Source organism: Limanda limanda, chromosome 3 (genome assembly GCF_963576545.1).
Source record: "Limanda limanda chromosome 3, fLimLim1.1, whole genome shotgun sequence".
Lineage (NCBI taxonomy): Eukaryota > Metazoa > Chordata > Actinopteri > Pleuronectiformes > Pleuronectidae > Limanda > Limanda limanda.
In genome coordinates this window covers 33,327,414-33,399,502 of record NC_083638.1, presented here as the reverse complement: position 1 = coordinate 33,399,502, position 72,089 = coordinate 33,327,414, and the positions used below count along the sequence as shown (strand labels likewise).

The 72,089-nt window shown below is 39.5% G+C and overlaps 4 protein-coding genes across 4 annotated transcripts; all 4 read left to right on the top strand.

The window, feature by feature from the left end:
* The first annotated feature begins 1,247 nt into the window (after window positions 1–1,247).
* On the top strand, window positions 1,248–3,125 carry fgf3 (fibroblast growth factor 3). Its single transcript, XM_061068876.1, has 3 exons — window positions 1,248–1,491; window positions 2,373–2,476; window positions 2,760–3,125. Exons 1-3 carry the CDS (start codon window positions 1,248–1,250, stop codon window positions 3,123–3,125), a joined length of 714 nt encoding a protein of 237 aa, XP_060924859.1.
* Window positions 3,126–8,143: 5,018 nt separating this feature from the next.
* Window positions 8,144–11,825, top strand: fgf4 (fibroblast growth factor 4). Its single transcript, XM_061068767.1, has 3 exons — window positions 8,144–8,537; window positions 9,900–10,003; window positions 11,649–11,825. The coding sequence occupies exons 1-3, from the start codon at window positions 8,144–8,146 to the stop codon at window positions 11,823–11,825; spliced, it is 675 nt and encodes a 224-aa protein (XP_060924750.1).
* A 12,973-nt stretch (window positions 11,826–24,798) lies between these two features.
* On the top strand, window positions 24,799–30,685 carry fgf19 (fibroblast growth factor 19). The gene is made up of 3 exons (XM_061068311.1): window positions 24,799–25,081; window positions 25,214–25,317; window positions 29,166–30,685. The coding sequence occupies exons 1-3, from the start codon at window positions 24,871–24,873 to the stop codon at window positions 29,484–29,486; spliced, it is 636 nt and encodes a 211-aa protein (XP_060924294.1). The 5' UTR covers window positions 24,799–24,870; the 3' UTR covers window positions 29,487–30,685.
* An 8,910-nt stretch (window positions 30,686–39,595) lies between these two features.
* Window positions 39,596–66,318, top strand: plekho2 (pleckstrin homology domain containing, family O member 2). Its single transcript, XM_061067860.1, has 7 exons — window positions 39,596–40,093; window positions 55,097–55,225; window positions 55,378–55,500; window positions 62,338–62,442; window positions 62,561–62,659; window positions 63,003–63,314; window positions 63,419–66,318. The coding sequence occupies exons 1-7, from the start codon at window positions 40,085–40,087 to the stop codon at window positions 64,730–64,732; spliced, it is 2,091 nt and encodes a 696-aa protein (XP_060923843.1). The 5' UTR covers window positions 39,596–40,084; the 3' UTR covers window positions 64,733–66,318.
* Window positions 66,319–72,089: the final 5,771 nt, after the last annotated feature.

Genomic DNA, 72,089 nt, shown 5'->3' with positions numbered 1-72,089 from the left:
GACCAAGATGGAAGCAATTTAGGCAGTAGTCATTTAGCCTGCTGCTCTTCCGCCCACCGGCTGCTGCTTAGCCAGAGCCCTGGCCTTAGGATGGGAAAAGTCTGGGATAATCCATTGCTCGGGTGAAAAATAAAGAATAATGCACAGAAGAGGGGTTCTATGTCGAAAGGAGCACATGGAGAGAGCACTGAGACTGATCTTTTTTTTTAATCTATTTTATTAATCTAACTTCAACAGAAATGAAGTGTAGAGCTAGCAGGTAGTGCTTACAGTTCAGAGGGAGGAAGGAGTTTGTAAATATTTTAGAAAAAAGATGACTGTGAAATTTAACTGCTGAGAAAGGAAGCAGGGTTGGATTCCCAAGCCAACCTGCAGCGACTGCTCGACAGCAGCTCTTAAGACCTGTGCATCTATGTGAGCGTATGACTGCGCTAAGACAAGAAACCCTGAATCAAGGCAAATTAAAAATGAAACATACATGATTTACTGACCTTAGTATCTGATGTTAGTTTTACTGGGTACCCTTGACAAGCACCTGTTTGATTGGGGTGAAGCTAGGCCTATTTATACATTATCTATTACATCTGAATGTCTAAGCAGCCAGACTAAACCATCAAGTTGGAGAGAGATTGGGGGAAAGGTGTCAGATTATTAAACATAAAATGTGAGAATCAATCAACAGTTAAGGGTGTTTTAAAAAAAAGATTATTTGTTTGTTTTGGTTATGGTAGATTGATTATGTATTACACCATCAAACAGTTTATTCTTCAACTGTTGCACACGCTAACTCAGTCTCAGTCCGGCTGTATAGAATACTTTGGAAAGTCTAATTGCTCTTTCAGCAGAAGCGTTCAAGGGAGAGAGCTGTTCCACACTCAGCCACTGTGTAATTTTATCCACGCCGCAGTCTCTCGCTTCACACAGGGCTGATACCTTTGCCTCCCCCTTTCCTTTGTATCAATTGGTCGGAGTTCAGCCTATTGTCGCCACAAGCTTCTTTTATATCTGCGCTCTGATTGTGCTGCGACTCTCAGTCAGATCCACAGGAGGGACTTCTAGCAGCAGCAGAGCCTTGGAGCGGATCCCACCGCGGGGACGGCTGTGCTGTCAGCGGTATCTCTTAGACTCGTATGTGCTCAGTGCTGGAGATCTCCAGCTTTTAGGCCCTGACACTTTAATGGGACCCCGGGAGCCGGGCAGGAGTTCTCCGTTTTTTGCAACAATCGTCTCTCCCCGGCCATGCCACAATGCTGATGATACATCTGCTGGTGTTGCTGAGCCTGTTGGATCCCGTTAGTCCCCAGAGCCTCTGCGACCCTGGCCAGGCTTGCGATCCTCGAAAACGGAGGGACGCCGGGGGCCGCGGGGGAGTATATGAACACCTCGGAGGAGCGCCGCGAAGAAGGAAACTCTACTGCGCCACTAAATATCATTTACAAATCCATTCTAATGGGAAGATAGATGGCTCACTGGAGGAAACGAATCCATTAAGTGAGTATTGAGTAATTTTTCACTTACAAACTGTCATTGATTAACATGAAGTATCTAATTTTATATGACACAATCTCATGTGTTTTGTAAATAATCAGTGCCTCTGTAAAAATATGGAAATGATAGGAAGTTTTTTAATGTAAATTGGTAGCATGAAAAACAAGTTTCACCTCAGGTACTTCAATTAATTCTTGCAGGATACACTTATTTAGCCTTTATCAAAATGAATAGTATTCAGCAAATTTGTGTGTCTTAAATTCTAATCTGATTGATTAAAAAATCGTATCGACTTTCACCGCACTTATTCAGTGATGTGGACTTTTTTTTGACGGGACCAGTAGTCTTCAGAAGAACCTAAGCTCAGTTCTAATCATGCAAAACGTAATCTGTGAGTTCTGCGAGGGATAGGTGTGAATTGTGTTTGGGTGAAGTTCATCTTATGACATTGAGTGCATGGTCACGGTTAACGTTATTAGTGTTTGGCTGTCTGCAGAATGGAAGTTAATGTAGCTCCGCAAATAACGGGACAAATGCGCTCTCCCGACGGATGTTTATCTAATTACAGAGCATTAGAGCTTTTCTCTAAAAGCCATTGTCTAATCAAACACTGATTAAAAAGCCAATACACCCACAAATTAGGTGCTAAGAGGTGGCCCATAGAAGCGGAAATTAATCCATTTACTTTCGTAAACGTTCATTTATTTTAGTGATTAAGGATTTATGTTTAAGACCATAGGCTTTTTGATATATGCTATTTCACCCTCGAAGAAGGATTTCTGAATCTATAGAGATAAATGGAAGTATATGATCATAATGACTTTAGCACCAAACACACTAAACTGTTGTCTCATCTAACAGTTGTCTGTTTCTTTTTGTTGCAGGCATCATGGAAATCACAGCGGTGGATGTCGGAGTTGTGGCCATAAAAGGGCTTTTCTCTGGCAGATATTTGGCCATGAATGATAAAGGGCGACTGTATGCCTCGGTGGGTACAAATTTCATATATCACCATGTCTTCAACTCAAACAGCTCCTGGCTTAGAGGGAGAGAAAGATATAGGGCAGAAAGATTTACATAGAAGTCCTATGAACTGACTGAATTTCTGCTTGAAATTCTGTTACTGTGTGAATAATTTGCAGTCACACAGAGTCCATACAGAGCTGCGTAAAGTACTCAGTGTCTTTAAGAGTTTGCCCTGTGAATCAATAACATACTGCAAGCTGCATGACAAATGTGGCTCATTGTTTCTTTCCTTCTCATATCCCCAGGAAGTATTCAACAAAGAGTGTGAGTTTGTGGAGCGGATCCATGAGTTGGGGTACAACACCTATGCATCTCGCCACCACTCAACCGAACAGCCACTGCCAACAGGGGGCATTAGCAAAAAGCGAAGAGCCAGCGCCAAACGCCAGTGGTATGTTTCTATTAACGGCAAAGGCCGGCCGCGGCGGGGCTTTAAAACGCGAAGCACAGACAAAGCTTCACTATTTCTGCCTCGGGTTCTGGGCAACAAGGATCATGAGATGGTGAGACGGTTAAGAGACAGTCAGAGCGCACACCACCACACGCATCACCTCAGCAGCCGTGGTGAATGCCGAAGACGCCGGCATCGTGCCAGGAAAGGCCGGGGCTGACTGAGCAGACATTCAGAGGAGAGAGCTGACCCTGTACTCCTGAGACACAGTGTAGCTTGATTTCAATGGAGGATGTGGAAAAACAGTCTTGATGCCGCCTTCTGGATTAGCAGAATATATTTGTCATTGATGCACAAAGAAAGAAATCCATAGAAGAGGAAGAAAAGACCTATAGCCACCTGAAGTGTTGCAACGCATTGGTTGAATTGTCCACACATGCATGCACGCACACACAAACCCACACACTGTACAAACAGGCACACACACACACACAAACACACACACACACTGTGTAATCTTCAAAAATGCTACTGTCGTACTAGCTGCTACTGTAGACAAATACATTAGTATAGATAGATCACTTCTAGTTTTATAAAAAGTTCAAATTTAGAACAAGAGACCAATTTATCTTCATCTTTTCACAGAGCTACAGACCTTTTGACAGGGATTATTGTAAATGCAGTATACAGGGATTCTGTAGGTTTTCATTTCACTGAAATGATTGACAGAATATAATATTTTGCTACACTAAAGTGCTACCAAAAATGCTGGATATTGAACAGCGGACGTAATAAATCAAAGCACTTTTTGTCAGATTCACATGAAGACACAAATGTAAAATCAGTATGGGATGTGATATAGTGGAATATTTGATCATATGTGATAGTCTACTGTCTACAAACTGAAAGAAGTACTTTGTATATTTTACTAATATTATGAATATTTTACTAATGATATGAGTATTTATTTGGTGCCTGTGTTGTAAGTTATTGATAAGACTATTCCTGCATTTTGCCTGTTGCTAATTGCTTCATAGTTATCACTTATCACCTGCTTCCAACATAAATGAATATTGACACAAGAAAAAAAGTGGCCAATTTGTCCTTTGTTTTCTTTTTCTTTTAACTCCTACACAAAGTGTTTTGGTTTCCTCAAGGGGTAAATGCAACTGTATTAACCAGATGTTAGACGGTTTGACAGCTTTTCCTGTATTTGTCTGTAACTTTTTAAGGATCTCCGTGTCATTATGAAGTTCAATGTTTTTAAATTCTGCGTTTGATGGATAGACACACTAATTGGAATAGCTAAATCTAACCAGCAAAAGTATACAAATCACATCATTAAGGATTTACAGAGAGTCGTTTTCTGTGCCATAATCCTGCTCTGTAGAGTTGCAGTGGACACGTATGGGTGTAACAGTAGGTTAACTAAGTTTATTACAACATGCAGCCCCCCCTCCCCACTATCTACGTTACATTATCTCACTCTCTCTCTGCTGCTCATTTGTGAAAGTGCCCACCTGTTGCTGCAGCTGAGCAGAAACTACAAAAACGCAAAATTCATTACAAGAAGCATTCTTTTGGATGTTCAGGTTTTGCTTTGCCTCACTCCCATCTATAGGTAGCTGCTATAAAGCCGTGTCATTCTATACCTGCGGGCTGGGGAGGATTCCTGGCTTGGACAATAGCTCCTCCCAAGGGGTGCCTGGGAAGCAATGCCGCCTGAAACTATTGGGCTTTTTTTTTTTAAACACTGAGCAAAAGCCGCAGTCAATTAACAAGACAGGTCCTCTTGTAAGCAGAAACTGAGTCATACAAAATGTTACACCTTTTTATGAAGGCAAAACTCTAATATTACTCAACAGGAATGCAGGACTTTAGAGGGGCTAGGGCCTTTTTCCCCTCTCTGTCTGTTTTATCTTATAACATATATCATCCCAATCTCTTACTACATGTCCTTTCTATCCATGACATCCCACTAAAGGCTTCGTTCAACTAAGACTTGGCAGCTGTGCAATAAATACAACATTCCTCTGCAATATCAATTGTGCTGATGGAATAAGGAACCCTTAAAGAGCATTTTCTTGTGAATTATTTCTTTAAAAAGGTTTAGAATGTATATATATATATATATAAACACAAACTAAATTTATATTATCAGCTTATAATTTTGATTACACAATATCAATAAGAACATTCTGGTAATTTTGCTACTTGCCAAAGTTCAATGATGGTCAAATAAATCTACGAAATCATGGCTACACAGTGGAAAAAAAAGTGTAAAGAAATTTACTGAACCAGCTTTGTTTGTATTAGTACTGTGGTGGGCTGACAGAGACATTAAGGAGTAACACTGAGCACTATAAAAGTGGAATGGTATTTTAAACTCTGAGCTCAGCTCATACCAGGTGATCACAGCACATGACGTTTCACTTGTAAACATTGACCCCTGGAGGCCAATAGCTGTCTCCCTTTCAGACACCTGGTGACTTGTTGCCAGTGTGAATGTGCCTTTTAATTAATTGAGCTCAGTCAAGATCCCTGCCAACAAACACAGTAATAATCCAATCTAATTTCAGCAGTTGCAAAAAATAATGCGCAGTCATGTTTCATTCCACATTCATAAATTTGTCATCTTTTCACCAATGGAATGAACATATTTTGTTAAAAAATGAAGTTGAAGAATATCAATAAATAAAATGATCGAGCAAAGTGGTGAACAGTGATACAAAGTGACAATAGTACATATATATTTACATGTAAAATGAATAGAATATATTGACTGAAAAGACAAATTCACCAGTACAAGTCACTTAGTGAATCCAGTATGCGGGCAGTTCAGTCACAGCTGTCTAGCTGGCCAGCATCCAACTTTACCATGCCAACAATATCAGAGGAAATATCCCTCCCCTGTTTGGATAAACAGAGCATGACACTTGATTTACAAACTCACAAACAGGTTGGACACCTTTTCACATGTTACAGATGGATTGTTTGACACAAAACAGGTTGATATTTGAACATAATAATGTTTAACTGTGATTATATTATCTGCTAGGTGAGTCTAAATAAAGTCTACATAAATTCTTCATCAACACAACCCTCTGAAAAATTGTCCAACTTGTATGTGTTTCTTTTTTTATATTGAAAAACTACAAAATAAAAAGTAACACCCTGTAAAAGGTTACAGGGTGCTGGTTATAATCAGTGACAGTGCTTTTTGATTACAATTAAACATTTTAAGCCCAATCATTGCCCTCTTTTAACAATTTATAATAAGATGCATGATGTAGTATTGGAAATTATGAATAAATTGATAAAGCAACCAATACTTGTGTTTTATGTTTCAACATTTTAGGCTCAGAATTGCAGCTGTCGCCCAGTGAAATCTAAAACCCCTTTCACTCAGTATACTTCATTGCGAACATGCAACCTAAAACCGGAATCACTTCAGTACAACAAAAACAAAATCTAAAGATGAACACAACATACAAATCACAGCATAACTGAAGACACACAACTTTATATTTTTTTATTTAAAAGTGGTAAGAGGAGATTACAGAACCATGGACAGCGCCAGCCAAGGGCCTGCTGGTCTGTGTGGCTTGCAAATGGTAAATGATCTGTTTTTAAAAAGCGCTTTTCTAATCTTGATGACCATTCAAAGCACTTTATGGTACATCTTTTTGTCATTCACTCATACACACACATTCATACAGTGCATCTATGTTCAGCATTTTCTCTTTGAGAAGAGACAATTTAGGGTTCAGTATTAGTATCTCCTGGTGGTCCAGCAACTCATCAACTGTCATACAGGCCTTCATAAAGATGTAAAGGTATGTCAGCAATTTTACTTTTGGAATGGATTCCTGCCCTGGTGGTCCAGTGGCCAACCATTGTTGTGAAGATCAACTTGTCCATCAAATGTTCTGGAGTGGTGTCCTGAGGGTTCCGCAGTCTTTTAATTGTTCCTGAGTAAACATTTCATGCGTAGTTAGTGAGGAGCAGGACAGATAATAATAATGAAATACTTAGCGGAGAGGGTAAATATTAGTCCTCAGCATAGATTCATTCCATGAAGAATAGCAGTAGTGAAATGGTAAAATAAAAGGAGGGTAAGTTGATTAGTTTAATTCATTGGATATCAAATGCAATGTACCACTGCATAATAAAGACTGTCCAGGATGACACATCAAAGTCCCACTGCCATGACACAAGTAAGCTATCATCATTCAACCAAAGCATATCAACAAAAATTCAGAGAAGAAGAAGAAATTTGTGTTGTTTTAAACACATTTATCACATTGGTTTGATATTGGCCTTACTTTGATAAAGGCTATCTAAAGGAGGTATCTGCAATATTATTTAATATTTTAAATATAAAAATATTATAATATGATTCATAAACAGAAGAGCCACACTTTTAGAACTGAAAGGGTAAACATAATCAAATATAGAAAATGTTCAAATTAAACAAATTTGTATTGTAATGTGAAGACTTCAAATAAAGGTCCTCCAACTTTTTAAGAAATACCTAAGACTTATTTCTTGTAAACAATAACCTATAAACATCTTCACAAGCCATTACTTATCTATTCATAAACACGGATCCTATGAAACATGGCCTATTAACACCTATGACAGTTCACAAACTTCACAAAGTTTTTCAATCCTAGCGTCAGAGCGCTCTAAAGTCTACGCCAAAAATGATAGCATTTCATCATGCTGAAAACTCTCTATTTAGTCTTACAATTGTTTTCTTTAAGGGCCCGGGATATGATTTTCCCTGTGACAACTTTTTTCATTTGGTTGAATTCGACCTGTGTTTTTTCCTGTTATTGTTCATTTATAGAACTGTCTCCTGTCTCGACATCAGATTCTGTTAACTAGGCCGTTTCCTATTTTACATCCTCCCATACATATAGTATGATATTTTGCTGCTGATAATGAAAACCTCACACAATGAAAGTTTTTTTTCACTATAACAACGCCTTCATTCATTTATTTCCTACAAACTTCTGCTTTGCTCTCAGATAAGACTGCTATTATTTGGTTTGAATGAAACCCCCAGCTCTGTTTGCCGCGACTGAATGTGAAAATGTAGTTTGTAAGTTTATTCTAAGTGTGGAACTGTGATGTAATGTGTGTGCAGGTATAAATATAGAGGCATGGCTGAACAGCGCTCATGCAGATCAATGTCGCTCCGACGCTGAAGCCAGTGCGCCTGTCAGTCTGGGCATGAGTGCAACTTACACACTATCCTCTCTGCCGCACCGCTTCTTATTTTTATTCTCGCTTCATTGGAAAGGCAAACGCCTGTCGGCCGTTTTCAGAGCCAGACCCAAGATGGGCTCCTTGGCGGCTCTGCGGACTGTCCTGGTCCTGGGCCTGGTGACTGGACTGGCGGGATACGCCCCCAGCCTGAACCGAACAGCGGACCGCTGGGAGGCCCTCTACTCCCGGTCTTTGGCACGGATCCCGGGAGAGAAGCGGGAGGAGATCAGCCGGGACAGTGACTACCTCTTGGGAATTAAAAGGTTGCGGCGCCTCTATTGCAACGTTGGGATTGGCTTTCACATTCAGGTGTTACCGGACGGTAGAATAACGGGGATACATAATGAGAATGGTTACAGTAAGTTGTGTCAATTATTTATAGATAAGAAACTGATAATTGGTTTAGCCACCTTTGGCAGTTATTGGTTTTAGAGCGAAGAAACTCACTGTTGATTTATGAGTTTTGAAGAAATGAGAAGTCTTCAGGAGCTAAATTACTTCATTGACATTGTTCTTATCTGGTTTCTTGTTAGTAAATGAATGCTTAAACTCTCAGAGATCATAGGCTTCTGAAGAAGATGATGCTCATTCTTGTCAGTGAACAGCTAAGTTATTAGTCCATGCTTTGGTGCGAACATCTGGAATTCATCCACAGTGCCCCATGAGCACATACTCTATGTGCTGGTGCTTTCTGCCTTGTGTGTAACCAGAGCTTGCTGTGATCCAGGCCGGTGGCCAGCCAGCACCTAAAGTTAGGACACAGAGCATGGACCCATCTGTTAGGATAGATTAACCCCATCGGTCCGGCCCAGGCAAAGTCCTAGTCACATGTGCAGACATGAAGATAACAAACATTTATTTGGCTTACATGTCAAATCTAATCCCTGTAATGCCCTGTTTGTGAATTGTGGTCCCATCAAAGTGACACAATGTGAGCTGTGGAACCTAAAACTTGTTTTCTCTATTTTGCAGCCTGTGTAGGCTACTATTTTGAGACAAGGCATACAAATTCAGGGAGATACATTACAGAATGTCTCCGCGAGGAATTCACGCCACTGTAAGCATTTTCACATTAGAGCATGACAAAGAATACCTAGCCAAGGCCAAGTTAGACTAGCCTATAGGGTTCAGTCAACAGTCAAATTTTTCTGCAGTTAATATAATTTAGCTTATATCCACAGAACTACAAAAGTACATAATCGTTATTTGGTCAGTTGATTGAAGAATTAGCTTCTTTGACTTCAAAATTAATAAATGTTAATGTGAAAAAAACACAAAAAATAACTGAACTGAATTTCATACTTTTTTTTAAAGATTTGAATCCCAGTGTGGAGGTTTGCATAAAATGACTTGATGAAGCCTAGTTTGATCCGGATTTCTTTACTTTAATGTAAAAAATGATCTAGTTTGAATCAGCACTTTGATAGTTTTTAACACTAGACATAATTAGTTTCACATATGAATTAGCCAATAACTTAAATGTAAACTGTCATATAAGTCAGCTTCAAATAGTTGACAAACCTTGCAGCACCTGACACATATTTAGACAGGTGATTTGTTATTGCAAGAATCTCAGATAAAGAAGGAATTATTTAGCTTTCTGTTGAGCTCCAGACTGTCCAGCTCGTCATCTGCGACTCAGAGCAATGTCAGAGTCACTGAGAATCAGATCCAGCTATCAGACCAGCATGTTTCAGTGTGTGGTCTGTTTCTCCTGAAGGTCTTCTGCAGATCTCTCCAGTGGAGAGGGGAGTTGTAACTCTGCTGGGTGTGCGCAGTGAATTATTTGTGGCCATGAACCGACGAGGAAAACTCTATGGATCTGTGAGTGAACGAACACTGTCACATCACTGTATCAAACACCCGTAAACAAACACACACACACAACGTTTTTTAGAAAACAAAGACTTTTACTTGCAATTTCACCAATTTTGCTCTGTTTCCCAGATCCAACAAAAAGTGTCAGGTGTTTTAATTCTTTAATAATTTTTTTGCTGGTGTGTCCCTTTGTAACACTTAAAAACCTTGAATAAGAGAGTAAATGTGGAGCAGCATCAGAAGCACTAAGCAGGATCCCTGGACCTGAATATCAGTAAGGAGACTCAACACAGGGAAAACATGACATACATTTACTGCATAGTGAAACACATAAACTGCAATTCATATACAATACAGCATATATTATATACGGTCTGAAGAATTGACTCTTACCTAAAAACCTGACTACTAGTTAGAATCCCTGTATCTTCCAACAGGTCAGCAGAGTTAGCTTACACTACCATGAAATTCAGGTAACAAAATCTGAGCGAAGCAGGTAGTATAATTGAAGGGCGGGCAGCAAGATGGCAGACAGGTAAAAAAACTCACCACAGAAGGTAGGACGTCCCTCCCCCCTCTGGCTGGGTAGTGTCACAGCAGTTCGCTCAGTTGGCCTGATACAGTGTCATTCAAGGATACAATCTCGCTCTATATCACTTACACTTTATACACTATTGTAGCCTCAAGAATTTACCTTCTTTGCTGTTCTAGCATGGCATACATGGTGTCAACATTCAAAAAAAGTTCTAAAACCAATATATAAAACCGTCCCAATTGTTCACACAGTGTTGTCAATACGAACTATAGTCTTGGTCTTGAGTGACTTCCCTTAATATTATTCAAGTCACTCTTCGTTTCTACTTAAGAATATATGTACCATTTTAAATTTCTCTAACAAAACTTTCTCAAACTTTTTGAAAATCACGGTGGGGTTCAAGCCCGGGTTTCAGAAAATACACAAAACAAATCCAGTTACTGATTGGATCAAAATTAAGCAAAGTCAAAGTGTTGTTTAACAATAAGGAAAACTGATCAAATGAACTACACAAATAACCCAACATATTTTAAAAGGCGAAAAAATGCCAGTAAAGTTCCTTGGAAATGCATGATTACCACCAACTCTGAAACACACATTTCTCCATATGTAAATCTAAATGAAAAAAAAGTAATTCCTCTACAAAGTACCAGCAGTTAAGTTTTATAAAAATGTGTTGTTTTACCCTGATAACTGATGTTACCATGGTTGCCATCAAGTGATTTACACATTATCTAAGCTTGTACTCCTTCAGACATTTTAGTCATTCTCTAGTTTGAACTTAGGTAGTTGAATCTCAAAGTTGGTTAATTACTAAATTCAGTTGGAAAAGGCCATTAATTGTTATTCCTCTCAGTGAGAGAAAAGAGCACAGTCAGAGAGGATGATGTCTGACTGCACTCACATAATTTACCCTTTCTCATACAATCTCTGACAGGAACAACTGCTGTACAATAGTCCTGCAGTGAGAAATAAAGTCATTGTTTGATAATTATCACATTGAACAATACAGTCTTAACATTTCCCCCAAAATGTCCCTAGAATCTTTGTCTTCTCTTTGCCTTGAAACAATTAACATTTTAAATAATCCCTCTATCTGCCTCTTCCCTCTTCCAGTTACACTACAACAATGAGTGCAAGTTCAGAGAGAATCTCCTCGCCAACAACTACAACGCCTACGAGTCGGTGGCCTACGCAGGGATGTACATCGGCCTGAGTAAGAACGGCAAAACAAAAAGAGGAAACCGAGTGTGCCCCGCCATGACGGTGACACATTTCTTACCAAGAATATAATCATAAATAGACTTCACCTCAATGTGGAGGCAGCAGGAGGGAGGGAACTCCAAACTATGATGCACTTTCACTCCAAGCGTTATGCAAGTGTATGATATTTGATCTTTTTATATGTATATTCCTTTTTTCTAATTTATGTTTAACGACAGTTTTGTATTTTTAGGAGTTTTCATTTTATTGTGGGGGATCAGACTTATTTGTTTAAATTTTTTTAATTTATCAGATATTTGCTGCAACTGAATGAAATCGTATTTCAGAATTTTGTCCGCACTGATGTCAATATGCAACAGTGAACGGGAAAAATGTACCACTTAACTATGTTTTTTTATTTACAACAAAACAGGGCCTGTTGAGTCTCAGCCTTCGAAGAGAATTAAGTTGCAAATCTGGTGTCAACGATTGCCCAATGCAGCAGGTCTTTTGTATGGCACTGGAGCCTAATTGAAACCCTATCACCTTTCTGCCAGAGAGAGAGAAGGAGCGATAAAAGGGAAAGACAATGTGTGACAGTGTGTGTGTGAGATAGTGTGCGGGTTTGTGTGTGTATGTATGTGTGTGTGTTGGGGGTGTTGGGGGTTGTTGAAGAAACCCCACCACCTCCACTAGTCTATTTATAGCTTTGCCAAGGCTGGTGAACTCTGAACTTTTCTGCCGTCAATCTCAGTCAGATCTATAAGACTGACGATAGAGAGGCATCCTCTTTGACATTATATAAGTGGGAAGTTTGGGGATTTTAAAGGCAGTTTCAAAGCGCTCAAATGCAAGTGAGAAACCATAGCCCTGACTGAGGAATGGGAACTGAGGAACTATGTCAGGTTATTTCTGATTGTTCAGTAGCGATGGGAATGGAAGAAATCAGTCTGCATGCTATTACTCAGGATATGGTTACGTACGTAAATTGCAGAGATATGACCTTTATTGCTGAGTTGTTGTGCCATAGTTTGTCTCCACATGACATTATCATTTATCTAGTCACCTTTGCCTTCACATAAAGAAATATGATGACAATTTTGAAAGAATAAGTGAAAAGTATTAATCTTACAAATGGAAAGTTGAATTCACAACCAATACAACAGCCCAGACTAAACGAATTATAGCCAGTTATAACCTTTCTAATTTGCATCTGTGCTGCTGTTCTGCAAAAGTTACATAGTCTTTGATTTAAAAACACAAAGTCTGGTTGTCAATGTTAGGTGTGACGGAAAACAACAGTCCAGCAAAAATGGCACAATAGTTCCATAAAAAAGTTACAAAACATTTTAACAACAGTAAGTTTAAGTGGGGTGCAATCAGATATATTTTTCTGAAATTATGAACAGAGCCTGGCTATCAGTTGAACCCGGTTTTAAGTCTGTATGCTAAGCTAGGATAACTGCTTGAGAGTCACATTTTTTCCTAAAATATTGACCGGCCCCTTCATTCATATAAGAATTTGAGTCATGGTAATTGACTTAATTGAGTTTTTAAAAGAATTTCTGAGGCTTAGTGCATTTACCCTCCACTCATTTATATGTTCTGTCGTGATAAAAAACAACAAAGGATAAAATAAGCTCACATTTATATTGTTGTGAGGATAGAAACTTTGATGCAGTTCCAGTACAACCAATTTCCACTTCCTCCTTGTGATTCTTCTCTTTTAATAAACAATCATTTAATTTCAGATATTACTTCAACCTCCTACAGCACAACATCCTTCCCCTACACTAGCTCAGTTTACATATTCCTAGATCCCCTTTTTCTTTTATCTGTTGCCTTTCTGTCTTTCTGAGTCCCTGCAGTTGACGGCAGCTCAGCTCTGGTGGCCATGTTGTCCTAGTTTCCCCTTGTCACGTTCCAGCTATCTTTACCCTGTGATTTACTTTTAGAAAGGATAATCATGGGATAAATATTTAAGGACAGCTGTTGGACTGTACTATATGCTAGGGCTAGTAACACTATATTTTTCTTTATATATTTTGTAAATATAACCTCTAAGTAACTGAAGGTGTTGGTATTCCTTTTGGAGCCAAGTGTTGGGTGGTAAGGGGTGACAGTTTTAAACCAACAAATCTCAGTTTCAACATTCCACATACAATTGCATACATTGTAAGTATCCCAACTGCTTCCGACTGATTTATCTTATATCTTCTGAGAAACAGTGCCTTCAGGAGAACTGACGGCCGGCCCCACTGAACACACATGCTGGGTCTTAGGTTACAAATTGGTAAAGCAAATACCATGCAAACCTTTGCTGTGGTTGCTTTAGGCTATCATTTCTGCAAGAGTATAGATTCAGAGAAGGATCTGAACTATGCTGGTTCAGTAATGTGAAAAAAATTAAGACTATCAGATCAGGTGCTTAAGCAACTGTCTTCTGGCCCTGTAAAATCTCTTTTTACAATGCATTTAAATCTTTTCTCCAGGATCCCAGCTGGTAATAAATGCAGGTGTAATGGTATCTGGTGCTGGGCTCAGAGTTCTCAGGTGTCACTGTTTTGCATGGCAGTCATCATGTTTACAGTAGAATACCTGTCTGGCCTGTGTCACTGACCCAGGGCTAGCCCTCTACTCTTGATGCCCATTTGTTTATTTAGCTACCAAGCAAGACCAGGGAATGTCAGAGTCTGTCACTGGTGAAGCACCATTATTACTCACACACATTATGGACGAAGAGGTAAACAGCCGGCTGACTGTCATAGCTGACCATATGGTCTTTGGCAGTCTCACAGAATGTCCATAAAAAGTGTTTGAGGTGTGTTTTTCTGTCACCCATCTGCCATGGGATTTATCATGATTTAATTTGTGCATACAGGCAGCTTAATGGCACGTGTAACCACTTATGCCATATGCCTATAAACAAGACCTGAAGCATTTTACGTTTAGTTTTCCTTGATTTTATGCTAGTAACTACAATTAATTTGTGTTGGCATCTGAGTATGAGGTGTCCAACGATTCAGCCAACTCATGAAACCTTTACCATGTAGGTTCGCTTAAAGTATGCAAAGTTTGTCAGCTGTTGCATTTGTTGTGCGCATGTGCCCTGTAAAGTCATGTTAACTGCACATTTATATGAAACACCCACTGCCAGAACAACACCTTTGCATCCCATAAAGGCTCTCATATACTACTACGTGTCCGTTTCTCGGAGAGGTCTCAGCGGGAGACAAAGAGTCTTTTTGATTTTTACTTCTCCGTCAGTCTACGTCCGGAAAAAATTCACCGCCAAACCCATAGGTGGCGCAACGGAAGACAAGCTCAGAGAAGCCTACCCCATTTGGGAAGAAGAAGTCCACGTGTCTCTGTTTACATGTTAGCTTGCCTCCCACACACTGAACCATGGCAACTAACAGAACTAAATAAAGTGACACCCAGCGGGTCAAGATGCTGATGTAATCGTTTCTTAGCGCAGCGGTTCTCCGGTCTTGTTTCCGAACTGTGTTGCTGATTCCACAGCTTGAATCTGCTTGAGGCTACATGTAGCTAGAAGCTACCCGGAGCTAGCTCCCCCCCAGCTTCCACACACAGTCAGCAGGGACTCCCGACACTAACTACTACTATCCAGTGTTTGCTTCTAACCTGACGGTATTATAGAAACAGTGTCATGATAGAAGTGGAATTAAAGTCGTGACGGCGGGGTTATGCACTGTTACCACCGCAGTTAGCATGGTGGCTAGCCTAGCCCGCTAGCCTAGCCTGCTAGCGCCGTTTTGAAAGCTCGTTATAACCGTATGTGACCGTGCACACATGCCCTCAGTGCTCTAACGAGCCACCGTCAGCCGGACAACTCCGCTGGCTTAACACACACGTCACATTAATCGTAGAATCATAGTTGTGTTCGTGTTTGTTGCTACATGTAAACAGGAAGTTTGAGGTCCGGAAATACGGAAATGACGTCATACGGAAATTATGTAGTTCGCGGACCAATCACAGCCAAGAGCGGTCCGTCGGGTCTCCAACATGAAGACGGATAGTTAGAAAAATCAGACGTGTACGAAAAGCTGTCCGACGCCCACGGAGTGGACGTTTCACGACGGATAGGGCGGTCTTATCTGTCCGTAATAGAAAAAACGGAGAGGCATAAATTGGCCTTAAGTTAAATGCCTGTGTCTCCATTTTGAGGTTGTCAATTGTTGGTATGAGTTCAGAGGTTGGTCAGATCATGGACATCTTAGACTGGATATATACTTAGAACTTTTTCACACGTTTGCACAGATGACCATATATGTTGTATGTTATTGTTCACATACATGCTCTGTACTAAGTGTGTACTACACTGTGTCAGGCAAACCGAAACAGACGGTCTTCCTATTCCGTCACCAGCTTGTCCCGCCGTTACAGCCATTGCCTAGCAACAAAGCTATGGACAAAAACATCATTAAATATGTTTAACTTTTGTTTAGTGTTAGTTGTTAGGTTGAGTACTTGCATTTAAAATAAATTCTCCTGGGGTTTTTGCCTTGCTTTTTGCCACCATTACCTCTTTGAAAAACAGTTTGACACTGAAGGGCAATGAATTATGGGATATGTTGGGCCAGTAAGGATCCACCTGGTGGAGCATCCGATGCTTAGGGCTGGAAGGACACGTTGTCACCCGCATTTGGAGGAGCCTTTGAATTATGACAGTCTAGCCGTGCAGCTGTGATGCGATCGGTCTACAAATGCAGCCGACAAAGAATGTGGCCCCTAAATTGAGACACAGCTTGTAGGTCACATACTGCCTCTATATATTGACCCTACCATGGATGTGTGTACTGCATCTTGCAGATGCTTAGTGTTCAATTCGTGGACATGCACAACTCACAACACACTCAATAGATGCAGGATGTTTCGGTGATAATCATGTGACAGCTCATATTGAGTACCTCAGAAACAAGGATAGCCTACAACTCAGTTGTGTGCCTGAACACCTCCTCAATAGACGCACACTAAGATGCCTTTCACACTACGTCTTCTGTACAGACAGCATGCAACCCTGGTTTTGTTATACAGCCCAACATCACAGCAGATTTCCTCCCATATCACTGTTATTTCAGGACATTTTCTCACCTACCTGTTGGTATTAAGTCCCTCACAGTTTACATGCACTGACATAAGTAATTCAGCACCTATATTTCCTCAGGAACAGTGTCCCTTTATACCCTATTCAACGTGTTATTTTGAGTGGAAATACCTTTTACAAAAAATAGAACAATATGGACATTAATAGCAATGTTGATGGAATACACCGTTATTACATGTTTCTGTTGAATTATTTTAATGTTAATTTTGTAATAGTTTAAACTCAACACACATGAGCAGGAAGGAGAAATGTCACCAAATACCGTAATGTCTGCATGGCTTGATCCTTTTAAACTTAAAACCTTTGCTTCACAATTGGGTTTGTATCAGGCAGTATGTACTTTATCGTTCTGCTTTCAGGACAAAATAACATCAACTTATTATTAAAGAAATGGATTCCAGTCAGTTGTTCAAACTGCCCATTACTCATCTACACACTGTTAAGTCTTTATATATTTATTTCTATTTCTGCTGCCTAAACATCTGTGTTTAAGGAAAGTATTTTCTATTGTGAAGTGATGATATGATAATGTACTTGTATATTGTATAGCGTATGATTCTGAGTCCTGTGGGCTAAAGATAATTTTGTATCAACTACTTTTATCAGTTGTCCTGTAGTTTTATACAGGGCCTAATAAAATGTCACTTTGTATGTGCTATGCACATGGCTAAACTCTAAATACAGGGAAGTTGACAATAAAATAATCTCTCTTAAATGTATGGTGTGTCTTGTGTGTCAGTATTTCTGTGATACAATTTTTTTTTATAATACAGTGCTTTTCCATTTAAAATGTGTCTATGTGACACTGCATTATTTCAATTGTTCATGATAGAAAGCGAACTGTCAGATTTTGGGCATTATAAATAAACATTGAATTAAACAGCAAGGCAAATAAACACATAAACTGTGAGTGCACTGATATTATTTTAACATAAAGCATGTGACCAGTGCTAATCAAGACATGCATATCAACACATACCTGCGTATATAAATGGTCTGTATTTATGTAACGTTTTTCTAGTCCTGATAACCACTGTGCAGCACTTTTTCTAAAAGAGAAAATTTGAGGATCAGTATCTTGTCCAAGGACCCTTCGGCATGTGGACTAGGGAAGACTGGGATCGTAATGCTGAACTGCTGGTTAGAGGAACAGCTGCCTTATTTGTACACAGATTACTTTATTTTGAATTGAAGATAAGATCCCATATTTTCAAAAGACACCTAATCTGTTAGGATGCATTTAGGTATGTAGTTGGGCCTGCACATGAAGTAATACTGTCTCACATTCACTTTGCTAGCACTGCTCAATTGATCAGAACCAGAATTCCTCAGACAGGTAATGTTTATTAAAATGGTAACACTGAAAAGGTTCCTGGTTAAAAATCAATTGTTTCTGACTTAGACTTCTGTTTCCATTAGATTTTTTTGAATTGAAAAGTCTCTCCAACCATTCATGATCTACACATGTGGACATATTGTTGGTACCCTTCCATTAAGGAAAGAAAAACCGACAATGGTCACTGAAATAACTTGAAACTGATAAAAATTGACTGAAAATCATCTAATGAAAATCAGACATTGCTTTTGAATTGTAGTTCAACAGATTCATTTAAAAAAACTAACTAATGAAAATGGCCTGGACAAAAATTATGGAACCCTTAACTTAATATTTTGTTGCACAACCTTCTGAGGTAATCACTGCAATCAAGCGATTTCTGTAACTCTCAAAGAGACTTCTTCATCTGTCGACAGGTATTTTGATTTCAATAGGATTTAGATCAGGGCTCATAGAAGGCCACTTTAGAAAAGTCCAAGTCCAAGTTTTGCTTTTAGTCATTCTTAGGTGTCTTTAGCTATGTGTTTTGGGTCATTATCCTGTCGGAGGACCCATGACCTGCGACCGAAACCAAGCTTTTTGACACTGGGCAGCACATTTAGCTCCAGAATGCCTTGATAGTCTTGAGATTTCATTGTACCCTGCTAAGATTCATGACACCCTGTGCCAGATGCAGCAAAGCAGCCCCAGAACATAACCAATCTTCCTCCATGTTTCACAGTAGGTACAGTGTTCTTTTCTTTGTAAGCTTAATTTTTGCGTCTGTGAACATAGAGCTGATGTGACTTGCCAAAAAGCTCCAGTTTTGTCTCATCTGTCCAAAGGACATTCTCCCAGAAGCTTTGTGGCTTGTCAATATCCATTTTGGCAAATTCCAGTCTAGTTTCTTATTATTTGCTTTCAAAAGTGGTGTCCTCTGTCGTCTTTCATGAATTCCACTTCGGCTCCAACAGTGACGACAGTGATGGACCTTGACCTTGGAGTTCACCTCTAATCTCTTTGGAAGTTGTTCTGGGCTCTTTGGTTACCATTCGTATTACCCGTCTCTTCATTTTGTCGTACATTTTCCTCATGCGGCCACGTCCAGGAAGGTTGGCTACAGTCCAGTGGACCTTAAACCTCTGGATAGTATGTGCAACTATAGTCACATGAACATCAAGGTGCTTGGAGATGGTCTTATAGCCTTTACCTTTAACAGGCTTGTTTATAATTTTCTTTCTAATCTCCTGAGACAACTCTCTCCTTAGCTTTCTGTGGTCCATGTTCAGTGTGGTAAACACCATGATACTAAACAGCACAGTGACTACTTATCACCCTTAAAATAGGCAGACTCACTGATAACAAGTTTGAAGACACCTGCAATGCTAATTAGAGGACACACATTAGTTTAATATGTCCCTATGGTCAAATTAGAGAGAATCTCATTTCATTGTGACGAGGGAATGATACAGAAGCTCATTCCCAGTCACTTAAGCATGACGTTTCTGACATAGAGAAACCATAACAAACTGGGGAGTTGTTTTTTTCCAGAGTTTTTGGGACAGTAGACATGCCAGATACCTAAATTAATGTGTAGAAGCACTACAAAAGTGGAATTTTCATAATATGTGTAGTGATTTTAAATAGTTTACAGGTGACAGTTAAATGTCAATTTGGTTCACCACATCTATTAAGAATAACCAGGACGGGAGGCTGAGATTTCAGAAATATACAATTTATTTAAACAGCTGCAAATTATGTAAAAGACAGTGACATGTGCAAAGGTTGAAGGACTGGCCTGGACTTGATATAAATAACAGATTAAAAGGAGAGAAATTAAAGGCTCCAGACCCAATTATAAAACGCTAAAACATCATGCATTAAAACAAACACAGCAAACTTTAAAACACACTGCAAGCGATATAATCAAACAAAAAGACAAAAGAGGCTCTTTTTGATGTAATTGATGGAGCCAATAACTCACTATTATTCAAGTCCTTACCACCCTGAGTGCACAGTCCCAGTCAACCATAAATATTGCACATTGCCATAAAACAAAAAAAACAATAATCAAACCAAATAACCAGAAAGAAAACTAAAATTAAACAGGGCCAAATAATCTAAATGAAATATAAAGTTGGGAAAAAACAGTGACTGTAACAAAAACATGTTGTAGTTAGGTCACACAATTTAAACAAGTTTATCAAAATGTATAAAAACAGTTACAAACATAAAACACATCATTATATCGTACCTTTAATTCATTAAAATAAAGCAGGGACCGCGTGTATTCCCGTCGTCGCCGACACCGTCACACAGACACGGCTGCACACTGAGCTCGCCACCAACAATTCGCGTCCGCACCTGCTGAGCTCACACTGCAGTTAAGGCCGGCGCATGCTTCTGCGTTTTCAGGGGCCCGCAAGCGTAAGAGCCCTTCCGGGCCCCTTACGGGCTTATGCATCCCTTCTTACGTGCTTACGTGTGTCACCCAATTTTTCTAACTAGACGGCAAAGCTCCACAAGCCTCCCGTAGTCAGCAAGGCTGTGTAACCCGTCACTGACTGGCGGATTTGTCTGCCAGAAAAAGGCTCTAAGGAGCCGCCGTGGCGATGTAAATAAACGGCCCTTCTTTGTGTTTGGCACGAAGAACAGCCGATTTCGACAAAAAACATTACTCCGCCTAGTGTTCTGGCGGGGAATTGCTTTGCAACACGATCAACGCTTGGAAAACCATGAAAACGAGTCCTGCGTCACAACTGCGTGAAAAGCCACAGATGCCGTTGCAGAAGCATGCGCCGGCCTTTACTCAAGGCCGATTAAAGGCCGATATATATTCAGATTTTATGCACGCACGCAAAACACGCAAGACGCCCCTCGCGTGCCCCCTCTTGCGGCTTGCGTGCGTCTGCCAGTTTTTCTAACTATACGACAAAGCAACGCGAGCCTCACACTGCCCGCAAGGCTGTGATTGATCTGCTTACTACATCCTGTCCGGAGTCTAGTTTCCGGTTTCATGCCCCCTAATGCCAATAGAAATCACGGAAGATTTAGAAGAACGAATATGGACGAAATAGAAGAGTACTTGGCAGAAAAGATGCGAAACTATGACCACTTGGACAACCCGTCACTGATGGGCGGATTTGTCCGCCAGAAAAAGGCTATGAGGAGCGGCCGTGGCGATATAAATAAATAATCGACGAAGAAGAAGACGTCTCTTCTTTGTGTTTTGTCTTCGACAAAACACGTTACTCCGCCTAGTCGGCCTATAAATCGGCCTTTATAGTCGGATTTTACGCACGCACGCAAGTGCATGCTGCAGTTAGTTTGTACCGAGACGGACTTTCTTTGTCCTCCTCCACTCTCCTGCTGACCTGCGCTCATTTTAATTAATAGTAATAGTACCAATAATCATCATTAGTTATCAGGCCTGATCAGCACAAGAAGTAACTTAGTGTTTGTTTCTTGTTCCAGAGTTTATGAGGCTGCATTTAAACATCATGAAAATGACTCGTCAACATTTTGTGCTGAGTACAACACGAGACGTGACACTGAGTCAGGACTCAGTGTTAAAATGAGCGGAGCGAGACTGACAGAGGAGGATGATGGAGAAGCTGTCCTCTCTAATGGACAACCAGTCCCAACCATGCAGGACACCATCACAGCACTGTGCAGCTCTTTCAGCAGCAGACTGATCTGACAAGCTACCTCCATACTGGCCCATTGATTTTAGGGTAATTCAGCTATATGATGATGCATTTTGAGTCAACTCACTCATCTCTGGCAAGTAGTTTATTTTGTAAACATCAGATGGATCAGTTACTTAGAAACAGACAGTGAAGGCCAGAGTCTGCCATATTTATAAAATTAATATTATCGGGGGGCACTTTGGAAATATTTCTGTATAAATATTACAGTTTGCAAATATGACAAATATAACCATATACATTAATTTACTGCATGTTATCATAATTTACAAGGTTATGCCATTAAAAAGTGCTCAACATGGTCTTCACTTTAAATTATTATCCAAGAGGTAGATTCTCTGCCACTGGGGACAGGCGTACCGAGGAAATAGCATCACTACCTGAGCTGCTGGCGAGCAGCACAGAGGCAGCAGTAGGTAGTAAAATGTTGTCACTGTTTGGGAAGAAGGACACAGACTCTTTCCATTAACACATTAAATTGAAATACTAATGCTTGCTGCGCCAGGTATTTTATGTCTTAATGAAAATAAAAACATAAAACCTTTATATTTATGTTGCATATGCGTATATTTATTAACACATTTAATGTACATATTTATTTGATTATCTATGTGATGTTACTCTTCTCTTCTCTTGGCTTTTATTTAGAAATATTTACTTTGACTTTTGGGTCATGTGTCTGCCTTTCTTCAGGCATTATTACAATACATTTTTTGTCCTGAGCTCTCTCTCTCTCTCTCTTGAGGTTTTAATGGGGGGCTGGAACCTCTCACTAGGAGATTTGCATTCTCACATACAGCCCCAGTGGAGAACGTGCACAGATCATTGCATGACTGAAAGAAGCATGAATTACAATAAAGTTATCAGACCAATGTCCTGTTCATATCTCCTAAAGAAAGATTTAGAGAACCAATTCATTTGAATTAATACAAGAAAAACTCACTTTGTAAGTAAGAAAGTAAGAGGCAACAACCACACTTTTATACATTTTAATGCATGCTGCCTTAAAAGTAATACTATAAGTTAATTTGGCTGATCTGCTTTATGATTTTACAGGACTTATAATGTGAGTTTTTGTACAAATCTGAAAAGGGTTTTATATTGTAAGATATGCTCTATCTTATAGTTAAACATAAAAATGACAGAAAGTATTGTCTTGCTATAGGGACCTTGTATGTAACTTGGTAGATTTGGGGAATCATAGCATAAATAATCTATACATAAATAATCTCAATTAACCAAAAGAGTACCATATACAATATGTATAGTATGTTCCAATATGCACATGTTGGTATAAGGGGGCAATATGCTAAGTAAAATAATTATTTGGGAATCTGTTTGGAAATATATATAGGTTTTTTAAATCAACTATGGTCTTCGTGTTCTTATATTTCATGACGATAGTTAAACTACCGAGCAAATATAGCTGTAAATGATTTCGATCTGACTTTTGACCTCACTGTTAGTGTCCTCTGTGCTTTAAATCCCCCATCATGCTTTGAAACGAGCAATTCATATTCTACGCTGTCATCTAGTGACAGAAGCTGTGGAGACAGATTTGGTATAGGGAGGTGTTACAGCATTAATTAGCAAAAATAATTAATACATAAATGCTTGTCAAAAGTGCCTTAATGCTGTAACACCATCTCCCCCAAGAAACCCTCAATTTGCACATTTAAACCTTCACCAAAAGACAATTCTTCAAAATGTGGGCTTGAGTTGCATTTTGGTGAATAGTGATGTTTGCACTCCATTACAGTTTAACTTGTATGTAAATCCAAGTCAGAGCAGCGGAAGCAGAGGCCAGAACGTGATAAGAGCGGAAAGAAGACTGTCATTTTAGTGTGCAGTGACCCAGTCTCACAGCTCCACTTGGAATCAGACCAATCTGTAGACTTTACCCTATCCACAAATAAAAATCGTGCAATTTGACCGAGTACATTTGGTAGGACTTTATGTAACATAATTATGCAACATGATCATCAATTTGAGACACTGGTTGTCTGCTGGCACTGTATTCCAAACTAAGCTTAAATTAACGTACAAAAACCAAAACAATAATACTACTATGGGCTCACGTACGACTAAAACAACCCCTACCAGTTTTAATAACAAGTGTGCTACAACTTAAGCTATTACTCTGGCTTCCTCTACTGCTACTGCATTTTGTATTTAATGTTATTCTGACAATAATCTATGAATGTGACATTGTTAGCAGACAGTGTGTGAAATACAATATGTCTTATACAATATGTCCCTTACTAATTCGACAGTGGTAGAGAAAGTTTCCAGAATTTTTTCTTGGGTTAAAGTACCGAAACTAATATATAAAGATAAAGCATTACAAATAATAGTGTTGCATTCAACATGTTATTGTAGTAAAGGCATGTCAATATTATTATTATCATTAGCATAGTTTAAGTATTAAAATAAAACTACTCAATGTGACTGTGAGACTATTGCATAGTAATGTTGAGTTTTTAGCATTGATTATCAAAGTATTAACTTGTATATATTGTACAACACAATAGGCACACCACCTGCACAACACGGTAGTGGTTTGTGTTGGGGGCCACCAGACAGCAAAGTCGGTGCATGAGACAATCTCGGATGTATGAGAAATACAATGAAAAGCAAATACATTGAAATGTAACTATATATGTATATATATAACTAGTAATATGCTACTATTACTAAGTTATATTTCTTTAAAGAGTCTAAGCCAGTATTTCATATTTAATTGTCAGATTTTTGAATGAAGCTTACATGACACATTAGCGACCCCTGTTATGGCTTGTCTGGGCCCAGTGGAGAGCTATGATTCAGTTGGATGTCATGTAGGGGTGTGTTGTGGTCTGCTTCTGGGAGGGTTATCTGCAACTGATAAGGGCCCCGTTTAAAAGGCAGGGTTAGGATTAGACTTCTTTACTTCACTCTGCCAGCTGGAGGGAGCAGAAACAGTGCATACAGAGGATTTGATTCATCATGATTCTGCTCGTGGTCACTGTATCCGTTGCCAATGTGTTTCTTGCTGCTGGAGTTGTTTGCTTACCCCTATTGGACCAGGGACCCCACATCAACCAAGGCTGGGACCAGGTGGTACGACTCAGGCACCTTTTCGCTGCCAGGCCAGGACTTCACCTGCTGATCAGTGGGGATGGACAGATCCATGGCTCTGCAGACCAATCTCTGTACAGTAAGTAAGGCACTTAACCCACATACTTCAATAGCTGGAAATTTTTATTGTTGGTAAATCATATTTATGATTGCAGTAGAACTGAAGTGGGTTTGGTGTGATTCTCAATTCTGATGAGGATTTGAACTGCAGGTCTGCTGGAGATCCGTCCAGTGGATCCAGGCTGTGTTGCCATCAGAGGAGTAGCAACTGCACGATTTCTCTGCATAGAAGGCAATGGACGACTGTTCTCATCAGTAAGGATTTATATATGATACTGTGACAATCTGCTACCAAATTAAGTCTACATCTGTTGTTAATTAAGAGAAGAAGTTCCAAAAATTTTAATTATTCCAAAAGTAATTCACTAATCAAGCTATTTCTTTATGTTTAGGTCTAATTAATTAATTCTGTCTCATTCCCACTGCCGAACAGAATTTTTCTGATTGTAAGATTTGCAACCCTCTTACACACTTAAAGGGGACATATTATGAAAATTCCACTTTTTTAGTGCTACACGTTAATTTGGGTATCTGGCATGTCTACCGACTACAAAAACTCTGTATAAAATCAACCCCCGCGATTAGTTATGGTTCCTCTATGTCAGAAACGTCATGCTTGAGTGACTGCTAATTAGCTTCCTTATCATTCTCTCATCACAATGAAATGGGAGTCTCTCTTACATGGCCTTGGCCCGCCCCAGTCACTCATTATAGATACGATATTTGCCAAAGCACTTCACTTCGTTTTTGCAAACCTCGGATGCACCTGGAATAGCTAGCTAGCAGCATGAAGCAAATGAAGCACTCAAGATGCGCTGTGGTCGGCTGCACAGATCCGCACAGATATGTACATGACTTCCCAGCCTCAGAAGACACAAGAGCGAAATGGATTGAATTCATATTTGAAGGCAATCCCGGAAAGAATTGGCAAAAGTCTGTTGGTGTGCGCCCCGGTAGACCCCGGGTTCCTCCCGGCGCTAAATCTGTCTGAGGGTCGCTTTTCCATCACTCGGAGACCCCCGTGTCTCCGCGGCTGGGGCTGTCGCAGGAAGGCTTTGGCCCGCCTGACTCTGGTTTAAAACGGTATTGTTGGTTGCAAGATTGTATCTTCGTCTCCAGTAGCCATATTTCTACAAAGGTAATTGATAGCCAAAAATCCGGGCGCTCGTATCTCGTGGAGGAGGGGGAGACGGGGGAGGGGGAGAAAGGAAAAGGCCCTTAAAACAGGTCACTCTGAGGAGGGCTGTTTTAGACAGGGTAAAAAGGGTGCTGTTTTAAATTATCCTTGTGGTATTTTGACCAAAATATGTTAAAGACATTTCATTAAGACCCCAAGGAACCATATCAACTTGTGGTAAGATTGGCATAATATGTCACCTTTAATGTACTGTGTGTAAACAATCAGATAAACCAATGCCTTCAAATTCAAATAACCTAGTCGATACATTTATAATACATTTAAGTGAAGTTATAATTTTTATTTAAGATTAAACCCAACAGTCTAAACCAATTTCAGTTTGAAAAAATTCAATGGAATACATATTCATCTGAGTATATACAGATAACTATACAAATTTATGATAAACATGTTTTAATACCATGATTAATGAATGACTTACAGTAAATGTAACTGCACTTTCCTTCTGTGGTTTTTATTGGAGTTTGCTTTTATTCAAAAAAAGTGCTGATATTTAACAGGGCTTAATTTTTAAATCCACATGAAGAGTTCACTAGGAATTACAGTAAGCTACTGATGCTAACTGAAAATCTACTAAATGATCTACCCATGTACAATCTATGGTTCTAGAGAACTGTATCTGTTCACTGGAGCAGCACCCTGGCCATGGCTTAAACAACTAAATTGGTATTGTTGCACTGCAGGTAAGGAGCTATTAGACAAAATTTAGTCTAGAAACCCAATGGGAATCAAAATCACTGACACACACTGAACAAATAACTAACATGGAAATATAGCCATGCTCAACACTGCATCTTGAGCCTCACTCAATGTGTCCAGATAGGGATGACACATTTTTGAAAATATAACTTTTCATTGCTCAATCTTCAGCAAATACATTTCATCTCCTCCGGGCTTCAGCTGAATCGTCAACTCTTTTTAAAACTTTTTCTTCCTCAATGTCCTCATTATCACCCACCGCACACACCTACATTGATATTTCAATTTTATTCAGTGTCTGAAGCTCACAATTCAACTTATTTTATCACTTAACAGAATGGGAACAATCATTTTTATATGTTATGATTTGATAAAAATGCACTTTTTAAATGCTGAATAATGCTTCTCCCAAATAGTTTTCACGCAGTGAAGATGGGTTTTTGTAGACACTGCTGACATGAATCATTGTGCTGTGGGTAGTCAGCTTCAGTGTTCCGAAAACACTGCATGCCAATCAGTCATTCATTCAAACAGTCGACTGGTTCATCAACCTTTGTCCGGTGTGGTGCAGGGTAAGATGTGTTTGCAAAGTGAAAAACCTGAATGAAAAGCTCTAGCAGCAGCAACAACAACCTTGGCCTCTGGCTGGCTCTCTTTCCCAAAAGTAAACAGCCATCGAAGAACGTGCATCACCATTTATGTATGTTTTTTCTGTTGCTGTTGATAAAATCAGGTTTATAAAAACACTATTAATGCAAACTGTGTCCCAAAATAACAGGGGGGGGGACAATAAATATTCTGGCAAGCACTCAAAATAAATAACTTTGATGAGACCAATGTCTAAAATGACTTGCTAGAGGGGCCTGGGGCAAAAATTTGCTCCTGGGCCCCCTGTATAGGGAAAATAGTGAGTAAGACTCCTGTGCCAGAATAGAAAATGGCTTTAGTTGTATTGTATTGTAATTCAATTTTACAGATGCATATAATGATTGACTGATGACTATGTTCGCTATCTAAAACCAAATTATAATGAGTTGAAATTTATTTGGGAGAAAAAGGTAAAATACTAAGCAGCTTTAATCAAAATAGTTACACATTAATTTTTTATTAAGCAACTAATTGCTTCACAAATGGTCAATGGACTGTATTTATTTGAGCCAAGTGCAGTTGGAGTGCAGACAGGGGGAGCAGGGGATCGAACCACAAACCATTAGTTAGTGGATGGCTATCTTCTATGTTTAATGTTTGAATAAATAGAGGGTCACACATCAATTTGGGCCACACAAACAGCATTCTAAGAGTTTGACTGAAGAATGCTCAGTACCTTTCAAACCTTGCTAACAAGTTAATATTAGCCATACCAGAATAAACTGCAGATCTGTAACTCCTGAATGTACTAAGGTGAGCAAGAAAATATGTGAGTTATATCCGGTGACTTAATAAGTTTTAGCTTATTGTTTTAAGGATTTTTTGAAAAAAAGACACATGATTTGATACTCTGCAAAAACAAGGCAAACTAATTTTACTTATGTGTTGATTTTTCAATATCTCCAGATGGAATAGAGTAATAGGACCAGCCATAACAAAATGAATAGAAGAGGAAGGTTTAATTTTATTTTGAAATTCTAGATTGAAGTTAAAATGTTGAGGAAAAGAGTTGAGATGTCAAGAATAAAGTCACATTAAATGTATAGATGTTTAAATCTCGCATATATGGAGAATATATTATATATTCAGAATAAATTTGAAATTTCAAAATTAAAGTTAAATTTATGAAGAATATATCAAAATACTAACATTAGCATGTATGACTGCCTAGACAAAATAACTTGTTTTGATGAATTGGTGACATTGACATAAATTCTTTATCTTTCTCACATAAACATACTGTGGTAATTAGTATAAGGATAAAGTAGAGATTGTGCTGCTGTTCTGAAACTCACATCTCTTTGTCACTTGACATTTCAGCTTTCTTCTTAATGTGCAAAAAATATCTTCCTCTGAATTAGTCCGGCCTATTCAGAAAAAATATAAACTTTATTATTAACAATTTGACTGTATGCATGACTTTGCAAATGTATTCTCTGCATTCGGACTATATTGATGCAATACAAAAAATGGTGTATTTTACAAAACCTTCCATCTCAATAACTCATCTATTTGTAGGAGGATACCGTATGAATGTATGCCTCTCTGTCTTTTCCAGCACACCTACAGCAGAGACGACTGCACCTTTAGAGAGCAGATCTTACCAGACGGGTACAACGTCTACATCTCTGACAAACACGGAGCTCTGCTCAGTCTAGGAAACCGGCGGCAAAGGCTGCAGGGTCGCGACAGAGGGGTCCCAACATTGGCTCAGTTCCTTCCTAGGATAAGCATTCTGGAACAGGCCTCAGCCCCAGGTCAGGACATTCCTGACCAGCAAGGGCTGAGAGTAGCACAAACAGAAGAACATTTGGACTCTATGGACTCATATGGAAAGCTCTCTCAGATCATTCACAGTCCCAGCTTCCACAAGAGATGAGACAGTAGCTCTGAGACATCTAAAAAACACATTTGTCCTGGGGTGTTTTGCTTTGTTTGAGGCTGAGCACGCCTCCTGGCATGTTGCCGAACCTGGGACTGAATGCTTGTCCGGCAGCCTGCACCTGGAAAGGTTGCTGTGAAGTCTTTCCAGCACTGTCCTGTCAAATAAGACCAAGTGCAGTGTCATACAGAGTGGAGAATATCACACATATTCAGTATCACATTTCTGCCTGTTATTTTCAGTTACAACCTTTGTTTTAAAGTTCTCAAACAACACAACCATACAGGAGGTTTTAACCCTATCCGCTAACACAACCAATAGGAGCACTTCTTGAATTAGATATCCAACTGATACAAATCACTATTGGGAAAAAAATAACCTTTTTATAATATGACAATCCTGTAGTAATGGCTGCAACTTGAATGGGTATAAGGAAAGATAATGGTTTGGGTCCACATCATTTGTTTGTTAGGGTTAGAGGACCTTTGTTGTCAAGTATAGAGGATGAAACAAATTGTTAAGCCCTACAAGAAAAATTATAATATGTGAATATGGGCTATACAAATAAAATAAAATCTGATTGATTGATGGTTAATATTATTAACACATGGTTATGAACAATAGTCATGGTTAAAAAAAACTGTTTTGTTTAAAATGGCAAAAGAGCAGGGGTCGTTTATGTTTAAGTTCAGTTTAAGTTTTGAAGATCCAGTTCTTCTTCCATCTCTGTCCCTTTATAATATGACTGCACATCCTCCTTGGCTCCTGTCATAATTACTACACCACTAGAGGTCACTGTCACACAAATTTAAAAATGTTTTGGGGCATCTACCTATCCATCTATCTATCTGAAATGAGTCAAACTGAAGGGTAGTGCTACCGAAAAGGTGCAACTAAATCTTATCATACATCGAATATTCTTTCTGTCATTACACATAGTCTTTCTGGTTAGAACAGTCTAATCTCATTCTCAAAATGTTGTTTTTATGCCACAAGAGTCTCAGCCTCAACTGTTTTGGTGAACTGTGGCAGAGAATAGTCAGGATGATAATCAACACCTGACAAAAGTATTGTTTTCTTGTTATGAGTTATATGTATTGTATGTTATAAATTATTTAAATATACAACAGTATGAATGTTTCATTTTGAATGCACCTGTGGAATTTTTCAAATAAATTACAAAGCATTCAAAGAGGGTCACTGTGGGATATCATTATTCTCCGTCCAATGAGGTCCTGCCGTTGTCCTTGCCGTCAATCTTTTGCTCCACCCCATTTCCCTCTGCCATCGCCAACGTCATCCAAAATGGTTCCGGTTTCATCCCTGCCTTTGCTGAAATCCTCCAGATTTAGCATCCTATTAATTTGTTCATTCTGCATTTTTTATTTCATTTATCACTATTATTATATTTCCTGCTTACTACTCACTCCTACATTCTGCCCAATTCCTGTTAATTCCTTCCTGCCAGTAACCCCTTATACAGTCTCCTAAATTCCATTGTTCTTTGCCAGGTTACCATTGTTATCCGGGTGTAGATTTTCTCTTTCATTCCTTCTATTGTTGCTCTCTTGTTTAAAGGGATAGTTAAGAAAAAAAGGAAAATTCCCTTATTACCTGTTCACAACTATACCGATGGAGGGGGTGGGTGAAGAGTTTGAGTCCACAAAACACTTTAGGAGTCTATGGCAGTTGTTCTCAAAGTTAGGGGGGGCGCGAACACTCTCCAGGGGGGGGGGGGGGGTGTCACCTGTTAATTAATTATTTTTTTTAAATAAAAAAATGACTGCCGACCTGTCACTGGTTAGTGAAAGCTCCTTCAGTGGCGAAATGTAAGGGGGCTGGACTGTCACAAACAAATCAAATACTGTTTCGTTCCTGATCCACCAATCAAAAGAGGAGTGTTATCATTTGAACGTGAGTTGCACGTACGCTTCCGAGTATAAAAGTAACCGCAGGCATGGTCAGCCCTCACCCTCACTGAGACGACACCCTGCAGAGTTTGTGCGATTGCTCTTGTTTCCTCTATCTTTCAGATATTATAAACAGTCTTTTTAAAGACTCACTCCTTCCTTAGTAATACATTCCTGCACTTGCAGTAGGCCTATTCGTATCCTAATCTAAGGAGTAATTTGCTCCAGTCTTTTTAGAAAGCTCGTAGCCCTAAGAGCTAGCCTTCTAGCTAGCTAACTTCTTCCAACTGCAGCTAGCCCTTTTCTCCTTAACACCTACCTTTACATCTTCAATCATCCCCCGTGTTGCAACAAAAAAAACACCAGCACTTGAATACTATTCTGTGCTATCCCTGTCTACATTGTGTACTGTTCGTTTTGTTAGGAACCATTGCCTAGCACAACCTTATTCATTATTAGTGTGAAAGTCGCTCACAGCCACACATACAAACACACTCACAAGACCACAACGTTGCAATAGCTTTATTAACTTCACACACAGTGTAAAATATAATAATAATTGTATGTATGGGCCTAACAATAACAATAGCCTTGACATGTCAGGCTAGGGTTGCCAACTCCCTGAAAAATAAATAAGGGACACCTCATTGGCAGGGCCAGCCGACCCGATATCCTTCAACCGTCCTGGCGTGGTGAATTTGTTTTGCCCCTTTATTTTGTGAGTGAAACGATTTTTGAACTATTTGAACCTGAATTGAATTAGATGCATATTTTTGAGTGACAAATTATTATCCAGCAATTCACAAAAAATTAACTGAATAAAATAAGAATCTTTCTTAAACAGAAACCTGTCTTGCTTAACTTAAAACTGTATACATTAATATAAAACAATAGAAAGAAAGCAGAACATCCATCCTGAAGTAGTGCATATTTTTAGTTTGAGTTTTTAGTGTACCAGCTTTGGGGGGGCCCCGCTTGAAAAAGTTTGAGAACCCCTGGTCTATGGTAAACAGTGTTGCAGACAAGGTGACCTCTTCTTCAGATGTAATATAACAACAGAAAAAAACACAAGTTGCCTCCATACTGCTCGTGTGGTGTCATCCAAGTGTCTGCAAACCCCGACATTCATATTTGACTCGAAGCGGTGTCATTTACACTGTGTTTTAAGCAAAAAATGCACTACCAGAAGTAGCGATGGTAGAGGACATAGCGATGCAGGACTAACAGAAATGCAATAGATGTCACATGTAACAGAGAAAATACAGGTCGAAAATGAATGTCGGGGCTTGCACAATGACACAACACGAGCAGTATGGAGTCATGTTCTGTTTTTTTCAGTTATTTCTTAAGACTGAAGAAGGGGTCCCATTTATTTCAATTTAATTGATTTTGGCTGCAACCCTGTTTAGCCCTGAGACTCCTAAAGTGTTTTGTGGACTCAAACACACATCTGGTTTCCTGGCGGTTCTCTCTATCTGAGTCCTTACTTGCCATCAGTTCCACAACAGAACCTGCACAATATTTAGCTTCTCAGTTCAACAATATGTTTTGCAAAGGAGCTGCTACTGCAGCATAATGTTTGTACTGAAAGGCCTTGACTTGAATTTGGCAATAAATATGACTATTTTCCTTTAAAAAAGTCGTCCTATTTACTCAAATAAATACAAGTACTATTGAGTATGAAACCGAAAGCATTAGATGTTTGTGACACAATTCAACAGATAAGCATTAAAGGGCCCATATTGTGTAAAAAACATGTTCTGGTCTTTTATTATCCGTAATTACTTGAAGGGGGTCAGTAGGCACCATTATAGTTTGAAAACTACTCCATCAACAGGAATACGGTGGAGCGTGTCAGCAGCTTCAGGTTCCTCGGGGTCCAAATCAGTGATGACCTGACCTGGAGCCACCACACAGACTCCATCAGGAAGATGGCCAGACAGCGGCTCTTTCTCCTCCGCAGGCTGCGAAGGCTCCACATGGATAACAGGATTCTCTGCAATTTCTGTGGGTGCACCATAGAGAGTATCATGACTGGCTGCATCACCGCCTGGTATGGCAGCTGCATCGCCCTGAACCGTTATAAGGCCAAGCCGGTACCACCCCAGCTCACCGTCACCACCACCCCTCCACACTGAACGCGACACCAAGCAGACATGTTGCTGAGCTAGCAGGTTGTTAGCTACCAGCGGCTAACCACAACAAAAAACAGTGAAGAAACACTTCAGGGTGGATCCACGCCGCATGTGTCCATGCACATTCCTCCTAAGTTACGCTTTATTTCTTGTGACGTGCTGTGTCGCTGTGCTCAGCAAGGAGTAAAGTAGACGTTACTCTGTAGTGAAACTTGGGACGTTACTTCTACATTGGGCGGCTGTGGCTGAGGGGTAGAGTGGTCGTCCTCCAACTTGAAGGTCGGCGGTTCGATCACCAGTCTGAACCATCTGCATGCCGAAGTGTCCTTGGGCAAGAATGCTGAACCCTGAATGGCCCCCCCATAGAATAACAAAGTGCTGCAAATAGATGCACTGTATGAATGTGTGTGTGAATGGGTGAATGTAAAACTAATGTAAAGCGCTTTGAGTGGTCATCAAGACTAGAAAAGCGCTATATAAATACAAAACCATTTACCAAAACCATTTACATTGGCCGACTGTCCTGCTAAAACTTACTTAGAACAGAAGCTGTTCGGACCAATCAAATTGTCAGGGCGGGCTTTATACGATGATGCGCTTGGGTTGAATTCGTTTTCGACAAACATGCCTGCCGCTGGAGAGCTGAGATGTGTAGATGGTAGATGCTGCCATTGAGTCTGTATTAGAATACATCAACAGCGCATTCATTTTGAAAGAGGAACAGAGAAACGCGATCAAGGCATTTGTAGATCGAAATGCTGTTTTTGCCATCCTTCCTACGGGATTCGGAAAAAGTTTAATTTATCAGCTGGCCCCGATGGTCGCTTACTCCACACCCGACATTTAACGGAGCAAACAGCGGAGAATTACAGTGAGCTGTATGATCCTTAGCACATATGAGACAAAAAAGACACATGTTGGGATGCTGTTGCAGTTAATGTTGGAGCAACAAGTAAGTTTATGCTTGAAAAAAATGATTAACTGCCGTTTTTACTCCTCGCTGGCCTCCTGCAGAGCCATGACAGCGGAGCTCTGGAAGCGCAGGTCGGTCTTGAAATCCTGAGCGATTTCTCTCACCAGGCGCTGGAAGGGCAGCTTGGGGATCAGCAGCTCCGTAGATTTCTGGTAGCGACGGATCTCTCTTAGAGCCTCGGTACCAGGCCGGTAACGTTACCGGGCCGGTAGTGGTGAGGCTTCTTAACGCCGCTGGCGCCGGGGGCTCTCACAAGCAGCCCTGGTCTCCAGCTGCTTCCTGGGAACTTTGCCTCCGGTGGATCTACGAGCGGCATTTCCATAGATTTATTTAGAGAGTGAATAAACTCGTGAAACAGAGAAGTACGGCCATGTAATCCATTGATTTCAACAATGTAACTGTATTCTGAATACCATTTACTTCAATTGTAACTGTAATGGAATACTGTTACTCATAATTTGTATTCTAAATACGTAACGCCGGTACATATATTCCGTTACTCCCCAGCACTGTCGCTTAACATACGTCACATACTACTTTGCTCTGATTGGTTGTAAGTCTATCCAATTGAGCGAAGAGGCATTTTTTTTCCTGGTTCGGTTGAAACACGCCCCATAATCACAGCCCAGTGGAGCGGTATCAGACTCATATTCTGACTAGAATTATGAGTATGACAACGTCAGGCTAGGACGGTGTAGCTTCCCGTTTAGAAACATCCTGTTGTAACCGACTGTAAATGTGTGGCTGGTCTTCAATTGATGTGTCCAAACCATAGACTGTATATATAATGCAAACATAACGTGACTTTTCAGCCGTGTTTACCAGAGTGAGTGCGCCAGAATGAGACCGGTGATAGGCCTGGTTGCGGTAAGCCAATCAGAGGAGGGACTCAAGAGGCAGGCGAAAACAACCTGTTCTATCTGCAGCTCCAGAAAAGTGCATTAGAATCTGTACATGTAATCACACAACAGTATTACACAGTAACAACAGCATATTATGTGGTGGATTTGACAGCAATGCATGTGACAACAAGACATTAACAAAGTGTGTGGAGCTTCTTGAGGATTACAACTGAGACAGATGTAATGCACCTTGACGCTGGTTGCAACCCGACAATAAACAGTACAAGACAGATGCTACTTGTTGTCTATTCAGATAATACAGTCAAGGTTAGATAAGATGCTGTTAGATAATAAATGTGATAACCCCAGTTTTGGTATAAACAGCAAGGTATTGTGATCAAAACATATTTCAAAATACATATTGCATCAGGCTGTAAAAACAGGATTTATGATGTATCCCCTACCAGCCTATGCACAAAAAAAAATACACAAACAGATAATTACTTCCACCAAGGAGGTTATGTTTTCATCCACGTTTCTTTGTCTGTTAGTTAGCAGGATTACGCAAAAACATCTAATGTGCATGACCGTGTCAAACATCTTTATTTGAGGAAGTCCCCTGCAATTTTATTACATTATGACATTTGGACCATTTACATTTTGTAATATTTCGATTACAATTTCTGATTATAATTTTTTTGAACAATACAGAATTCCACTAATTCCTTTTAACACACAATAACTAAATATATTTTTTCTCCACTGTTTTTCTATTATACGGCAAAATGCATTTCCCCCTTGTCTTAACTTTATGTCAGTTACTGTAAACTTATGAAGCGGTGTCTTAACTAATTATACTGCTCAAGAGCTTTGCTGATTTTCTTCCACATACAGAAACTTCCCTTTTTGCCCAGGGGATCAATAACATATATATATATATATATATATATATATATATATATATATATATATATATATATATATATATATATATATATATATATATATATGCACAGTACTACCAGAGATTTGTTGTGTATGCCACTGGATTTGGGGTGACAGGTCTGGCAGGGTTGTGGCAGACAAATAAAGCACACACACTAACAAGATACACTGACACACACAAAGAGAGAGAGAGAGAGCGATGGACATATGTTGACTCTTAAAGCAGCCTTGTTTTATCTTGATGAAGGACTGGATTGATTTTAGAACAAAGAGCAAGGGACAGGTTATCTGTAAAACAGTCAAATTAGCTATGAGAGTATAGTATAGTAGCTTTATTTGTCAATAACTTTACATGTTCAGACATACAAAGAAATCGATATATCATTTCCCACTCTCTCTCATAAAGTGCACAGGCACAACGGATAAGACAACAAGACATTTCCTAATTCTAAGTAAACAGATTCAAGTACAGCACGTATAGCAGCATAGGTTTATGTAAAGTAAAGTGTAGACGTACTAAAGTGATAAAAGTGCAAAAGACATTTTGTTTCAGAGTCCTGAGTGATTTGAGGAGGAGGGGGGGGGGGATTTCAGCAGAGAGAGTTCAGCTTCCTGACAGCTTGGTGAATGAAGCTGTTACTGAGTCTGGTTGTGCGGCACCGGAGGCTCCTGTACCTTCTGCCAGAGGCTAGGAGGCTGAAGAGACTGTGTGCAGGGTGTCACTAGAAATCCAGGTGGCTTTGCGGGTGAGGTAGGTGGTGTAAGTGTCTTGTAGAGAAGGGAGTGGGGAACCAATGATCTTAGCAGCTGTGTTTATTATGCGTTGTAGTGCCTTCCTGCTGTGTTCGGTGCAGCTACTGCCCCACACTGTGATGCAGCTGGAGAGGATGGTTTCAATAGTGCCCCGGTAGAAAGTGATTAGGATGGGTTTGGCAGCTTTCGCTCTCTTGAGCTTACGGAGGAAGTAGAGGCTCTGCTGGGCTTTCTTCGCCAGTGATGCAGAGTTGGAAGCCCAGGAGATGTCCTCACTGATGTGCACCCCCAGGAATTTGGTGCTGGTCACTCTCTCCACAACAGCACCATCGATGGTCACTGGGGGGTGCTCAGTGTGGCTTTTTTCTGAAATCAACCACAATTTACTTTGTTTTGGTGACATTTAGCATGAGGTTGTTGTCTCTGCACCACTTGGTCAAAAGGTTGACCTCCTCCTTGTAGTGGGTCTCGGTCCTTCTTGGTGATGAGACCCTCCCACCTGACATTTGTATCCATGCTTCCTGAGGTCACCTCTCTCACCCCTACAAACAAATAGTCTTTGCCGCACGTGATCTATATATAGTCTCTGCACACCATCGAAGTGATTAAGTGACTGCTGGAGAAGTAGATTTTAAAATGTCGGTCAAAAAAGTGTGAGTTAAGTGCGAGGGGAGTCTGAAAAGAATAAGGAAAGAGAAAGAAAGAAAGCGGAGGGCAGGCAACGCTTAACAGATTTCTTGGTGAGCCCAACTAGTAATGGCTGTGCCGCCTTTGTGTGTCGCAGAATTTTAGCTGTGTGATGCTGTCGCCGAGGACTTAATTCGCCGTTACTGACAGCTCATGGTAAATAAGAATGCGGACTTGAACCGGGACATGTCCGCCTACTTTGCCACATCTGGTCAAATCCCGCTCAAAAACAACTACCATTTCCGTTTTTTTCCCATCACAATAAAAGTCTATACAGATACACTGCTAGTGATTACAGGAAAACACAAATTCACTGACCAACCTTTCACAATAAGGCAACTAAATAAAATAGCTTTCTTGCTTTCACACTGGGTGATGATCCACCGCGGAGCTACAGCTGAGTTTATCTTGAAGATGGACATAAATGTGTTAGCGAGCAAGAGAGAGCAGAGAGAAAGAGACAGGGCGAGCAAGAGAGAGAGGGAGTGAGCAAGAGCGACAGAGAGAGCCTATCGCCCCTGACCTGAAGTCTTTTACATTAACTTGTAATATAACTACAGCCTTTCTGAGGTTTCTGATGTGATAACTGTATTTCCTGAAAAAGTGTGTTTTAAGTTTCTGCAATTTAAAGAATCTAGTGAAGTCTTTGGTCAGTTCTCTTTTATTTTGCAGTAAACATTTTCTCAATGTATGTGTTAGAACACTAAGATGGTATTTAAGGTTTGGTCATAATTCATGGAATACCTGAATGAATGTAAAATAATGTTCTTTTTAGCACGATACTCCACAAAAAAATTATTTTACTGTAGTAAAGTATCAGTTGGCAAAGTTTGAGACAGGAGAATTGAAATGCGATGAGATTTCATATTTACTTATACCAAATTTGGTATGTACTGTTCATTAGGGCCTAACCTAACAAACATTGCAGATTCATTTATACAGCTGACTCTGTTATTTGTAAATACAAATTTTAAATATGCATGAGGGACATCACCGGAGAGGCGGTGGACTAGTGGCAGAAACTTGGACTATGGGCAGAAAAGGTCTCTGGTTCGTCTCTGCTTCGGCTCCACGGAGAAACAACAAAAAGACGAACCTGTCCAAAAATCCAAGAGGATTCTCCCTACCCTGTCTAGTGCCCCTGAGCAAGGCACCTTACTCCCCCAACATCTGCTCCCCGGGTGCCGTACATGGCTGCTCACTGCTCTGTGTGTCCTGCACCAGATGGGCTAAAAGCAGAGGTTTAATTTCCCTCCTTGCATGAGTGTGCTTGTTCATGTCTGTGCATGTGTTTGGGATGATATCTTAATCTTTATCTTAATAAATCGAGAGGAAGGGGCCCCACAAAGACTGCTTGTGTATAGGGCCCATCATGTTGTGCTATCCCCCGGACAATCGCTGTACATTTTTGCTAATGAATGTACTTCCCTAATGAACAGTACATTCCAAATTTGGTATAAGTAAATTTCCGAGAAACGAAATTGTGCGCATAACTTTACGGAAGATATCTTACGAACCCTTGCGTGTGACTATCATGCCATTTATATCAAGTTAGTTATCAGTAGGCTGCCCCATACTTTGCACATTTCCAACTTTACTACTCTGCAGTTTTAATTCACAATTGGTACTGTTTCTTTCAGTTTTTTTCAACATATCTGAGAAACTAATAAATTGTCTATCAGGAAAGCCATCAGCCTCCCGTCCCGTTCATTTTAGATATAGGTGGTGAACTCGATTGGAGTTTAACTGTCATATCAATTTCGACCACTACACCGCATCGGGGCGGTCATACCGACTGTTTCCGCAAGTGTTGAGCAAAAGGAACAAGAGAGAGCTAAGCAGCCAGCACTAAGAGGTTCATCAGTCAGTGAAAGCCTCCAAGAAGGCTAACAGAAGTGAAAAGCATGGTGACGCTGCACCGTGAAGCTCCAGAAACATGACCTGCATCGAGTATTTAATGAAAAGTGAAGCTGAGAGAAGGCTGCAGCTGAGCTGCGATCCACACAGCAGATATTTCTCAGACGATCGTGTGTGTGTGTGTGTGTGCGCGCGCGCGTGTGTGTGTGTGTATGGCACTATGTTGCTCCTCCTCGGCTGACTTTTCGATTGAAGAGTGTAAAGACACATCAACCGGAAACCAAACTTTTTTCTTCGACTTTTTTTTTTCTGAGGCAAAAGAGGAAAAGGAGACGACACTTGTTTTCATGAGGCCCACACAGTTCCTCATTTCGGTCATATACGTCTGCTGTTGGAAATGTGTCAGCTGTCGGGAGAAGCGACCACTTTCTGCCGAGGGTAAAGAGACGTCGACGGATTTCATAACTCACGTAACGGATTTTGGCTCTTTATCATGGAAGATGTAAGTAGTGGCTTCAACCACACTGTGTTACTACGCTGCTTGGCAATGTACGGCGGTTTGCATTATGTCGGTGATGTCAGCTCGTAAGTAAGACATGTTTTACTGAAAGGGTAGCGAGCGTTTCACGGAATGATGTTATAAAGTAAAATACATTCCAACTCGACAGAGTAAGGCTTGTACATAGGAATGTTTGTGCCTCTAGTTTTGGGTTTTATAGCGGTACCAGGCGGTCTGCTGCAATCATCTAAAGTCAACACGATGTGGCAAAAATTGCACCTGCCCACCTGTCAATCCGTTTCATCAACTTGTTGGTCGAATTCCATGACAAAAACTGGCCGCTAGTAATAGCTAAAGCTTATTTTAAAATGTGCCAGTTTATTGTAGGGCAATGCGGGGATATGAACACGATCTTAATCTAATAGTTCATATCTGCTTTTGGAAATTAGTTATTGAATGCATATCTACATATTCTGTTTGCCAATAATCATTTGAATTGTTACGCCATATTGTCGTTGGTGTAGGCTTATAACAGATACCTCCTCACATTATAGGCTATTGCCATGATATTTGTTTGATTTGTACATCTGTTTACAGAAAAACATGGCATTTGATGCCAACATCTTTAGGAAAGACTGTTAACTGACAGAACATGCACTGATGAAACGTATCTACCCGATGGCTGCATATTTCGATTTAAGTTTGACATTTCAAGGAAGTACACTTATGAGAAAAAGGAAGTGAGAGACCTACTTTGCTACCTACAGTATGCAGGGAACATTTCACACCACTCCCTTCCAGCGTAACACTGGTCGAAAGCATTAATTATCTAGCCGCCCTGACTCTCTATCAAGAATCTGTTCATTAATGTAGCATTTATTTTTTCTTGTATAGAGCTTAACTACTTTTTTAATGACGAACTGTACATTCTAGACTAAATAGATTTATAAACCCTGCAACAGCCCACATTTGAACTGTAACATGACTTCCCCCTAATTCTAGATAGATAGATAGATAGATAACCTTTATTTAGACAGGGTATAAACCAATTGAGAGCAGAGCTCTCGTTTACAATGGTGCTCTGCATTTCCATAAACAAGTACAAATTACAGTACAGAGGAGTAAAATGTCTCAAAAAGGAATAAGATGGAAAAAAACAGGAGCAACAGGAGCATTCATCAACTAAAACTTCCTTTAACAAAAAATTTAACTGTTCTAAGGTAAAAAACAATCTAGCCAAATTGAGTCCTGAAGTTTATTCCAACTTCTATTCCATTTCATTTCATTTAGCTGAAGCTTTTTCCAAAGCGACTTAAAATAAGTGCATTCAACCATGAGGGTACAAACCCAGAACAACAAAAATCAAGAAAGTACAATTTTCTTCAAGAAAGCCAAACTACAAAGTGTGGTTATAAGTGGTACTAAAGCACTACTTTTTAAAAATTATATATTTTTTCATTCAAGTTATAGTCGGAAGAGATGTGTTTGTGGCAGAAGATGTGTAGACTTTTTGCTGTCCTGCGGTCATTGGGGAGCTTGTTCCACCATTTAGGAGCCAGGACAGCAACGCATTCTGGATGAGTGAGGAGTGTGGTATCTGAATGCAGTTTTTCGTAGTTCCGTGTGCATGTAGGGTTTGTCAAGGGTAATATGTTGTTGAGAACGAGAGTGGTGATCCATATTCTTAACTTTTAAAAGGGATGATAAATAAAATGGTAGCTTATTAAGCATAGCTTTGTAAATAAAAACAAGACTGTGTTGTTTCCTACGTGTGGCAAATGAAGGCCACGCTACTTTCTGTTACAAGGTGCAATGATTGCTCCGATAACTGTCACCCGTTATAAACCTTAGCAAACTGTGATATTAAGCATCCAGTGGCATGAGTGTATGTGAAGCAGCATTCATTTTAATCACATCTGCGTAGTCTAGCGCTGATAAAAATGTTGCCTGCACAATCTGCAATCTATTTGTGAAAGTAAAACACTGCCTGTTTTTATAAAAGAAACCCAATTTAGCTTTCAGGTTCTTCCATAGCTCAGTAAGTGAGTTTTAAAAGATAGTTTGTCGTCCAGCCAGATACCCAGATATTTCTAATTTTAAACTCTTTTAATTTCAACAAATCATGTGGAAAACCCTGCTCAACAAAGTGTTTGAAATCCCTCTTTACAAGTAGTTTGTATTTCCTGACTCAAAAGATGAGTAGAATTCAGAATTTGAAACTAGTTAGTTTGTATGGATATTGTACTTTCCTCTTCCAAACCTGCTGCACGTTCTTTATCTTTCACCCCAAAGAAATGGTGCTGATCATTTGTCCCTGCTGTATGAGTCATCCTGTTATCCCACTAACGTAGAGTGCATAGTGTGACATGTCTGCCTGTCCCATTTATCAAAAATGAAACAGACAACCACATTATGTGTCAGGCTGAAAACAATTAACCTTCTCTCATAATCATGCTGATATCCAGGCCCCTGCCACACAATGAATGTGTGTGTGAGTGAACCCTCTTACTGGGGCACTGCTCAGAATTTCTGAGAACATTCCTTTATGACGAAAATCCAAGTTCTCAATAGTGAATGCATGAATGTGTTGCAGCGACAAAAAGTCTTAAAAAAGGGAAAGTTGAGGGAAAATTTCTCTAGAAGATGTAACATTTTGTTCGTACTGCACAAGGCCTTTATTTGTGTGCTTCCATCTTTGATACCTCCTTATATTTTCACTCTTTATCATTCTTTATACTATGACATGTCACCATCCATGTCTCTCTCATCCTTGGGGTTCTCTCTTACACCTGATACAATGACACGCCATGCACGACACAAGTGTCCCACATACGAGTGAACATTAGTGTTGGTCCTAAAAGTAGGTGTGGTCAGCTGCAATCTTGGTGCATTGCTGTCTTGAGGCAGCGGAAAGCAAAAGTCTGACATCTGTGAGAACAGTGGTGGAGTTCTTCAATTTTATTTTTGGTCTCATCAAGATAGAAACATGCACCTCAAGATTCTATTTGACGTGACTTATTGTATTTCAATACACATTTATCAGGTGCCTCAGTTTGCAGGCTGGCTTCCTCTCCTGGCCGTTGGGGAGGGGAGAAGAGGGGGGGAGTAGGTCAGGCTGTATGGCTCCCGGCCTGAATTTAACTTAGGGGTATGTGCAGGTAGCTGGGAGAGCACCTTCACCGGAGATTCAATCAGCGCAGGTGAGCACTGTTAGCTGATTGATCCTCAGGAATAAAAGCCAGCAGTGGAGCTGCCTCGGGAGACAAACTCTCAAGACACTCAGGACCGAGCAAACGGGAGAATACAGGAGAGACACCAGTGCACACACATTCATACAGTGCATCTATTAGCAGCACTTTGTTGTTCTATGAGGGGAAATTCGGGTTTCAGCATCTTGCCCAAGGAAACTTCGGTATGCAGATGGGGAAGACTGGGGATCATACTGCTGACCTTCAGGTTGGAGGACGACCGCTCTACCCCTCAGCCACAGCCGCCCAATGTAGAAGTAACGTCCCAAGTTACAGTACAGAGTTTCACTACAGAGTAACGTCTACTTTACTCAGCCACAGCTTCCAGTCTTATTTGAAGTGTGGCACTTCAAATAAGACTGGGAGCTACACTGAATCTCACAGCTACACACCACAGATGTGTAGACACTGGGGCAGATTCGGACAGAGTCCCACCAATAACTTATGACCCAGAGGTATCAAGTAGAGATTTCAAGGATCACCTGATTAGTTTTTCACTTGCTAGGCCAGTTGTGTTTTTACAATATTTGTGCTGTAAAGCTTTGACTTATATACCTTGTAAAAAAAAATGTCTCTCTACAATATGTTCAACATATAACATTAAGCATCACATGAATACATGTATAGTCGTCAGGAACTGCAGTGGTTTTTGTAAAGCCTTACTACTAATATTATTATATTAATTATCATATATTAATTATTATAATTATTAATATTGTCTAGGAGGGGTTTGACCATGAGTGTATTATAATGACCCAGGTTGACCAATAGCAACAGATCTACCAGCCAATCATGAGTGACTTTTCGTTTCAACGGTCTTTGGGTTCATCCAATGGTGAAGTGAGATAAGTTCTAAAAAATGATTTCGCTGCGATTCATATGCTAATTAGATCACATCTTCGCTCCGTGATTCCCCAGCGGCACTCCCTCCTTGTGCTCAAAGCTCAGCTTCGTATAGCTCGATTGGCATTTGCTGGAGAACACGAGACATAACGGGTCTGCCACTGGCCCCCTGTCTTCTTCACATATGAGAGCAAGTTCACACTGAGCACATGTGACAGGCGTGAAAGAGTCTGGGGAAGCTGTGGTGAACATTATATGCCTGTCGATGTGACAGCATGACCAGTTTGGGGGTGGGTCAGTGATGGTCTGGGGAGGCAATGGTACCTTGACTGCTGTTGGTTAATAGGATGAAATGATTGTCAGACCTTACCCTGATGCAGTGGGCCCTGGGTTCCTCAACCAACCGGATGTTCTTCCTTTTACCAAGGAACGATGTTTTTTATCCTGATAATTTATTTACAAAATATGTTGTGCTTAATGTAAACAGCTGGGTACGTGGAAATTCACCTCCAAATGATTTGCTATTTTGTGCCGTTTATTTGCTTTGCCGTTGATTTGCAAAGCCTTTCATTATGAGAGTATTCATGCTGACAGATAGTAATGGTATTAAAATAAAGCACTAAATTCTTGTCAGTTTCTTTACCCTATTGTTAGCAGACACATCAGAGCTTTCAGTTTAGCTTGTTATGTGTGATGTGATATGTAGAACAGAGGCCATTCTTTCTCAGGTTTATACAAGTAAGAAGGATGGTTTCAATGTAAAGCATTGGGCTGGACTGAGAAGGCTCACATGGTGTATAATGATTCACTTCCTCAGGAATCTCAATGCACTGGCGTCTAATGAATAAGCCTGTATAATTTGGATTGCACAGTGTGGAACACCTTTATCAAATCAGCAGCATATTTTTCTGCCACTGGCAGCAACGCAAAAATGGCAGCTTATTCCCTCATCTTTGAATTTGATAATTTTTTGGGTTAGAAATTCATCATTACAACTTAATTTCTTTTGCATCTTGTGTTTAAACACATTTTCAACAAAATTATATAGTGGTCCAGTCCCACTGTTTTCTTTCTGCTTAAGTAGTAAGGAGTGAGTGTGGATGAAGTGTGAGCAACAGTGAGGCTTGTGCTGAGTTCAAGCTGGGCAGGTCAGCGTGAAAATCAATGAATGCCAGATGCTCAATGACCTAAAACTTAATCAGAAACACATGTCTGCAGAGGTTTGTCTCTGTGCTGTTTCTTGTCCTCTTCACACCCGGATTGCATTTTGTAATTATATAACTCCATCAGTTTGTCTTTGCAAAACATTATAGTCTAACAAAGTTTTGTTGAAGGTTGGGTTAGGTTTACGCTTCAGTACAAAGCAAACTTCCTGTGTGAGTTTAAAATTGGATCCTCTTAACTTACTACATGATATCACAGTGCTGAGCTATAGTAGTCAGCTGAACTTTCAGTAATGGAAACCCACTGCCGCTCTGTTCAAGCTTGTGGTCATCACTGCTCTATACATAGTCTTTCATCAAGCATTTTTTCCATGTTCACCCATGTGACAGGCATGCATAGGCCACTCTGTACCTATGGGTGTTTTTCTGGACTGCACAGTGACGCTGCTTTGTCTTTCGGTTGAGAAATTGGTCTCACTATCACTCTATCATAAAGTAGTTTGTTATTTATATCAGTCTCACTCTCTCTGGAATACCATCCCTCCTTGTTCACCATTTCTTTCTTCACAGCTTCACTGCTGTTTTCCAAGTTGAGGAACAATAATTGCAGTTACAGTGAAAGTGGAAAAAGAGTTATATGACCTCCAACCTCAACCCCAAGTAGAAAAAAAATATATCCTGTGGAAGTTTCTCCAGCAGAAACAAAGGATGTGAATTTTACAGAGACACCTAGGCTATTTGTCAGTGATTTAGTCACAAAGGGAGTATCTAGGTTTACACAGCTCTTACTTCACAATCTGCTGAATAGACATGTATGTGGTATGTGTAGACAAGTCTACATCATGGAGGTTGGTAGCTGTAGTGTTGCCTGTGTACATTCACCGGTACAGTAGATCACAATTGTGACCCTGTTCCATTATCTATACAAACCATATATTCTTAAAATGTTTTAAGTATGCCATTGTATACACAGTTTTATTTATTTTCAAATTTTCATTTACTTCTCTTTTAACATGTAGTGCTAAATTAGCTTATAAGTATGAGCTCACATAATTTTAGTGTAAGCTTTTCTTTTGGTCATAGGTTGGCAAAGATAGAAGTTTTATGACCACACTGAGAAGGACTAGCAGAAATGATTTGTCAGAGAGCTGCATGTGTTTCTTCTGTATAACCAGTAGGTGATATTCTTATTTTTCACCAGGTCAGATGGTCCAATATCCTCCCACCCCTTGTAATATTTTGCCATTGTTATGAAATGTCTCTGATCTTCCAATTTGTGCCAAGCAGCATAACTGTGCTTTCTCTAAAACAAAAAAAAAAGCCAAATTTATCAGTTTTATTGTTGTATAACATTTGCTGCACATTGAAACAAAAGGTATGCCAACATGGAGACATGACACTAAAATTGACAATCAACGTGTAAAGATGAATACGATGGAGCAATCTCGAAGTCGGGGGAAGCTGAGTAGCTTCAACTACTAAGAGATAGAGATGCAGTTTTGGCTGAAACGAGTATCCGGTACGGATAAAGCACTTTTGCCGAGCACGAGTACTATACGAGTAATACGAGTCAATATCTGTGCTCGGACTGAATGAAAATCCTCAAACAGCGTCACAGCGCTCCTCCCCTTCACACACCGCTCTGCTCACTCACTCACAGAACAGCTCTCAGTCACTCAGGTTCGCGGGTCTTTTCCGTTAACGTTTAAGGTTTCTACAGCTTGAAGTTTGTTTTTATTTCAGTTTGTACTTACTTATTAACCAGTAGAGTTCTGTTAAACGTGGGTTGGTTCAGACGTGGTGCTGGTAGAAAGCAACTCGTCTCTGCCTGTCGGAGATTTTTTTTTTTTTTCTTCGCTGCATCGCTCTTGTTCACATGAATGTGATTATACCGTGTTTGTTTTAATCATCCGAAGCAGGAGAGACCCGCGTCTCCTGTCAATCTTGTCCCCGGGAAATAGCAAACAGCATCGGACTATTTGATCCGTAGAACACAGTCTCCCCGCCCCCCTCTCTCTCTCTGTCTCTCTCTTACTCACTCATACACACACTCACACACACACACACCTGGTGTGGAAATAAATTTAAAAAAAATAAAAAAATCATAAAAAAATGTCAAAGTCAAAAAAGAAAGTTATGTTGAGTATGAAAACACTTGTTATTACATTTCACTTCATAATTGCAACAGCATGTGTTGTATTCATTGTTGCACAACTTGTTCTGTAAATAGTTTGTTTGCTATTGTGATCAAAATCATTGATCTAAAGCTCAATGCTGATGCTGTCCTGTAATAGTTTTCTAATCAGCAATAAATATAACAATTTCTGATCAACCCATATCAATTGCATGCTTAAAATAACATACTGGTTAAAGCCCCGCCCGTTTCAAGACAAACCGGCATACTTCCGGGTTAAATCCAGCCCACTTCCGGGTTAAAATCACACCCACTTCCGGGTTAGGCCACGCCCACTCCGAGTACAGATACGGATACAGATAATTCATATGGTTAACAGATACAGATACAGATAATGCTGTACTCGCTCATCCCTACTAAGAGATGAAATAACTACATTGGAGAAGCAATTGGAAGAAGCGGATACCCACATTCAAGTGGGGGAGACTAGAACATTCAGGAGGTAATATCAGAAACGCTACAGTTGCAGGAAGCAGTCAGTGCTACAATAGCATCACAGGGATTTGCCCATGATGCTCCGATGGGTTCTTAAACCTACTCCGAAGGGATGGGGGTGATAAATGACAACAACATCCATTGTCGTACTCTGTTCCCTACAAGGCCGCCGATTAGTTTTGAGGATGGAGTGAAATTATACAATGAAAGCAACAGTAGATATCTAAGAGAGAAAATGTGCCTGTGATCAAGCTACCAGGCTCATTAAGGGATAAGCTACAAGGCTCAATTTAATATACGGCGTTGGGAAAAGCTGAATGTGAAAAAATGCACTCTACTTCAAATCATATGGAAAGACTGCAGGCTCTTATTGGCTCATCACCCTCAGACACTATTCGAAATCGAAAGAGGTAGACAAATAACAAGCATATAGAAATAACCCACAAGACAAGACAAATGTAATTTATGAGAGGTTAGCGCTGCAAAGTTGGGAAACCTCTGGGCTAAATGAGTGCTTTTCTAGTCTAAATGACCACCCAAAGCGCTTTACATTACAGTTTTTGCCATTCACACATGTGCAGCCCAATTTATTATACAATATACATAACAATTCTTGGGGTTCAGCATCTTGTGCAAGGACACATTGGCATTCGGAATCGGGAGGACTGGGATCAAACTGCCTTCTGGTTAGAACCCTTTGGATAAAGGATGACCGCTCTACCCCCTGAGCCACAGCCACCCCTAAATGGCTAAAAACACATATAAAATTCAACAGCACCATGCAGAGACTACTAGTGGTGATAGAGATACATATCATGTAGGCAGATAATGTGCAGAGCACAGATAGTAGTTAGGGGGCTGTAGTGTGAGGTGAGAAGACATCTGTAAGAGGCAGAAATGAAAATGTCTGATAAGAAGTGAGAGCTGCTGTCGGTAAAAGGCTTCCGCCCAACTTCTCTAACAACTAACTATTTTTGGCCTGACACCTCATACCTAGTTTTTTTTATGTGTAAAGGTGTAGTGGGTGCAAAAGAAAAGCGGGGGGGGGGGGGGGTTAATTAATTATCTGAAGAGTTTCTCACAATACTGACCAATTATTTTGAAAAATTGTCATACATTAAATTAAATAATTTTCCTTAATTTAAACAATAAAATAGAAATCTTCCAATCTAGTTTCCACAGTAATCATAGCACTAAGACAGCTCCGGTTAAAGTAGTCAATGACATTATGGAACATCTAGCAAGATGTCAATAGACCTTAAGTGTTGGTACTACTTGATCTGAGCGGTGCTTTTGATGTTTGACAATTTTATACCCTTTTCCCAAGGCACACTGTTTCTTTTCCTGATAATTTATTTACAAAATATGTTGGGCCCCTTACGCCAATTTTGGGGGCGGTCCCGACTGGTATCGAGTCTGTGCCAATTATGTGCCCAAATAATCTTGAAGTGCTAGGGATTTACAAAATCAATGCTGCTGATTGAGTCCTTGACCTTGTACCATACATGTAGATATATTGGCTCCAACATAAACCCCACAATAGCCTGAGAGGGTGCTGAATGGGAAGTTTCACCAACCGGATGTTTCGTACTTGGGTAGCTGCGACTAAAACAATACATTTCCAACTCAACACCAGCTCACGCTACAAAATGCCAATGCCACCGTCTCAGCCATTAATGTAAATATATAATTTTTTTGTGCAGCAAAACAGAACACACAACGTCAGTCCTCCTCCATGTTTGATTTTCCACTGAAGTCACGTTTAATCACTGGTTATTCACACTCCAGTTGAGAAGTTGGCAAAAATGCACCTAAAAGTTGTTTGCCAACCACCATAAAAAAAATGAAGAAGAAGAATCACATGTTTCTGTGACATTCCAAGTCGCTGGAATGGCCACTATGAAGTGTGTGGTCTTACATTCTGGACAAATCGTTGAGTGTGTGCATTCTGTTTATAAGATAAAAAATCTGTCAAATATATAATTATGTCTGTTCAAAATCTTCTCGCTTTCACCAGGCTTACGGGATCATATTGGACTGACGGGTACTATTTTTAACTGTTTTTATTCTTATCTTTCTGGCAGAAAGTTCTCCATTTGAAATTAAAGATAACTCCTCCAAACCACCTTAATAAACCTGCAGGGGTCCCCAAGGATCAGTTTTAGGGCCACTCCCTATTAATCTTTAGATGCTACCCCTCAGTGATGTCATCAGGAGACATCACACTCCTTCAGGAACTCTTTCCATAGTTATTAAGACTCACAACCTTATATGGCTATGTCTCCTGATGACACAGGACCTATTGATCCCTTTTAAAATGGATTTTAGATATTAATGCCTTGATGACACACAACTGTTTGGAACTGAACTAGGATAAAACAGAAATTTTAGTCATAGGTTCTAAATCTCAGAGAGGGAAACTGGTCACAAAATGTAAAATGGAACATACCCAAAGCCAAAAAGCACAAAACGTTAGTGTTTTTTATTCAGAGCTGACCTTAAAAGTTTATATGGGATATGTCACCAAATCTGCTTTTATCATCAGAAAAATATTGCTTAAGTGTGACCATTTCTCTCTCTGACAAAATGTCAGAACTAATTTGAAAGAGGAGGACAAGTCCGAAATATCTGGAACAGTTCCGCAGGCGGTTGTCAACAACGAATGCATGTGTTGCTTGTGTAATGAGTGTGGTGTAAGATATTGCACTGTGCTTTCCACATATTGAGGACGTATTCACTAAGCCATTCATAGTCTTATTCGTATTGTCTGACAATTCCAACTCCAAATTCTGCTTACAGGATGCTTTGAGACTATTAAGAGTTTTATAGAATCTATTTGGTTGTAGTTGAGATGAGGCCCTTAGAATTTTCTGTCATGAATGCTTTTTACCTTTTCTAGATATTTGAAGGTAGAGAATTTTTTTGGGGGGTGAATTCCACAATCGGGGGATTAAAACAACAATAACGCTCAAGAGTTCAGAATTTATTCAGTTTCCACTGTAAGTGGAATCATTTTCATGTCTCAAGGCCCTTGCACGATATTTTGCGTAGTATGAATATTTTTCAAACCTGAATGAGGTCAATGCAAGCTTTCAAATCAGCAGAAGAGTTTTATTTTTTGGACCTAGGTAGATGTTCCATCATGTAAACATTGAATCATTTTAGAATGCATGCTGTTGTCACATTTTGAAGCAGTAGTAGTAGTAGAGATTCCTCTTTTATCCAGTTTGTCCGTTGATCTATTAAATAACTTTGTCTTCAGCTATTGCTCACAGATATTACATTTTAATTATTTATTTATTTCTTATAAATTATATGGTGTAGTCAACTTGAAGCTAGGATCAAGCAAAAGGTGACCCAGCTCCTGTCGAAGAATATGCACAGCTGCGACTGTTTACACAAACTGGTCCTTCCTTAAAATTATTAGTAAAGAAAAAACTAAATCAGGTGTTGCAGCAATTCATCAAATATAGATATATAACATATAGAAATAACCCACAAGACAAGACAAATGTAATTTCTGAAGTAATCTCTGCTGAATATGAGAGGTTAGCGCTGCAAAGTTGGGAAACCTCTGGGCTAAATTAGGTCAACTGGTAAATGGTATTTATTATATAGCGCTTTCTAGTCTAAATGACCACCCAAAGCGCTTTACATTACAGTTTTTGCCATTCACACATGTGCAGCACAATGTATTATTTAATTTACATAATAATTCTTGGGGTTCAGCATCTTGTGCAAGGACACATTGGCATTCGGAATCGGGAGGACTGGGATCGAACTGCCTTCTGGTTAGAACCCTTTGGATAAAGGATGACCGCTCTACCCCCTGAGCCACAGCCACCCCTAAATGGCTAAAAACACATATACAATTCAACAGCACCATGCAGAGACTACTAGTGGTGATAGAGATACATATCATGTAGGCAGCTAATGTGCAGAGCACAGATAGTAGTTAGGGGGCTGTAGTGTGAGGCGAGAAGACATTTGTAAGAGGCAGAAATGAAAATGTCTGATAAGAAGTGAGAGCTGCTGTCGGTAAAAGGCTTCAGCCCAACTTCTCTAACAACTAACTATTTTTGCACTGACACCATAGTTTAAACAAGGTCTTGGAATTTTTCTCATATGCTGCATAGCTTCGAGGTGAGTTTGAAGTGTTCACATGTTTATATTTGATTTTAGACCTGGACTAAAATTCTTAGCAACTATTGCTTAAAATTTAAGAAATAATTCATCATATGTTGAGCTGCTAATTACTGTCAAATCTGCCGTGGGGATATGACACACATTTATACAATTTTCTATTTCATTTATTTGCATAGAACTACATCACAAAAAACGTTACCTCAGGGCACTTTACATAGAAAGATCAATTCCTTACAATAGTATAGACAATAATATTATAATGCATGCGATGGCAGTAGGTTTGGGAATTGATTTTGAGTCCATCTTCAATCCAAAAAGGTCCAACTAGCTCATCTTTAGTAATCCAGCCCATACCAGTACCCCACCTCTACCTTCTGGCGTCTGAGTCGAAGTGGAGTTCTGTGCCCATTACTGATCCAGCCACCGGCCCATCCATCTGGTCTGTCAAGAGTCACTCTCATCTCATCAGTCCATAAAACCTTTGCAAAATCTGTCTTCAGATATTTCTTGGCCCAGTCTCGACGTTTCAACTTATGTCTTGTTCAGTGGTGGTCGAGTTTCAGCCTTCCTTACCTTGGCCATGTCTCTGAGCACTGAACACCATGTACTTCTAGTCACTCCAGGTAGGTTGCAGTTCTGGAATATGACAGCACTGGAGGATAATGGGTTCCTGGTTGACCTTTGATTCTTCTCAAATCTTTGGCAGTTAATTTGCGTCTTTTTTTCTCAACACGTTTCTTGCGACTATTTGCAACAAAACACTGCACTCAATACTCATGAACGCAAATGTCCATGTGAGAGCCTTTAGAGTTTCTGTGGACTTTCTCCAGTCTAGGTGTGGTCTTTGACCAAAACCTGAGCTTGGCACCCCATATTAAGAGGGTTGTGCAATCGTGTTTTTATTAATCAAGAAACATAGCCAAGCTTAATTCTTTTTTTTTTTTTTTTTTTTTACAACTTTATTTATCATTTTTCCATATTGAAAACAGTTACATCATTAGCTAGGTATTTCTTACAAAAGTTCCACAAAAACACTCACGTATCACACTGACAGACAGAACACCAAAAGAAGAAAGCAAATATAGACAAATACAAAAAAGAGACTCAAACCAATCTGTGTTGATCATTATGTTCATAACACCAACATCCAGGACCTTTAACATAAGAAAAAAGTCCCAACAGTCAGAATATAAGCATTGAGAAGATTGGACAGCAATCAGAGAAGGAAAGAGGGAAAAATAAGTACATACTAAATAAGAACAAGGATTCAGGCAAAAGGCAAGCTCTTGATATGTGTCATGAACTGTGACCAGGTTCTGTCGTATTTAACCTCCGACCTGTGTACTGTATATCTAATTTTTTCCAGAGCCAATCCCAACATCACCTCTCTAATGCAATGAACATAGGTAGGAGGATTCTTCCCCTTCCAATTCAGCAGAATCAGACGTCGGGCATGCAATGATGCAAAGGCAATTGCATTTTTATGGAGACGGGACAGATTTAGCTCATCCCTTACTACACCAAAGATAGCTATCAAAGGGTCAGGCTGCAGTGTTTTGCCAGATATTGCTGAGAGTGATTGGAAGACTGAGGACCAGAAGCCATACAATGATGGACATGACCAAAACATGTGTCCCAAAGAAACAGGAGAATATTGACATCTAGGACAGTTTGGTGTAACATTAGGGTATAATTTAGACAGTCTGTCGTTAGAATAATGCAACCTGTGGACAACCTTAAATTGAATCAAGCCATGTCTGATACAGAAAGAAGATGTGTGTATACGCTGTATGGTATTTTTCCAGGTGTCTTCTGGTATTACTTCTCCAACCTCTCCCTCCCATGCTGCCTTAATTTTGTCCCACGAATGAGGGCAGCCATCCAGAATTAAAGCATATATTTTTGATATTGCTCCTTTATTGAGTGGATTAACATTAAGAACTGAATACAGTACGTTTTTAGAGGGTGGGGATGGGTACCCTGGGAAAAATTTAGAGGCAAAACTTCGAGCCTGAAGATGTCTGAAGTAATGAGACTTTGGTAAATTATGATCTTCACATAAAAATTTAAATGATGCAAAGCCATCATCGGTAAAGAGATCTTGAAGCTTAAATCTTTTATCCCTCACAAATACCAGGAAAAAATCCCTTCTCCTTCTCTTCCTTTGTAGTGGTCTTACTCAGAAATCAATCCATTGTATACAACTATTCCAGAATGCTGCCGCTTGGCTTTTGACTCATCCGAAAAATTTAACCACATCAACCCTTTTAGCCTCCTAGTTTGTTTTAGGATCGATTTTAAAATTCTTCGAATCACTTTTAAAACCAGACGTGGGCTGGCCCCTCCCTATATTTCCGATCTTTATCTCCCTACGCACAGTCTGTGATCCTCTGGTAAAGCATTGGTAACCATTCCAAAATCTGCTGAAAAGCTGATTATTTGGGCTCCTTTGCCGTGAGGGCCCTTACACTATGGAACAATCTGCCAGAAGAGATTAGACTAGCAGAATTGGTTACCTGTTTTATCTCACTTCTTAAGACACATCTCTATAAAATCTTTTATGGTTTATAGGAATTTTATTATTTGTATCTTTATGATTATTATTTCTATACTTTGAATTTTATATTGTTTGTTGTCGAGCAATTTGTGACTCGTATTGAATGGTGCTATAAAAATAAAGTTATTATTAATATTGAAACCTAACCACTGCTTTTTATTGTGTTACAACGTATGTTTAGTAGTTGAATGATGCTCCTGTACCCTCTCCATCTTTATGAAGTCTAATATTCTTGTTTGTGACTTGTTCAGGCAGTTCATCACCGTGTGAAAAATGTTATCCTGGTATGTTATAAATGATCAAATCAAAATCCTCCATCTAATATACTGTGCAATACCAATCAGTTACAATGACAATACAACAATGTACATTCTGCTGGTCACTACTTCTGTGTGATTTGCTTTCTCTATGTCATTGTAGGGTGTGAAAGAGCCAAAGTTCCTGGATCTGGCAGGTTGGGTGAAGAAGGCACCTGGCAGACTGTTGGCAAGCTATAAGGACCGCTTTATTCATGTGGAAAAGACAGAGATTGTAGTGTATGAAAATGAGGTACACTTTTATGTCTGCCGCTCTCACTTTTCTACTGCCTATTTCATGTAGCTATTTTACTATCATTTTATATTGTGTTTCAATAAAAACAGAAGCTCTCAAAATATGGGTCAAACTGTCACAATGGTATGCACCTACACTTTGTGTTGCAGGACCTCCAGAAGTGCGTAGAGAGAATTGACCTGGAAAACTATGACAGATGTCATGAACTAAAGAGCCCGTTCAAGAAGAGGCACAGACTGATACTGATTCGATCAATCAAGTCTAGAAATAAGGTGAGATGAGAGGTGCTTTAGATGAGAACATGTCATGTTATCAGATAGAAATAGGCCATATTTAAATACAATAGCTCAAACATGTTAAAAAGAGCAAACATTGTTGGGGTGTTGTTAGAATTTTAGGATTCCTATTCTGAATTAGATTCTGCTTGTCGATTCCAAGCTTCGATTCCAATATGGTAAAAAAAAAATGGGTGAAATGTTAAGATAGCAAAAACATTGTACTTTTAAGAAGCAAAGACATAATCCCTGCATGAAAAACTGTAGGAGCTGAAAAAATAACCTTTTAAGTTATTATTTCACCCATGTTGTATTTATTTGAAAGTAAAACCGGTAACTGCACCTCGAAAATGGTTTCATATATATGAAATTTGAACAAATTTAAATTGCAGCAAACAACTATTTGCTATGTAAAGATTGGTGGAGTAATCTAAGCAGATAATGAAGTCACAGTCCCCCTATGTTTGTTGCCACACGTTCATGATAGAGAGAGCAGCATTGAAAAAGAGATGAACAAGAAGAAGAGGTTGTTTTTTTTACTGATGGAGGGATAATTAAGATGCAGCTGGTTGTCAGTCTGAATAATGTGATTGTCCTGCAGGGGTAAAATGGGGAAATTGTTTCCTACGTTCAGCAACTTGACATGGGATGAAGATTGAAATGTTAATGTATTGATGGTCTGCTCCATTTTTCTAATTGATCCAGCATCCTTCAGTTCAGTGCAAAAACTAAATAAGTAAGTCTCAAATTCTGAAAAGACCTTAAAGGCATAGTTCACTGAAAATTGAAACTTTAATCATTATCTTCCTACCATAAAGCCGATAGAGGGTTGGATGAAGTGTTTATATCCACAATCCTTTAGGAGTCTCAGGGGTAAATAGTGTTGCAGCCAAATCAAATACAATTGAATGACTGCAGGCCCGTCGCCCTGACATCTGTGATCATGAAATCCTTCGAAAATCTGGTGTTGACCCATCTGAAGGGCATCACAGGCCCCCTGCTGGACCCCCTGCAGTTTGCCTACCGGGCAAACAGGTCAGTGGATGATGCAGTCAACATGGGGCTGCACTACATCCTGCAACACCTCGACTCCCCCGGGGCCTATGCAAGGATGCTGTTTGTGGACTTCAGCTCGGCGCTCAACACAATCATCCCAGAAGTCCTCCTCACCAAACTCACCCAGCTCACGGTGCCTGCCTCCACCCGTCAGTGGATCACAAACTTCCTGATAGACAGGAAGCAGCAGGTGAGGCTGGGTGAAATAACATCCAGCACCCGGTCAGTCAGCACTGGTGCACCTCAGGGATGCATGCTCTCTCCACTGCTCTTCTCCCTCTACACAAACGACTGCACCTCAGGAGACCCATCTGTTAAAATCCTAAAATTTGCAGACGACACATCAGTCATCTGCCTCATCAGGGATAATGATGAGTCTGCATATAGGCGGGAAGTTGAACAGCTGGCCCTGTGGTGCGGTTGCAACAACCTAGAGCTGAACCGTTTAAAACCTTTGAATCCTTCAGGTTTCTTGGATCCACAATCTTCCGGAACCTGAAGTGGGAACCCAACATCAATAGAATCATCAAGAAGTACTAGCAGAGGTTGTACGTCCTGCGCCAGCTTAAGAAGCACAACCTGCCTCAGGAGCTGCTGATCCTGTTTTACACTGCTGTCATCGAGTCTGTTCTGTGCACATCAATAACTGTCTGGTTTGGATCGGCCACCAAACTGGATAAGAACAGACTCCAACTGAAAGTCAGTTCTGCAGGAAAGATCATCGGTGCCAACCTGCCCACCATCCAAGACCTGTACACCTCCAGAGTCAGGAAACGGGCAGGAAAAATCACTGCAGACCCTTCACACCCTGGACACAGCCTATTCCATCTCCTCCCCTCTGGTAGGCGCTACAGATCTCTGTTCACCAAAACCTCCAGACACAAAAACAGTTTCTTCCCCCTCGCCGTCTCACTACTGAACAGCCAACCCACTGGCACTGTGCAATAACCCTGGATCTTTATAATATCCACTGTTAAATTACTCCGGAATTATATTTTATTATTAGAATTATATTTAGTTATATTTATTTATTTCACCCCTACTGTATAACCGTAATACTCATACCGTTTAATATTTATCCCTGCACTTCTTTTCTTTCTTTTTCTTAGACCATCGTACTGTTTGTATTGTTTTGTGTTGTGATGTGTATTCTGTGTAAGCACACTGAGAGCCACTTTACCAAGTCAAATTCCTTGTTTGTGTAAACTTACTTGGTCAATAAAACCTGATTCTGGTAAACGAGACCCCTTCTTGCAGAAAAAAACACAGCATGCCTCCATACTGCTCCTGTGGTGTCATCCAAGTGTCCACAAGCCCTGACATCCATATTCAACTGGAAACAGTGATTTTAGCTGAAAAGGGCAGAAGAGGTCTGAAGAAGAGTTCGCCTTGGCTGTAAGCTGGTTTACCCCTGAAAAAGTTTTTTGTGGTATCAAGCACTTCAACCACCCCTCTATCAGAGATAAGAATTAAGAAGAAAAGGGACAAACTTCAGGGGCAATAAACAAACCACAAGACTAACATGGAGGAAGAGGTCAAAAATATTCGTGAGAGTTTGATGATGACCATAAAAGAAGATATTGCTGCATAAATTATGGATTTCCGATTTGAATTTAAACAATGCTCCATTGAGACTAAAGAAGTCATCTCGAAGTTAAGAGAGAGGACAAATATTGAAGCACTGAGCCAATGGTTGAAAAACTGGAATACTGGGAAAATAAATAGAGACAGAATAATGTCAGGATCCACCAGGTAAAGGAGGAAGCTGAAGGACAAGATATTGTGAACTTCCTAAGGGTGCTCATATCCGAGAAAATGGAGATCACAGCGGAGAAAATTAATATTGTTGCAGGGCATCGATCAAAGCAGAGAAAACCTATAGCGGGACATCACCAGGCTCTATTGTCATTAAAATTTCGCATGGGACAAGAAACCAATGCTGTATGAGGGAAATAGGATTTACTTTGACAAAGACATTTCATCTCAATGACAAAAGTAGAGAATTCAATATGCTACAATAGGAAAAGAACTGCGAGAAATGTTTGAAATCCCATCTCATCTACCCAGGAAAGCTACTTTTTGGAGACGATCGTACACAGATTTATCATTCAGCCAGGGAGGCAGCCACAGCACTTCGTGCTGAAGGCAGCATTAGGGGAGTTCCACACCTGCTGGGTAAAAGACTGCTGCAGACCTACTGAGGGAGCTGGGATGTATAGCTTGATTTATAGCCCCAAAGGTATCTGGGACATAACCTATCCCAAATGCACACAAAAATGCAAACTGTATACACGTACATATACAGGCAAACACAAATAGCCTACATATAGCTGAATCCTTTTCTCTATGAAGTAGCAATAGTTAGTGAGTGAATGAAAAATAGTGATTAAATATGGAACACAACTTTTCTTTCATCCCCAGTTATTTCTATCTCTCTCTCTCCCTGTCTCTCTCTCCCTTTTTTTTTTTTACTATTCAAGACATGATATTTAAAGTTTTTTTTTTTTCTTACAAACTGTTGAAGAAGCTAAAAAGTGTAAAAGGGTTATGCAATATTTGTTTAAGTTTGTTATTTGAGTAAGTGTTGCAAAACCTGACAAGTAAAACTGTTTCACTATGGTAACAAATAATTAATTTTCTATAAAATGTATTTTTATTTATTTATGTATTTATTTCTAAATTATCTCACAGTAGTATTGGGTACAATTCACAGCAACGTACTGTATAATTCAGCTTGTTCCTTTCAAAACAGAAGCTGTTGCTACTATACCAATTGGGGTATAGCCCCAGATTCCTATTTATGATAAGGGCATCTGCACTCACCAGGCAGTCTTATAGTGACTGCCACCTTTCGGAAGTAATTGTTTTGTTTTGTTATGTTGTTTTTTTGTTATCCATTTTTTAATGTGACTGTCTGCTGTGGGGTTAAATATCTAAAGAATTAAGAGACCAAAGACCACTTTGATGATGCAAAATATAAATGGAAAGCTAGATTACTTCATGTTCACTCCCTCCAACAAATGATAACATTAAAAATAATCTCATATAATGTGTATGGTATTAATAAACCAATTAAGTGCAGAAAGTTACTACAACAACTATTTAACAGGATACACACATAGTGAAATTTTGAACTTGAAGAGCTGACATTATTTACAAATGACCAGGGATATTAATCATCATGTAAATCGCTTTCTTAATAATGACCCAAATATTTTTCACTCTGGAAAAGCTCATGGGGGGAGGTAAATACGTGATGGCAGTTGTTAATTTATAAACTTTTACAATCCTGCAGAAGAAGGCCCTGATTAAATCAACAAGATCATTGAAATAATAGTCTCAGAAAACTGGCGGATAACAATAACTAACTTTATTATGGAATTTAGATACATAAAGTGACAGGCAACATAGTTCTGATCAAGCTGCTAAAATAATGAGAGGTGCAACTAAGAAAATAGGGCTGAAGGATGTATGGAGAACCCTCGACCCAAAAGAAAGGGACTATACTTTTTTCTCCAAAATAAATACTTAAGACTAGATTTAAGAATCACTTATAAAGGGTTACAGAATGCAATATAAATCCAAATTCATTATCATATTATGCTTTGATATTCATGCAATTAAACCTTTACAGAATGATAAAAGAAATACTTATGATGGCTAATGAGTAGGCGGGTTTGCCCTCCCTAATTTAAACCCAATACACACTGCCACACCCACCCAGGAAAACAGCACAGCCAATCCTATTAGCTGTAGTTTACCAAGCTTTAAGAAAACTAGAAAAATCACCTTGCCTGCAAAGATAGTCTTAAGGTATGTAAGAAGCCCCTCCACAAAGCATTAGCTGCCTAATATTCCACATTAATAGGAGAAAATATAAATAATCCCAGGTTTCTCTTCATCAATGTAGCCAGGCTGACAAAGTCACAGCTTCATTTCGCTTCCACAAAATAAAATTATAACCATTTTAAATTAAATTTACCATCTCCTGCACTCAATTATTTTTAATACTTTTAATTATTGAACAGCTACTCTCTGATCACCCTGGATTAATTTACTTCAATTATCTCATTGTCTAAAGTTAACCCACAACTTGTATCTTAGATCACTGCACGGAGACAGCCTCTGCAAAAGTCCCTAATGACCTTCTAATAGCTTCAGATCAGGGATTTGTGTCTGTCCTCGTTCTGTTAGAACTTAGTGCAGCATTCGACACTATCGATCATCATATGCTACTACAGATAGACCAGAACAGTTAATTGGCATTAAAGGAACCACCCCAAGCTCGTTTAAATCCTATGTATCAGATTGATTCCAATTTGTGCAAATTAATGATGGGTCATCTGTGCGCACCAAAGATAACCACGTTGTTCCTCATGGTTCTGTGCTCGGCCCAATTTTATTCACCTTATATATGCTTCCTCTAGGAAACATTATCTGGACACACTGTAAATTTTAACTGCTATGTGGATGACACCCAGTTATACCTATTAATAAACCCTGAACAGTGTCATCAATTAACAAAACATTAAGCATGCTTCAAGGATATAAAAACATGTGATTTCCAAGATGTCGAGCCCAGAATTTCCCCTTATAGAAGAAAAAAAATGTGCTGCCCATAGCACTGTATGACTGTGTGTGTGAATGGATGAATGGCAAACTATACTGTAACTGAAGAATATTTACCATTTCATCTTTTCAATGTTGTAAATAGTGTTATTTTTATGGATGCGTTCAGTTACATGCGTTACATCTACTGGTGAGAATCTACATGTGAGATGAAACCCTCACAGGTAGCTCTCTCTGAGGTTTCTAGGTTTTTGGGGGTACTTTTTAGGGTTCCAGGTACTCTTGTCAAGGATTAATGACAGAGTGTGTCGCACCTTGTTAAAGGTATAGTTCGCCAAAAAAGGAGAATTTAGGGGTGGGTGAATTGTTCATTCAGGGGTAATTTCACTGCAGCCAAATCAAATACAATTCTACAAATTACAGAATAAAACTAAATGCCTCCATACTGCTCCTGTGGTGTCATCAAAGTGTCCGTAAGCCCCAACATTCAAATTGTACTCGAAATTACATTATGAACGCAATGTTTTATCCTAAATGTCCTATGATATCCTCCTCTGGAGCTGCATTCTCGCGTTTATACCAGCGGACATTTAGGCTCAAAAGATGCCGTCCATCAGCATATAGTGGTGAGTAGATAATGAGTGAATTTAATTTTGTTTTGAGAACTATCCCTTTAAGCCTTTTAAGACAAATTGTGATTTGTGAATGTTGGCTCCACAAATAAAATTCTATTGATTGAAAGTATGGGACAATTTGAGATAAAGGGAGTGTGTGTGTGTGTGTGTTTCTATGATTCTTGTTGATCTGGGTTTGTAATGTAATTGTAATGTAATGTGTCTGTGTTGGTGTGTGTGTGGAAATTATATGTTAAATGGAGCTTTGGATTTGCACTTATTATCCGCTTCATTTTTGGGCCTCAAGAGGGATTGGATCGTGGTCAGCCTTACTAGATATCCTTCAATAGTTGTTTGTACAAATTATATTTTCCTATGCTACCTAATAATTATGGGAGCACTGATTTATAATGAATGTATTAGAGTGTACTTCCAAATTCTAACTTATTAAAAAAATGTAAAGGGAAAAAAACATACAAGGTTTGGAAAATGAAAGGGATGTATGGTAACTACTCCATAATATCTTCTGTGCATTTTACCTTCTGATCATCATCTGTGTTTTTTTAATGACTTTACTCTGTTATGTGTCTGACAGGTCACTGATGTTAAGTTCCAGGCTCAAACAACAGAAGAGAAAGAAGCTTGGATCAAAGCCTTTACTGATGGCATCAATCGAGCAAAGAACAAAGTCTTTGATGAGGTCAGTGTCCATGTAATTCATAAAGAGACATAACTGTCTTTTCATTTCATTGACATCCTTCCTTTCTATACACACTTAGCTTTTACCATCTTAATGAATGTGTGGTATGTGTTCACAGGTGAAGGTTGATGAAAGCAGTAATTTAGACCATGTTACTCGAACAAGGCCTAAAGGGAACCGTAACCGGCGGCCACCAACAAGGATACACATGAAAGAGGTTTGTGTGTGTTGTTACAACCAGATTCCCCCTCTCGAAAGATCTTTTCACTCAGACCACATTGGGAGGTCTGGGATGCATGCCATCAAGCTGACGTCCCCTGACTCACTACAGTTTATCAATTAAATAATTAATCAAAGTTAGGGGGGGAAATAGATGGAGATAGTAAGTGTGAGAGAGTGCAAGAGAGAGAAAATCTGCGCATGGATTTTGTTATTTCTGTATTCTGTGGAATCATTATATTTCAGTTTAAAAGAGAAACTCAGTAGACACCACACCTTGTATCCTTCCTTGGCCTATATTTGAGAGAATGACTTATTATTATTATCTTTTTGCCCTCTAGGTAGCTGTTATGTCGTCTGATGGTATCCTGCAATTGGATCTTGATCTGGAGGATGCTGTAATACCTAGTGGGACCCATCATGCCAATAGTGATGGTACTGAGACCCCTAAAGAAGCCGTCACAGTCCTAATGCCGTTTTTGAATGTCACTGATGCTGAAGACAAACAGTCCGGGTCAAGTGCTGAGGAGATTAAACAAGAGGATAGTCCACAGAAAAACATAATCAAACCTCCAATGCCCCCTACCAAAGACCCTAAACCCAGTTCAGTACCCGAGGATGAACCTGATAAGGATGATGCCTCAGAGAAAAGGGTCTGTATCATACTATATTCTACCACTTACCTTACAGTACAGAATATTGTTGTATGTCTTTATGTTTGTATAACTTTGTCTGTAACATAAAATCATGTTTTAAGGTTCTGAAGCCGCCTATGCCTCCATCTAAAGAGGCAAAGTCCTTCATCACACCTATTGAAGAGGCTACAGAGAAGAGCAACACTGAGAAGATGTCTGAAAAGAGTCCTGATGCAAGGAAAAAAACAGGTGCACCACCAACTCCACCCAACAAACCCAGCTCCGGAAGCCCCTTTAGCAGCCTCAAAGAACCATCGCAATCCAGACTAAACCCCAACCCTCCTACCCCCCCGTCAAAAGAGAAGAAGCCCTCCCAACCTGCTCCAGACCAAGAGGTCCAGGGCAAAGCAGATGGGAATAAGAAGAAGGATGAGGACACTAGGAAGGAGACAACAGGAACCGCAATGGAAACAGATGAGGATGGTCATTCAATTTTCGAAGAAGCTCTGGAGAACATAAAAGGTGATGTACATCCTAGCACAGAAGAACAGGTTTACTCCCTTGATGCTGAAGAAGCATCAATGGAGTATGTAAGCAGTTATTCTCCTCTTGAAACCACCAAGAACAAGCCAGAGGAACCTGCTCAGTCTGACACACAAGATTCAAAAGAGAAGCCAACTATAAGTCAGCCAAAAACAGGCCCAGATACCTTTGACAGTTCTCTTCAAGCAGAAGAGCGCATAAACAAGAATCAAGTCCCCTCAATTGTCTCTTCTGATGAGCCACACACTGACAGCTTCAACTTGAGTCCACTGCTCTGTCACTTACCTGGGGAGAAGAAAAGGAAGGCAGAGGAAAAATCTGTTGACAGCGGTCAGCACTCAGACAATGACAGTGAAGGCTCTGGGAGTGAAGACACACTGGCGGCCACACCAGCTTTGTTGAGAGGGAACCATGCTGGATTGGATGTGTTAGATGCCAGGGAGGATATCATTCAGATATCTGGACAACATTCATACAACATACAGGATATAACCAAGCCTGAGGTTAAATCAAATGTCTTTCCTTTTCCACACTCAAAGCCCACAATTCCTCTCAAACCCTCCACCAAGGTCAGGTCAGCTTCCATTGGAGATCTGCTGTCAGACTCTTCAGTCTGTGTTCAGGTGAGACAGCATACCATAGCTTTGGCTCAAAGTAACTCATCTCCTACAGAGGATGTCATGAAACTTGAGACTGAAGTGGCTCTAGAAATGGAAAAGACGGATGAGCTCCTGAGCAGAATGTCCCAGTTCAAGAACAAAGGTGACGGTGAGGGCAAGCCAGAGAATCTGCTGGCCGAGGCCATGGAGAAATTAAGGAAAGCTGACCATGTCCTCAGGGAGGTCAAAAAGCTGAAACTCGCGAAGAACTCAATCTACAGAAAGAGCTGGTGAATGACAGTCATAGCAGATTGACACTGACTTGACCATTTGCTAAACCCCTCACCTGGATAGTTATTGTTTCTCTTGTAGCCTAGGAAATTAAAATAGGCACAGCAGCCCTGCTAAATTTTGAATCTCTTCACTTATAGTTTTTAATCTGGAAAGGCTAAGAAAAACAAACATAAAAACATGAGATGTGTGCGAGGAACAGATTTAACAGTGTCTGGTGTAATTTTAAGTTTCAATAATCAGCATGTACAGCTAACTAGGTTACTAACGACTGTAGCAGAATGTTTTCATTTTGTGTGTTTACAGGTTAAAAAAGGTCCTGTTCATGACTAACTCAGGTTAGTCTGGAGCTCTGTCACTCAATTTGTCAAATTAGGGAAATGTATCTCTCCCACATCCCCTGCTAATTTCACCTGAGATAGTATTTAATTTTTCCAAATCCATCCTAAAAGCCTGTTCCTTGTAAGCAACGGAGCCGGCCCTAGCCCCACCACCTCGGTACCGATCTAATGGCTATGCTTGAGGATAGTGCTTTGGTTGTTAAGGCTATAATGAATCCAGAATGACAGCGGCTCTTTTACCACAAACTCTCTTGTCGTATTTGTGTGTGTCTTCTACCAAATGGCACCGCTTTTTCATCCTGAGATGTTTATTTTCTTTTAGTTTTTTCATTTTTGCGTCTGTTGTGTATTAGAAGCATCATCAAACCCTCCAACCGTCGTGGTCGATCCAGCAGAGGATCTCCTGCAAACTTTCTGTGGAATTTCATACTTGGGGGCCAGGCAGACAAAGTATATAGAAAGTGGATTCACACATACACCTCTTCCAGATAAAATGATCTCCGGAGTTCAGTGCAACTGCAAGTTACAGATACAAAATTACTCAATACTAAATTTGACACTGTTATCACTGTAAATTGCATATGTTCTATGTGAGTGGCAAGACTGCCTTTAGGAATGTTAGCTAAATGGTCCAGGGCTTAGTAAATGGTTAATTAATGGACTTTTTTGATGGCTCTTTTAATGGTCATGGCACATGCAACAGTTTGCTGATTATTAACTAAGTGCAATTATTTCTAGCTTACCTTTCTGTGCAGCTGAGCAAAGTGCTTAATTTTCGACTGTATTGTTTATTTTTTCTATGTGAATATCAGACATTTACAATAATACTTACTTGAAAGCTTATATGAGAATTACATAACGACAGTAACAACATTTAGAACTAAAAAGTACTAAAACATGTTAAAACCAAATTACAAAACTGTTGATACTTTGAATAGGGAATTTATACTGTAAATATGTTCACTATAGCACATGCTGTTTGTTGAGAAAGAAATGTACCAACGAAACCCTTTTTAAATTTGTTTATTCTACTCTTTTAAATGTATCTTTTCATTCTAATGACATGATTACGGCAATGATTTGATCAAAGCACTGCATTCTACATAGATTACAAGATGTAATGGTTGTTTTAACCCTTTTTAAAATAATGTCATGCCTTAAATGGCCAGAATATTTTTTAACATTTGATATCATTTTGTACTCTTGGATAAAAATGTATGTCTCTTAAATAAAGAAAGGGAAACTATATGTCAGTTGTATGTATTTAATTAATTGCACCTTTAGACAGCATCCCGAAGATTTGTTGTTGAAAAAGAAAACATTTGTTACACTATATTGTCTGGTATTTTACTGTGGGTTTGGTATCATTTATGTTTAGATTTGTTGTCTTTAAGAAATATCTGTTTTTAGATTAAACCTGCTAACTCGTAGGTCAATCATCACCTTCCTGGTCCTTCCTTATATAATCATAAACTTAATTCACTTCATTAGACTCTGAGTGCCATAGAGGAAGGTCACAGTTGTAGACAACAGTAGATCTTAAATCCCTAATTGACCAATCAGCACAGCTTAGCAGAATGCAACCATGATATGGGCAAAGTTATCCTACAGCTATTTAGCGGTATTCACTCCAATTCATTGAGAACTATCTATTGACTTCCCTATAGATGAATTACAGACTATTTTTACAAATAGTTGACAGGCTCTTAGCAGATATTGATTGATATAATCTGGCAATTATTTTATATTAAAATTAGATTCATTTTAAACGCTGTTTGAAATTGATGTATTAGCTTCCCAAAGAGTGATATTTCTTAGGTTTTGTAGATGGAGTAGTTATCCATGGAAATTATTGGTTGAATAATTGGTTTCAGAACAATGAATTATCAGAAAAAAGTTGGTCCTTTAGCACAACTTACCCCAAGGTGGGGGTAAACTGAATATAGAGTTGAGGTAAATTGAGCCCTCTAAGGGTAAAAGGTGCCAACATTAAAAACCGAAAATTAAACAACTTTAGTAATGCCATCAATTTAACAAAGGCAAACTCAAAGTAAAACCATATATTTGTTTATTGTTGGTCAACGTGTTACTTCAACATTTTAGGGAAGGGATCTTTGAGGGCTCCAGAAAGAAGGAATCCGTACATGTACTTTTGTGTACGCACAGCATGTTTATGTGCCTTCAACTTACCATAATTCAACAAGGTATTTATAACATTAACATTGTAACATTTGTAACAGTGATCAAACATGTGAAGTACACCTCGTTAATTTGTGGTCACATGATTTCTATTTTTTCTTGGTAACATAGATACAGGTGGTGGCTCGTCGTAGCCACTGGCTTGACTTACCCCGTTGCCCCCTACTGTAATGTGTTTTGAGTGTTCATCAACTAGAAAAGCGCTAATTTACGATTTTGCTCTTTATTTTAAAGGTGATGGCCGGAAGTGTATTTTCAGTGATATTATGTAGGGCTTGATGGTTGTGTATGTAACTGTTCAGCCACTGTACATCACAGGAGCAAGTTCGATGTGAGATAGGAGAGGAGCCCCCGATACACCGAGACATGGAGGACGACCTAGTGTCTGAGGACGATTTCTGTAAGTAACGATGCCAAAGAGAGCACTGCGCGCGAAGTGCAGTAAGATGTCCGTAGTGACCATTTCGGAAAAAACAACATGTAAAAGACTGCGGTGAAGCCAGCGGACACTCACAACTCTTTGGTCAAATCAGCAGACACGGAAATCCCACTGCACCCATATACTGATATTTATGGTAAACGCATCCGAACAGCCCAGAACGGGAACGGGGAGCGAGCGATTGAGTACTCGAAGTTAGAGGAAGAACATTCGGTTTTCAAAATAAACTGTTGACATGGAGCATATACAAAATGCATAATTGAAAGTAAAATTGATTGGATTATATTCAGAAGAAGTATATATCGTCTAACCTGTGTCATTTTTATGAATAGCAGTTTTACTGCATCAGTGAAGAGATTTTACAAAATTAAAGTCACACATGTTCTGCTTCAAGTAGCTAATTTCTGGATATTTCAAAGTACTATAAAACAGTTTGCTCAATAATTCCAGAGTGACACTGATATGCCTGTGTCCAGGACCTATCAGGCTACCCACATACTGAATATCAGATATTTTTACTGTACAAATTAAGAGATATTTCAAAGTAAAGTCCAACATTTCCACTGTGGAATACATAATTTCTGGATAAATCAAAGTACTATAAAAACAGTTTGCTCAATAATTCCAGAGTGACACTGATATGCCTGTGTCCAGGACCTCTCAGGCTACCCACATACTGAATATCAGATATTTTTACTGTACAAATTAAGAGATATTTCAAAGTAAAGTCCAACATTTCCACTGTGGAATACATAATTTCTGGATAAATCAAAGTACTATAAAAACAGTTTGCTCAATAATTCCAGAGAGACACTGATATGCCTGTGTTCAGGACCTCTCTGACTACCCACCCACTGAATATCAGACATTTTTACTGTATAAATTAAGAGATTTTCCAAAGTAAAGTGCAACATTTCTACTGTGTAATAGATAATTTCTGGATATTTCAAAGTACTATAAAAAGACTTTGCTCAATAATTCCAGAGTGAGACTGATATGCCTGTGTTCAGGACCTCTCTGACTACCCACACACTGAATATCAGACATTTTTACTGTATAAATTAAGAGATTTTCCAAAGTAAAGTGCAACATTTCTACTGTGTAATAGATAATTTCTGGATATTTGAAAGTACTATAAAAAGACTTTGCCCAATAATTCCAGATTGAGACTGATATGACTGTGTCCAGGACCTCTCAGGCTACTCACACACTGAATATCAGACATTTTTACTGTACAGATTAAGAGATTTTTCAAAGTAAAGTCCAACCTGTGCCCAATCAAATCAGTTCATCTCTGGATATTTCAAAGTACTATCAAAACACTTTGCTCAATAATTCCAGAGTGAGACTGATATGACTGTGTTCAGGACATCTCAGACTACACACATACTGAATAGCAAACATGTTTACCTTATAGATTAAGATATTTTTCAAAGTAAAGTCCAACATTTCAACTGTGAAATAGATCATTTCTGGATATTTGAAGTGCTAAGTGTTTAGTACATAATCCTAGTATTGAAGGAAATGCTGGAGATAACCCTGCAGCTCCGCCGTATAGCGGACACACAGCGCGTGTTAACAACAGAGAACCGACAGACAGCTGATCTGCGGCGCAACTGCAGTCAGTGAGTCAGTCGGTTCCTAATTTAATTAACGAACAGTTTGAAGTTAAATCGACGGTCCAAAGCAGTTTTCTCAAGTCAAGGATGATATCTGTCTCTGCTTCCCGATGATAGCGGGGTTAAATTCACTTCTGAGGTGTCACAGCCAGGTTCGAATGGAAAGTGCAGAGTCCATACATTTACACTTAGAGATTTAATTAAAAGACACTTCCTTTGACACCAATTACATGACAACTGAGAGATAATTATAAGGGGCTGACTCGTTCAATAAAAAGGAAATGTCTAACAAATAAAAAACGTAATTTTTTTTTACCTTAACTCTGATATCAAACTCGCATTTCCGCTGTTGTCTTAGTCATCATATATGCGACAAAGTAGAAAAAGTTTTCAGTGCTGACCTTCGACTCGTCCGACAACTTTTGCAAACTTTGCAACTTATTCATTTTCGAATTTCGTTTCTGGTGAGAAACTTTGTCAGTTCATCCACAATCCAGAATGCCAGCAAGACGAGGGTAAGTATGCAACGATTTAATTGAAAATTACCAGACGGACACAGATACGTCTAAACTATAGTGGGGCTCAGCGCTGTCCCCGGGACTTAAATGAGCGGAGGAGAGATAGACAGCCTCACTTCACAACAGCCTTGCTTGCGTTTCATCATATCGTATATCATATCATCATTAACCAGTTTTATAATTGGTTGTCTAGGACATTACATCTTCCCTCTTGACAATCAACATTCATATACAAACCGTAATACCACAGTACAAATACTTTTGTGCATCCTATTTCTTTTCTTAGTACAAAGTAATGCCAACTTTTTCAAATGTTCTGTTTATTTAAAAACAGTATGTCAGGAAAAGACCTGCTTGCTTACAAGGGACATTTTATTTTGTCATTATGCTACATTTTCACTGGGGTATTATTAAAAGGTTTGGTGAATTCACTTTAAAATAATTAATGTTGAGGACCAATATTGCCACAAGCATGAACTTAAATGTGTATTTATTTTACAATCAGTAGACCCCAAATATATTCCAATGAGTCTTTATGTTTTTTCCCATTTTAGAGTCTTGGTTTATCCTTCCTTTGGAAAGGTGAGTGTTTTTTTTGCAACTGTAATTATTTGTAACTTGTCAAAGTTTGTCTACATGTCCTTTACAAATTAAAAAAATATCTATAAATGACCCAAAAATGTAACTTATTTCAATTTAAGTCCAGAAGACTTTCCATTACGGCAGAGGCTATTGTGTTGGTCATCGAAAAGCTTCAGGCCTCAGCTAAGCTTCATGCTAAGGCTGAAGTATAGGATGACACAACTTTCTGGGGTGAAGCATGCCAGGATCTGGGAATTGCTAACGGCAATATCAATAGGAAGAGGCTTAAACATGCCTATCATCGACACAGAAAGGTAATAAAGGTTTTACTTTTACCATTTCAATATTTATTAGTATATCATGTCTTCGTAAAGAAATCCATCCATTCCTGAGCTAATTATTCATTTCAAGGTTTCCTTTGAAGTGAAGATGAAAATTCTGAGAATCACTCAAATTGTGTTTCAGATCAATGAAGCAGTGAGCCCTCCACAAAAAGCAGGGCCAGTTTCCCCACAGCCTGATTATGATACTTCATGGCCAGTTTCCCCACAGCCTGATTATGATACTTTATGGCCAGTTTCCCCACAGCCTGATTATGATACTTTATGGCCAGTTTCCCCACAGCCTGATTATGATACTTTATGGCCAGTTTCCCCACAGCCTGATGACATTACTGTAGGGCCAGTGCACCAACAGCCCAATACACATACATCGACAACTCCAGCGGAAACTGCAGAGGTAAATATATCAATGGTCAATAATGACATAATTGTTATGAAATACAGAATACTGTATCAGTTTTTTCAAATCCTGGTGATAGAAAGTTCTACAAAAGAACTGTTAGGTATCCAGTAAATAATACCCTGTGACAACAATGGTTAACGTGCATCTACTGTTATTAGGCAACTTCACAACAACTTGTTCACTGATGCTGATTATGTTTTGCTGTGTTTTGCAGCTTCATTGTACAACAGACAATGGCAATGGCTCCACAACATCATCATCAGCAGATGAAAAAGAATATGAGGAACAATTATTTTCTCATCCATTGCCTAAGCAACCCTGTTTTCTTTTTCTTACTGAAAATCAATAGAAAAAACTCAGGAGGACACAGCGTAAACGGCGTTTCACAACACTGAACTGGACAGTTTTTATTGCTAATGGAATCCGCAGCATTCATTCACATTGCAGTTTTGCATTCAAGCACCACAATGTCCAAACGATTGGGTCGACTAGAAATGCACCTGTATTTTATTGTTCAGGCTACTGTCTTTTTAATGACTGCCCTGTTAAAGTTCAGGTGAAAGTAAAAGATGAGTCATCACTCAAGGCGGTTGTGACCTTTAGTGGAGACAGAGTGTGGCACCACAGCGAAGAACTGCAAAGACGTCCGGTGCGGGCAGATGAAAGGGATGCCATAGCGGATGTCCTCACCACCAAACTGCCAAGAACATTATATTTACAAAAGTTGGATAACCTGGAAGACAGTGTTGTGGAATCCGGATGTCGAGATGAGGTTCCTACAAACGGTGTCATGAAAACGCTCTCATGCAATAGTCGGAAAAAAAACAGAAGACACTAAAACGAAATGATTAGTTTAGAAATTATGCGGGAGGAAGAGCAAGAGCAAGATTCAGAGGATGCAGTTATCCAAAAAATAAT

Excerpts from the sequence above, each read along its gene's own strand:
- fgf19 (XM_061068311.1), top strand. The coding sequence starts at position 24,871 with ATGATTCTGCTCGTGGTCACTGTATCCGTTGCCAATGTGTTTCTTGCT. Across the intron at positions 25,082-25,213 it reads TGCAGACCAATCTCTGTACA|GTCTGCTGGAGATCCGTCCA; the intron begins GTAAGTAAGGCA and ends TTTGAACTGCAG. Across the intron at positions 25,318-29,165 it reads ATGGACGACTGTTCTCATCA|CACACCTACAGCAGAGACGA; the intron begins GTAAGGATTTAT and ends TGTCTTTTCCAG.
- fgf3 (XM_061068876.1), top strand. The coding sequence starts at position 1,248 with ATGCTGATGATACATCTGCTGGTGTTGCTGAGCCTGTTGGATCCCGTT. Across the intron at positions 1,492-2,372 it reads GGAGGAAACGAATCCATTAA|GCATCATGGAAATCACAGCG; the intron begins GTGAGTATTGAG and ends TTTTTGTTGCAG. Across the intron at positions 2,477-2,759 it reads AAGGGCGACTGTATGCCTCG|GAAGTATTCAACAAAGAGTG; the intron begins GTGGGTACAAAT and ends TCATATCCCCAG.
- fgf4 (XM_061068767.1), top strand. The coding sequence starts at position 8,144 with ATGAGTGCAACTTACACACTATCCTCTCTGCCGCACCGCTTCTTATTT. Across the intron at positions 8,538-9,899 it reads ACATAATGAGAATGGTTACA|GTCTTCTGCAGATCTCTCCA; the intron begins GTAAGTTGTGTC and ends TTTCTCCTGAAG. Across the intron at positions 10,004-11,648 it reads GAGGAAAACTCTATGGATCT|TTACACTACAACAATGAGTG; the intron begins GTGAGTGAACGA and ends TCCCTCTTCCAG.
- plekho2 (XM_061067860.1), top strand. Across the intron at positions 62,443-62,560 it reads AGAACAAAGTCTTTGATGAG|GTGAAGGTTGATGAAAGCAG; the intron begins GTCAGTGTCCAT and ends ATGTGTTCACAG. Across the intron at positions 62,660-63,002 it reads CAAGGATACACATGAAAGAG|GTAGCTGTTATGTCGTCTGA; the intron begins GTTTGTGTGTGT and ends TTTGCCCTCTAG.